At 48.0% G+C, this 71383-nt stretch overlaps 1 protein-coding gene across 3 annotated transcripts; it reads left to right on the forward strand.

Moving 5' to 3' along the window:
* Positions 1-15900: 15900 nt before the first annotated feature.
* Positions 15901-38141, forward strand: BCL6 (BCL6 transcription repressor). Of its 3 annotated transcripts, XM_063306258.1 has the most exons (11): positions 15901-15960; positions 24307-24436; positions 25492-25664; positions 26712-26933; positions 27769-28743; positions 30826-31007; positions 31890-32057; positions 34024-34154; positions 36428-36565; positions 36918-37004; positions 37765-38141. In XM_063306258.1, the coding sequence occupies exons 3-11, from the start codon at positions 25504-25506 to the stop codon at positions 37774-37776; spliced, it is 2076 nt and encodes a 691-aa protein (XP_063162328.1). In that variant the 5' UTR covers positions 15901-15960; positions 24307-24436; positions 25492-25503; the 3' UTR covers positions 37777-38141. The 3 variants fall into 3 exon arrangements, with proteins under 3 accessions (XP_063162328.1, XP_063162326.1, XP_063162329.1); XM_063306256.1 differs by having other exon boundaries at positions 36918-38141; XM_063306259.1 differs by lacking the exon at positions 31890-32057 and having other exon boundaries at positions 36918-38141.
* Positions 38142-71383: the final 33242 nt, after the last annotated feature.

A 71383-nucleotide genomic window follows, 5' to 3' on the forward strand; every position in this document is an offset into this window, starting at 1 on the left:
GAAAGCCATAATGACATCGAATATGTCATAACATCATGCCAATGATGTCATGATAATCACATCACTGGCACTACCCTGCATGCCCCACCTTTGCATTCCTTTCTGTGCCCCTGAAGTCCTGCTCTTTAGCCCAAATAAAATTAGCCACGGTCTATCAACTGAGAGCAAGGCCCACTCCCTCTTCGCACTGGAGATGTTGCCTAGTCTGGCAATGAAACGTCTGCAAGGAAACAACCAGGCTCAGAGAGCACCCAGGACTCCAAATTAAATTATTTTGAGGACCTTATCTCTTGCCTAACTAGGCCCAGGTACACAGTGGCCTCAGCTGCGTGGGACTACAACTCCCATAAGGCCCAGGCGTAAGCACAATTGCCTGTCCTTGCTGGGAGAGAGAAGTTGCACAATGACATGTATCTTGGTTTTTTGATTTTGCTGGACAATGCCCAGCCTTGTTTGGGAAGACAGGTATTATGCTCAGGAGCACATCGAAGGCTGTGGATCTGAGAAGGTTATAGTCATCTAACTTTGCCATTGTTAACACAGGATCAAAGGGGGGGGAGCACAAATTGTAGGAACTGGTGCATCTACAAATTATTGTCAGCATCTCACGTGCATGTAAAAAAGGGCTGAGGCTTTGATCAGATGGATGCAAGCACCATCTTGACTTGTTTTGCCCTCCCCCCCCCTTGGTACACCCTTTATCAGATGAATAATCGGTTGTGTTGAACCAGGGAATCACTTAATCTGCATCCTCCATAGCAGGAAATGTGCATTTTAGAAAACTCTCACATGTGATTAAGTTTACGGTAGAACACTATGACTGCAATCACATCCAACCCAGGTTTGCACAATATGTGGAACCCCAAACCACCCCAAAAAATCTATCTAACCAAGGTTAACACTAACTAAGTTAGTATGTTGTAGGAAGCTGCTAAATCTTGACCTAACTTTTCCTTCCTTCCTCCCTCCTTCTCCTTATCTCTTTCTCTTTCTTTCTTTTTATTTATTTATTTGTTACATTTTACATTTTATTACATTTATATAGCAGCCCAAATTCAAAAGAAGACATCATAATTAACATAATTAGCATGCTTCAACTAAGTAGAACTGAGCATGTACCCAGCACGTGGATTAAACGGATTGCATTGGTTGCATTCTGCACTGCTGCTTACATTTTTAATTTTGCTAATAAGCTGAAAAATTTGAAAGAAGTACAGAAATGGTGCAAATATCTCTTGCAGACCAACCTACCTCACAGGGTTGTTGTGTGGAAAATAGAAGGGAAGGAATATTAGATCAGAAAAGCTCCAGGTGTGACTCCCTCCTGTCTGAGAGCTTGTGCGGAACAACTGGCCCCTATTTTTACACACATTTCTAATAAATCGTTGGAGATGTGTCATGTTCCTTCTTGTTTTAAAAGCTCTACAATTATTCCAGTTCCTAAGAAATCTTCCATCAGTGAGTTGAATGACTGCAGACCTGTTGCATTGATGTCTGTAGTTATGAAGACCTTTGAGAGGTCAGTGCTGGCTCATCTGAAAGCTACCAGGGATCCTCTGCTGGATCCACTGCAGTCTGCTTATAGAGGAAACAGGTCAGCAGATGATGCTGTCAACATGGCTCTACATTATATTCTGCAACATCTTGAATCTCCGGAGTCTTATGTACGAATCCTTTTTGTGGACTTTAGCTCAGCATTCAATACTATTATTCCAGGAATTCTTTATAACAAACTGGTCCAGCTTACTGTGCCTGACCTTACCTGTAAGTGGATAATCAGTTTTCTAACAGACAGGAAACAGCAAGTGAGGTCAGGCAAAATTATATCCAGTATTCGGTCAATTAGCACAGGTGCCCCTCGGGGATGTGTGGTCTCCCCGTTGCTTTTCTCCCTCTATACCAATGACTGTACTTCAAAAGATCCTTCTGTCAAAGTTTTGAAATTTGCAGAAGATACAACTGTTATTGGTCTCGTTCGGAATGGTGATGAGTTGGCATATAGACGGGAGGTACAACAACTGGCCCGGTGGTGTAGTTATAACAACCTGAAACTGAATATGCTCAAAACTGTAGAGATGGTTGTGGATTTTAGAAAGAATCCTTCTAACTCCCCTCTTCTTACCATATTCCATAGCCCAGTATTAGCAGTAGAATCCTTTAAGTTCTTGGGCTCCATAATTTCTCAAGACCTGAAATGGACGCTTAACATCAGAACTATCATCAAAAAGGCACAACAAGGGATGCTCTTCCTGCATCAGCTTAGGAAGTTTAGTCTATCTCAGGAGCTTTCGGTACAGTTTTACAGAGGAATTACTGAATCTGTTATCTGTTCTTCTGTAACTGTCTGGTTTGGTTCTGCAACCAAGCATGACAAATACAGACTTCAACCGATAGTTAAGTCTGCAGAAAGAATTATTGCAATCCGCCTGCCTTCTACAGAAGACCTGTATATTGCAAGGGTCAAAAGGAGGGCAGAGGAGATATATGCAGACCCTTCGCATCCTGGACACGAACTGTTTCAACTTCTTCCATCAGGACGGCACTACAGAGTGCCAAATGTCAAGACATCGAGGCATCGGAAGTTTTTTTCCTCGTGCCATTGCTGTGTTGAACTCCTAATTAATGTAGCCTGATATAATGATTGACAATGTATGGTAAGCCATGACTGCTAAGATGTGACCGGTAATGCTCTGTTGGATGTGAACATATGATGGACAACAGATGCAGTATACCGTCCCTTAATTCTCCCTTTAAATATGAGTGTGTGTTAGTTAATAGCCGTAGTATTATTTCCTTCAATTTTTCTTTCTTTCTTGATCGTATGGTTTTAGTAAATAACATGGTTGCTTTATTATTGTTTATTTTTGATGTTGTGTAAATAGATTGAGAGCTCTTCCACCCAAGTCACATTCCTGGTATGTTTGATCATACTTGGCCAATAATTGTATTGTATTGTATTGTTTTGGGTATATTCACCGCCCTGAGATAGATAGAAGCAGCATAAACATATAATAATAGTAATAATAATAGCAACAACAAATTCTAGATAGGCACTCTCTAGATAAAAACGGGCTCCATCTACAATATTAATCTTGTCTAGTTGGAGGAAATTTATCAGATCTGGTCTGCAAAATCTGGTCATGCCTTCCTTGCCTTTAAGAAATCATCTGGATTTTTGTAGTCCAGACAAAATAGCCTTAAAAATAAAACCCTTGGATTTTATTGGATAGAACAAAAGAGACAAAAAGAAGAAGCAGAAAAATAAGCAGAAGGACAACAAGAAAAGGAATTTGCTTCTTTGTAGGACAGTCTTATTCAGAAATAAATCCCGCTAATTTCAGAAAGGAATAGTCTCATGTAAATAAGGACAGAATTGGAACCACTGATGATTAACCCACCAATCAATCTGATCCAGGTGTTTGGGTTTGATTAAGCCAGTGTTTCTCAATTTTGGCCACTTGAAGATGTGTGGACTTCAACTCCCAGAATTCCCCAGCTGGCTGGCTTACAGATACTTTGAAAGCTCATTCTTTTCCTTTCAGTCTTAAAAAAAATTGTTGCATGATGAAATTATTCCTCTCTGTAAAGGACAGGTAAGCACCGTTGCCTTGTAGAGCATGGTAAGGTCAAAAGAATCAAGATGGCAAGCATGATAGTGCAGTCAAAGTTTGGCCCATAATGGTGCCCCCTTGTGGTCGCCACTCCTGATGCCTTGTTGGAATTATTGCCTCAAAAAGAAATTAAAATGGAGCTTCGCTTGCAGATCCTGAACAAGAAAGTTGGGGTGTCTCTGGAATCCCCCCTGAACCTTGGGAACTTTTGCTCCTGAACAAATGCATTATTTGCTTACTATTAAAAGTTTACCGTTTGTGAAACAGTTGACTGCTTGAAACAAATACTGTTTAAAAAAAAAAGGAGGGGGGAAAGGAACCACGTTAGACATATTATGCATCTAAATGAATATATCATACATGCACCCAAAAATAAACGTTAAGCGTTGAGATCAGGAGCCTTTAATACATCTTGTCTTGCAAAAGGCGGTGACATTTACTATTCAAATGGCTTCACTATTTTAGTATCTAATCTGAAGCAATATTCATAAAGGAAGACGACAAATGTCAGGCAAGCAGAAACATCAATATTTTGGAAGAGGAAGTGTTGGCACGCATGCCTTTCTAAAGGGGGCTTCCTCTTTAGGGTGGTCCTGGGTTCAAATGGTGCATGGCTGAAGAACCTTTCAGATGGTACCGGTGTGGAAAAACACTTAGCAGGAAAGGACAGGGCAGGGCGCAAGAGCAAATGTAATCTTGTTGTCAACAGATTAAGTGAGATAAGACCGTTCTGGAGAAGAGAGTAGAACATTGCGGCATCTTTCTCCCTCCCACTTATTATGGGTTGTGATAAACCAGTGTTTCCCAGCTTTGGCCACTTGAAGATGTGTGGACTTCAACTCCCAGAATTCTCGAGTTGCCAAGGTTGAGAAACACTGCGATAAGCAAAGAGGGACAGTTCTTATCTTTCACTCAGGAGATGTGGGATAAATATATACTTCATCCCACACTGCTGAAATGCAAAATTGTCATTGGTTCATCTTAGCATAGGACTCCCAGTTTCGAATGTCACGATTGTTACCACTTTCATGGGACATGCTGTAGATAAAACGTGCAGCTTCCTTCATCCCAGGCAAGCCAGGCTTCCCTACCATTTTTCATTACCAATTTCAATTTTTTATTATTTCAGAACAGTCACCGGCACAGCAACGGTGGCGGCATGGTGGCTCTCCCGGGTTTAAGCTCCCCTTCCATACCTTGGGGCGCACGTCCAAGGAACCAGGCGTGTGAATGAGATGGGGCATGTGCTGGTAGATTAAATATTTACACCTCCTTTATGCCTCTGAAAAATGATGAAATGACAAAGTGAAAGAGATCACTGAAAAAGGAATTGCAGGCCGGGCTGCTGGTAGTTGCAGCAGTGCTGAATATTAAAATATGGGACAGTTTGAGTCAAAGATGTGTTTCGAAAGGGTCATTGTGTAAGTTTTCAATTGAATAACCACTTATAGAGGAGGGGGAAATCCCAGGCATTCAGGGCTTGTGGCTTTGGAGATGAATTTAATGATACCAAAGGCAATTGGGCTGGTATTTTTTCACTTTAGTTCTACATGATGAATATCAGTAGTCAGGCGTGGGAAGCTATGTGATTGGCTTTATTTCCAAGATTTATGATTACATACGTTAGATTCAATCAGCTGCTCTGGGAAAGATGTCAGTAAAGGGACGGATTAACATTTGAATAAAATCTGGATGAAGGGTTCTCTCTCCCTCTGAAATTTTCAATGTAATAAAATATACAAAACAAACGAAAATTAAGAGAGACACCAGAAATCAAACAAAAAAGAAAAAACATACAACCCCACCCTGCTTTCTATCAAACAATGGTCATCTTAACTTCTCCCCAACCTCTTCCTCTCATTTTTAATCCCCAAATCCTGAAATCATCCATTCATTTTTTTCTTCTTTCAGCATAAAGTCTGTATCAGGGTCCCAATCGTTCAAAAAAGTCTTTTATCATTTTTTTCTCTGACCAAACTGGTCAGCTTCACTGTTTTGCACGAGCTCCGACAATTTTATAGAACAGTCTTCCACTGTAGGCATTTCATTGCTTTTCCAACTTTTGGCATATAATAACCTTGCAGCAGTTACCGTATGCAATATTAATTTCCCATATTTCTTTTCTAATTCCTTGTCCATGCAACCCAGTAAGAGTCACTCCCTGTGAGATGGGCAGCTATATAAATTTGACTAATAAATAAATACAGATAAATAAATAAATAAATCTGGTTTCATCATGATGTTAGTCTGCAATATCTTTTGCGTCATTGTATGAGATGACGGATTCTCTAAATTCAGGCCCTATGAAAGGAAAATATGTAAAGCAAGGGATCAGAGTTGGTTGAAGTCGGTGGCACATAAATTCATTATTATTATTATCTCTCCAGGACCCCCCATGGGAGATAAGCAACTGGGAGAAGTTTCACAATTAAAAAAAACCCAACTCATTTTGCTCAGGAAAGCAGAGCCCTGCCAAAATTCACCCACTTTGTGATGAGCTTGAGAACTCCTGAGAGAACACAGATTAAAATTGCATTATTAAAAGTGTATCACAATATTAAAAGTGCATTGTTATTGCATTATTTAAAAAGGAGCGTTTCCTTCTTGCTTGGCCGTAAAACCCAGGAAATCAGTAGGTTTATTTGTGGGGGAGGGTCCCAGCAAATTCATGTACTGTTGTTGTCTTGCAGCATTTGAAACCCTTCACCTGAACGGCTCTTTTATCACAGACGTTCAAAGCACAGTATAAAAATACTTAAGTAGAAGCTAACCATCAAGTTTTACACGGCATGAATCAAGGCTGAGGATGCAGCTCCTGTCTTTTGGGCTGGAAGACACTGGATGTCCAGTAGTACAATTTCCTTGGATTAAGGTAGAAAAGGAATGAGGAGAAACAGCATTTTGAGATTCCCATCATATCTGCTGGTTATGAGGCTGAATGTATTAAACGGAGGAATAAAAGCCGAACTCATTTGCACCGTTCATCTGTGACGGCACTCAAGAAAATAAAATTGTGACAAGTGGCCCTTTGCTGGCGGATCACGCAAATATCAAAACTTATTAACCTGTTTGTACGATGCTGGATACTTATGGGATTCAACCACAAAATCACTTGCAGCCTGGTTTGCAAATGCTGGTTCCTTTCACTTTTGCAACGCAGTTACATGGCCTTCACTTTCTCTTTCTAAAAAGGAAAAAAAGTGTGTCGTTGTGTGTGTGTGTGGGGGGGCCAGTGAGGCGAGCATCAGATCCATTCACTTCACAATGCTCGAATGCCCTGCGTAGAGAAACAGCAACCTCCTTTATGGATCATTTATATGTAGAGATTTGCTCACCAGCTCAACTGCCAGCAACTGCATTTCAGCCTGGTCTTAAAAATTCTGAGGTTTTGTCAAGAAAACGAAGTGAGAGATCGACTTTCCAGAAACAGAACCTCACTGGTGTAACCAAATGTCTCTCCAGATAGTGATAAAAGCTTCATCTTCCCCTTTCTAATGCCATACCTCTGATTTTCAAGGGTACAGTATAATAATAATAATTATTATTTACTCAGTGAATATGCTGCCCGATTCCCAGCAACTCTGGATGGTTATTTCATCAATATTCCCCTTAACCACGGAAGCTCTCTTTAGCACGCCTTGCAAACAGCCATTAAGAGATCACCACAGCAGCTGCATTCCCACAACCTGCTCAAGCAGGTATTTTCAGACTTAGAAGCTGCATGCACACAAGCTAAACTTTGCTTTCCTCGGGGTTTTACCAGTTGTGTGAACACAGCTACACTTTTTAGGGTCTGTTCCCATGTACTGTGCAAATGCATTAAATGAGTTAATCGAGCATGTTCAGTCCTAGGAACATTGCCTGTTAAGGGAACCAAATTAAAACGGAAGGAATCCCAAGCTGAAAATGAAAGTTTCAGGCACAGGAGAGGGCAACAGGACTTTGCAAGGCCAGTTCTATCCCTTGCAGGTAGGGGTGGAAATCTGGACAGGCCCTTGAAAATCCGGACCTACCTGTTTAAATATCACCTTGGCTTTTCAGAAATTAATGCAGCCCCTATTCCCTCCAGATATTTTGCTCTGCAGCCTGCTAACTCCAGCTAACACCATTCTTAGCTCTGCTTGGGCTAAATTCTAGTCCAGCACAATTGGAGGCAGCTGGGTTAAAGAAAGAAAAATGTTGAGTATCTTTATTTGTGTTTCCCTGTATCTGTAACCCTTGTGTTGCCTTAAGAGGAAGAGAAGGCACCTGAGAAAATTAAATGCATGAAAATTAAAATTCTAATTATCTTCACCACAAGCTTGTAAATATATTGGGGGGGGGAAGCATTCTTTCTTGGTGTGGTGCTCAGTGCTTGGTGCTGAGTTTCCATGAAATGCGTCAGCTGGATTTCTCCGGGGAAAGGAAAAAGAATTTGTCGTCTGTGGAACTCTATTTATTTATTAAGTTGGCATCCTGGCTTTCCAAGGGAGCTCATGATGGCTGTCGATAAAAAATATCGCCAAGTTAGCGAAGTTACTGCGAAAATAATTCCAACTGACATGAGAACATATGCGATGCAAACAAATACAAAACGAAGGTAGAATTTATTTCTTTGTTCACAGCACATCAGAACTGCTCAAGCAGCCGCCACGTTGCTCTGAGAAGCTCAGAAATCAAAGAAAATGCATTAAAAATGTGTGTGCGCATAAGGGCGTACATGTGTATTTGCTTTATTACTGATTTTATTTAAACGAATATTTAATCACCCAATAGCTGAAGCTCTCTAGACAGTTTATAATAAACACATCCCACAGGGTGGGGTGGGGTGGGGGGGAATAAAAATACAATTTGAGCAACATCAAATCAAATACAAAACACAGCCATCGTACAAAGTAGGAAGGAGCAAGGTGATAGTCAAATCTAAAACAATATTGTTTAATTAATACACAAGTAGAATACAATTAAAATGCAATAACCCACCCGAAAATAAATAAATAAATATATATATATATATATATATATAAAATTTGTACTACCACCCATCTCCCCCCAAGGAGGGACTCTGAGCAGTTTACAATATTTAATCAATTAAAACATTAGAACGATAATAATAATGAAACATACAATAGAAGATTAAAAAACAAAATAGAAATCCAGATGGCTATAAAAGATCACAAATATGAGGGGAGCACTCTCAGGTGCCAGCCATCTCCAAGAGACTCATATTCATATATATGAAGCATCCTTAGATGACAGCACCATACAGTAAGATAAAAATTCAACCACGATCCTAAATTTAACATTGTCTCCTACTGAGGACCATAACAACATGGAGGAACACCCTGCAAAATCAGTCTGAATGCACCGATTTAAACGAGCTAAAATCCTAGCCTCTTAATTGGCACATCCACTACCGCACACACACACACACACGCACACACGCGCACACACACACACACACACACACACACACTTTATTGCACCTAATCAAGACAAGTTTGTTTTCACGGATATTGCAACGCCCTGCGTTTGAGTTCATCTTGGAGCTGTTAGCCAAGGACGGACGGAGAGCACAAAGTTAATACTTTGTTGGGTGGACAATAAAAACTAAAATATCCATGATTTTTAAAAATTACAAGCACATGTGATGTTTATGCACCCTAAAGCAAACAAGCCGTGAAAAATTCAATGTCAGGAAGATAAGATCTTTAACACCTCCTGCCTCTGGCTGCTGCTTATACGTACTGGAGTGGGGACAAATTCACAGAAAGGTGTTACTTACTCCAGAGCATTAAATATACCTACATTTCTACCTGAAAGCCAGCTGGGGGTGTTGCTATCCGTAGCCCCAAATTCACCCCACCAGAGAATGGGGCTCCCCAAGGAAAAAACCTACGGTGCCCTTGCACAGGAAGCCTGGATTATTGGACCAGCCCAGTGCAAAACACGCCCCAATGATGGCTTAATTGGTGACAGGGTTAAAAAAGTGTGACATTTCTTCATCACATTCCATGCCCGTGCAAACCAGTTATGTTTATATATTGCATTACATGAGTTAGCAAACCCGCTTCCAAATGGGGCCCAAAATATTCTAGAGGGCGAGGACAGAAGCCTGGGATTTTGTATTTACCGTAAAATTAGGCTGTTAGTAATGTGTGTCGTTTAACTTGGAACCGTTATTTACGGCCCACCCACACATGCATGCACGCATCGCGCATTGCCTTTCCGTGAGGATTGTAGTAACGAGCTTACTACCCAAGTAGGTGAGAGGGTGTGTCTGTGTGCAAGTGTGTATGTACACAGGCCAATCTGGTTTATACAGCTTGGTGGAAATGTACAGAAAGTCCACCCACGGAACACCAATCTGCGCTCGCCCGGAACGGGTTAATGTTTTCCTCCCTATCATGGTTTTAATTGCGTGTGTTCCTGGGTTATTAAAACACCTATTTTCTGTTTAAGAGCAGGGAATTTGCAGCAGCAGGTTTGCGAGGGAAGAGATGCTGCCGTTTAAATCCCGGCTCACAAGGACCAGCGATTGCATGTCATGCAAATTGCATTTTTAACCCAAGGGCCTCGCTGGGATCCAGAATAGGCTGTGCTTCTCAACTAACTTTCCATTCCTGAGAGCGGGGTGGTGGTGGTGGGGAATCTGCCTCTCCTCTCAGGGACACGCTGGAACCATCCCAGGCAAGGCTTTCTGCACCCAGAAATGCAACTAATTATACTTCCCTTGAAGGGTCTCATCTCAACAGGATCGTGTCCCGGGCCAGCACTTTAGATGGTTTCCAAAATCAAGCTGCAAGATCTCTGAACAAGTCTTCCCTCCAGGTTCATCCCAGCCTTGCAGCCCCCTCCGAATTCCTGGCCTGCAAACGTGGCTGTGCAAAAGTTCCCCACATCCTCAGATGGTGCCTTGTGCGTCATCATCCCCCCATATTTGCTACCTGCCCATAATCTTGAAAACATCTGATTTCAAAGCGGCATTACTTGGCAGTGGCACGCCGGCATTGCTTGATGGCTGGGCGGCCCGCCATGGCTTTTAGCCCCGAACAGCTGATGGGATTCTGTATTTCACACCCTCAGCGCAACCAAGAGACGCCAGTAGGTCTCACGCTTCGAACGCGAGGCTTTGCACCCCTGTTTTGAAGAAGCGACACTTTTCCCTTAGGAGACTGACAAACTTGGATGCCGCCCCAAATTCTGGGTCATCGAAAATCACACCATTCAGCTCTCAGCAACGGCCTGATCCATCTTAATCAATTTGCTGCTGTCCTGTGGCATTGATTAGGTTGCTGAATTGAGGCTGATCAGCCTAAAACACTGGTTGCGCCATAGCCTATGATTCAATGCAAAATGAAGGTTAAAAACACACACACACACACACACACACCTCCCTGGCCTCAGCCTACAAATTAGAGGGAACAGTTACATACACATGGGAGTCTTTGCATTGAACAGAATTATTTGCTGAGGATTGCATAAATCTGAGCTTCGTCTCAGGCATTTTACTCTGTATTTTGGCCTCATCAGATTCAGGGACGGTGCCCCCGTTAGCAACCAACTTTGCATTTCCTTCACTGGGTTTATCGGTGCAATGTGCCCAAGCCAAGTTTCCCAACGAAGGTTGCAACGGGGTGTCTGGTCTAGAAACCATCCCCAGCCTTCTTAAACCGCCCGCTGAGACCAGCGAGACTTGCTTCTGAGTAACCCTGCAAAGGCCTGGTGGCGTAACCGAACCTCCCCTGCAATTCGCTCCGGAACTCAAAAAGCCTTGATTTATCATTACACGTGGCCCTTGCACAGATTTTTGCTCCAAAGAAATCAGCCAATTATCTTCCCCAATTCTCTGGGGAGGGACCTGGCAGAGATGAGACATTTGCTTTTGCATTTCTATCAGGTCAGAAATAATAGCCTGGATCCAAATGGGAAACAGATGGGGGGGGGGGTTGGTGGGGGGTGTGGAATTGGCTGAGGGCAAGATCAGCCGAACCGAAGCACCAACACTGGAGTATTTCTTATTTACAAGAGCTAATGGGCCCCTCCAGTCCAAAGGTGCCTAGCGAACTAAGAGTTTGGACCTGGGGGCAAGGGGGTCAGCTCGGTTCTCTAGAAAGGCCACCCCTCCCTTAGCCCTGGGGAACCCAACCCTTTGCCCATGTCCACTGTTTTGTCCTCCACACGGACCAAATCACACCCTTCCGCAAACTTGCACGAAGCAGGGAAAGGGGTGGCCGTCCAGCCCCTTTCCACCACCAGCTACGTCTCCTTCGTGATTGCACACAAGGGTCTCTTGAATGAGCCAGCCATTCGCACCGAACAAGATGTTTCTACACTGGGGGGGAGGGGGGCGCACACTGAAAATTACTTTTTGCAAATATATACAGGCCGAGAGGGCCAGCAGCAAGATTTGAGACCTTTTAAAAAAATGTTTAAAAAGATTTTGGGGATTCACATTACTTATCCCATACCCAGAATGGTGAGCAACGTTATTTTGCCACTGGATTCTGCCTGCAATTTTCTTCTCCTGGGTCTCCTGATGTGCGCCTTATTTAGTGTTTACGGGATGCCCTTGGAGTGCCAAAAAGTTCATCAGGAGGCCCGATTCTGTTCTCTCTCTCTGAAAATGTCAAAGGAAGAGCACTGAACACAGCAGAGCACTTGAGGATTTGCCAGCCCTGGATTTTAAAAGCAGGAGACTGAACATGGGGAAACAGGTATTTTAACCTCTGTGTGCCAGATTTATAGGTATCTTCACTCAGAAAGTGGGTTAAATTAGTGCCCTCAATTATTATTCTCTTGCATTTCACAGATTTTTAAAATATATATATTTTTAAAAAATTAGCATGGCTTTTAGAGTTTTTCTGCACAGTCATAAATAGTAATTCAGAGTTTTTTGGAATCATCCCCATCATCCAGGGTTTTTCTGAATAATAAAACTCATCCTCCTTCATCAATATTTGCTTTTAAATTATAGTTAATCAAAGAATCATGCTCCACGATGTTCTTTAATCATGAAAAGAACAGGACACACGCTTTATACACAGATAAAATAAAAATTTAAAAAGCAGGCCCTTTTTTATCTGGGCCTATAAACCTATGACTTTCTGGCTTCCTCCCTACTGCTTTTTTCTTTTTAATGACCAAAGTGCACACAATAATGGCAAGTTGGTTTATTAGAGGTATATGGTTAGGAATGGAAGGAAAAGCTTTTATCTAGGTTGGGGTGGTTTGCAAAACCTATTTTGTTGTTTTATTGAAATCCATGATTCCACCATCTGGTGCTCGAGGCAAATGCTCCAAGCTTCTTTCAGCAGCTTAATTTAGAGTTGGAACCATCAGCACCAGGATCTCAGATACCTCTGCTGGATTATTGCAAAGAATACAGCTCGAGATCAATTTGATCCAATGGATCCATGACAGTCAGGGAGAATCTGGCTTCCTTTTGCTCTCTGGGGCCCCCTCTGGTCCTCTCGGGAATTGCTTCTCTGGCCTGGCTGGAAATCCTTCCTTTCCCACCCTTAAACCAGTCCCACAGGAAGGGAAAGTCAAGGCGGGTGGGGTGGGGTGGGGGGAGAGAAAAAAGCAGGTGCAAAACACAAGCATTGCAAATGTGAATTCCACATCGGCTGGGGATCTGCTAGGGGTGGGGTGCCCAAGAGCTTGACAGAACACCAGCAATTTGAGCCGGGCACAGCTGGTGGCTTTGCAAACTTCTTGGCACCCAGACAGTTTGCAACGGCTTGCCACTGCCTTTTACTTGCACCTCTTTTCAATGGCCTCATCTAGCCACCGGTCTTGGGATTTCCTAGTGGTCTCCCGTCCAAGTCTTAACCAAGCCCAACCATCCTTCAGTTGCTGAGTTCAGACAAGGCCAGAGCGGGGCCACCAGAAAATGAATCAACATGAAATATAGATGAGGTCTCCTGGGCCACCCGGCTGCCGATTTCCTGTAACCTGGCAGAGGGGGAGCCCAGTCTGCCATTCCAGGGTTTGATGCCATTTTGCACTTGTCCAAGAAACGTATGTTCCGGGTCCGTTCTGTCCGATGGGCCACGGCCGGGGAGAAAAGCAAGGCCTGCCCATCAAAACCGAAAGGCAAAGGGCCGCTTTTAGGCTCCCGGTTTAAATTTCAGGACATCATCAAGACTCCCATTCGGGACAACTCAGCGCGGGGGGTGTTCCAGCTGCCTAAGCCGCCCTGCGCAAAATCCACTGAGTTCATGTCAGTATCGGCCCACCCCGGTCTTTCTGTGGGTTTTTTTCGGATACCGTAACAGACACTCCTAAATTCTCTCTCTCAGCGAATCTTGGGGAAATTTTGTTCCTGAATCACCCGTTGATTTTTAACCGCATTCAAACGAGGGGTTTCTTGCGAAGGCCCGGGTCCCGAAAGACGCGCCTCCACCTGGGCAAGAGGCGGGCCCGGCCGAGCGGCGGCGGGCTCAAGCCCCTGCCAGGGCACGCGGCGCCCCTGCCCCGAGCGACCCGCTCCGCCGCCCGCGGTTCCGGCGGCGCGACCGTTTCGGCGCCGGCCGCCCCTCCCCCCTCTGCCGGGCAGGGGAGGGCAAGTCGCCGGGCTATTTTTGGGCCTTCCCATAAGCTCTCAACAATTCGGCGGTTTGCGATCCAGAAATAAACCAACCAGCGCGGAGCGCCCCGACTCGGACGCGCAGCCCAGCCCGGGCGCCCCCGCTCCTTCCCCCGGCCGGCCGCTCCGAGGACGGGGAGCGAGCCGCCGCTCCCCCCTCCCTCCCGCCCCGCGCGGTTCGCCCGGCCGCCGGCTGGGCGGCTCGGAAAGTTGCAGCCCAACGAGCGACCGGCAGCCCCCGCCCGCGCTCCCCGCGCCGCGCCGCGCCCTCCGCCACGGGCCCCGCGCCGGCGACGGGTCCGTCCTCCCCGCGCGGCAAACGGGGGCAGGCCGAACAAGGGGGCTCGGGCGGCCGGGAGGGTCCCCCAAGCCCGCCCGGTTTACCTGGAGTCCTCCCCGGGGTCGGGAGGCCACGTCCCCCCGGCACCCCGCCGTGCACGGGCCGGCCGCCCGGCCCCTCTCCACCCTCCGGCCGGGGTCCCATCCGACCGCTCCGCCGCTCGCTGCTCCGGCCGGGCGGGCTCCGTCGCCCCCTCCCCGCTTCCGAACGGCCCCGCCAAAGCGGGCGGGGGGCGGGGGCGACGGTCCCTCGGGGGGTCCCCGTCCGCGGCGGCGAGGAACAGCAGGATCCTCCTCTCGAAGGGCCGCCTCCGGGCAGCCACGCCGGGGTCGCCGCCGCGCCTTCTCCGGGGGTGGCCGTCGGCTCTCGGGGCGCGGGCAGCCTCCGCGCAGCGCGGCCTCCCTTCTTCGAGCGGAAAAGGCGCCCCCCTCCCGGCCCCGCTCAGAGCAGCAAAAGGGAAAGTCTCCGGCGCAGCTCCGAGCCGGCTCCCCACTCCGCAGACCGCAGCCGCCCAGAGCGAGCGTCTCCGCCGCCCAGGAAAATCCCCGGCGGTTCCGCGCCGGCCCCTTCCCGCTCGCTCCGCGCGCGAGGACGGGAGGTCCCCGTCCCTTCCTCTCGTTCCTTTCGCCGTGAGAAGCCGCTCCGCTCTTCCCCGTCCCGTCCCTTCCCTCACCTCCCCTCCCTTCCCCGCAGCGTAATCAGGATTTCTTTCCACTCTCGCCTGCCCCCCTCCCCCCTCCCTCCCCCTCCGAGCGGTTGCTGGTCGTGTTTGTTTAAACCCAAATCAAAACTTTCTCCCCTTCCCCCGCCACGGAAAGCTGCCTGATGCCCCCCCCCCCGCTCCCTCGGGATCCGGAGGGCAGATGCCCGGCCCGGAGGGGCCACGAAGGAAAAGAGTCCGCGGGGAGGGGGCCAGCCGGCCGGCCAGGGGAGCGGGTGGGGGCGGGAGGCGCACCCGCCCGAAGGAACGAGCCCGGATCCCCGGATTTCTGTTATGTCACCAAATAGCAAATTAGTTCTCAGAATTCCGAGGAGGGGGGGAGGAGGGAATCGAACTCTGCAACATTGTATTGAGGCCGAGCCCTGACGTCACAGTAGGAAAGGCTCCACGTGACTACGGGAGAGCGGACTCTACCACTGTCGGCGGGGGAGTCCTCGCCGCCTTGACCTCGCCGCGGCCCCCAGACCCCGGCTTGAGGGGTCTCTCCACGCAAGTCTCCAAGTGGGGTCCCCGCGGGGAGCCCGGCCGCCAGGCCCGGAGGGGTCTCGGGGGCGCTGCGGCCCGGCGGCGGAGCGCCGACACCCCCGGACCCTCCCCGGGCCGGGCGCCGTGGTAAAGCCGGCAGCTCAAATTCCGAGAATTGAGCGGCGTTGATTCTTAGAACTGGGGTTCTTAGAAGTGGTGATGCAAGGAGTTTCTAGGAAAGCGCGCCGACCAGGTGATTCGCTCTCGCGCTCCGCTTTGCACTGCTACTGTTTGCGGCCGCCGGGCCGGGCGCGCTGGGGATGCTACTGCCGCCGCCGCCGAGAAGGCTAATGCCACGGCCCCGACCGGCCGCGCAAGGGCGGCTGGAGGGCTGCGCGCTCGCCCCGCCGCTCTTTGCGCTGGCCGCGGTGGCGACCTGCCCGGCCGGGAGCCCCCTCGCTCGCGCTTGTCCTCCCCTGCGCGCCCCGCCCGCCCCGGCTCTGCCTTCCAGGCTGCCCCCGCCGCGCCGCCTCGGCCGGGCGCGTCTGGCTGCGCCGCCGCCGCCGCCGCTTCCGCCTGCCCCGGCGCGGCAGGTGGAAGGCGGGCGGGCGGTAGGGAAGGACGCCGGGCCCGAGGCGCCCTCGGCTCAGCGCCGCCCGCCAGGGGGGCCGGGGCGGTGGGCTTTTCCGCGCCGGCTTGTCAATTTCGTCGCGTCATTCCGGCCTCGCCGCTCGCCCGGCCGGGCAGTTTCGTTTCGCCAGGACGCCGCCGCCGGCGCCGCGGAGGCAGGGGAGGGGAGGGGAGGGGGCGCTGGAGCGTCCCCGTCGTACCTGCGGGGCTCGCCGAGGCGGCCGGGCGCGGGCAGCGGGCAGGGCGCGCGGGGAGCGAGCCGGCTCCGGCTGCGGCGCTTCCCTCCCCACCCGCGGCCGCTCCGACGCGTTTCTTCCGCGGGTGTTGCTCTTCGGGGGAGACGCGCCGGCCGGGCTCGCCGCTCGGAAACGCCGCCCGGCACCCGCGATCTGCTGCAGCGCATCCCCGCCCGCCGCGGCCCCTGCTCTCCCCGCAGCCGGCCGGAATGCAGCCGCGCAGGCCCGTCCGGGGCCGAGCCCAGCGGGCCTCCGCGGCGCGCCGGCGCCTCTCCCCCGGGAAGACGCGTCTTTCCCGGCTGTGGCCCGCGCGGAGAGGGCAGGCGTCGCCCGGCCGGCCCGGGTGCCCAGACACCTGCCCGCGGCCCCCGGCTCGCGCCCCTGCAGGGAGAGGCGCCGGGGAGCCGGCTCGGCTGCCTCCTCCTGGGCACCCACCGCGGCGGAGCTCGGCTCCTCTCGCCGGGCGGGCCGGGCCGGGCCTGGCCTGGCCTCCCTTCCTCTCGCAGCCGCCGAAGGCGCCCCGGAGCCGCGCGAGGAGCTCGCCGCCCGCCCGCGCGCGCCGCAGCCCGTAGCCCTGAAGAAGGGGAGGGGGGTGGCTATAAATACAGATGGCAGGATTTGGAATGGTGCGGAACTCGGGCCCTCGCGTGGTGTAGACGCGGACCCAGAAAGCAGGACGGGCGTCGGGGGGGGGGCGTGGGCGACCGGGATGGTTTTGAAAGCTTTAGGATGCGCCGATGGGGGCGGCGGGAGGGCATCCAACGGCCCGTGCAGTTTCAGCGAAGGGTCTGAGACGTGCGAAACACGCCCGGAGTGAACACGCGTGTCCTCCACCAGCCGTGTCTGGCCGCAGAGATGCACTGCGCCGGTCCCTGCCCCGAAGCCCTTGCAGCTGAGCGGCTGTGTTCACACGACTCTCAGTTTGCTTACTGGGTGAGCCCCCTTTCCACGGCCCGCGTAAGCTACCCGAACCGAGTGGGTCGGAGGAGCCCGCGAAGGCGCCACCGACACGGCCGAATTTAACAACCAGCTGCTGAGCCGAAATCTTAGGCGAGTCGGAGTACGAAGGTTGTGTGAACGCAGCCACTAGGCGGAAGAGGAGGGGGGAACCCCAGAAGCGGCCTGGTTGGCGGCCGGTTGGTAGACCCCCGAAGTTACATGCGGAGGGAGGAACCCGAGCGAACTTCCCGGGGACTCTCGGCTGACGTTCCCACGTCTCTCCCCCGCTGCAATTCCACCCAGATCAGAAAGAAGCGCTGGAACCGGGGCGGGGATGGCGGAGAATACGGGGGACCCGCTTCGAAGTGCGCATTTTAGAAAGCCTGGTGGGGGCAGGATCCAACGCAGCGGGCCGGCGCAGGTGAGCGGCTCGCGCCCGGTGCAGGATCCGAGTCAACCCTCGGTCCCGCTGAACCATGGTTAGCTGGGCCGAATCCGGGTTGCGCTCGGGGCTAGACGCCGAAACCAAGATGCTGGGCTCGCGCAACACGCGTCTTTCCGAGGCAGCCGTACCTTCGGCGGTCCCTATCCCGTAGCGCTTTGGACGCGCAGCGCTTGCTGCGGTTCTGGATCTGAACCCTCAACTCCCCGAGTGGCTGCGTTGACACAACCCGCTCAGCCGCCGAGGAAGCGCCCGGGGTGCATCCTCGCTCAGCTTCACGGGTTGTGTGAACGCAGCGAAGGGAGGAAAGGGCCAGGAGGGGAAGATTGAGGGGCGGGGGGGGGCGTAGCCCCGCAAGGACCCGGGACGGGCGTTTTTGCAAGCCCTCCGTGCACGGGAGGGTCGCACGTCTGTCCTGGAGGGGCCGAGCGGACTCCGCTCGCCCGGCGGAGAGCAGAAAGTGCCGCGGGCAGCGCCCCGCAAAACGCGGCTTGAAAAGCCGTCGGGCTGCCAGAAAGCCGGGCTCCCGGCCCAAGCGAGGGGGAACCCCCGAGAAAGCGCGATTTCTCAGCCGGGAGCTGACCCCGGCTCCCACCCGCCCTCCGCGAACGTCTGAAAGGGCTTTCTTAGCAATGCACCAACTCCCTCCCCGCCCCCGCTTTGCCCTGTTTTGGGGCAGAGTCAGTAAGGCGGAAGGAACGGTGTTCGGGACCAACCACCTTCCCTTCTGATCGCAAAGTTTCCAGCCCGAATGCTACACGCGAAAGCGGGAGGGGGGGCAGCCGCCTCTCCTCCCCACCGTGCAAAACCTGGGGGCGGCGCGCGGGGGGGGGGAGTTGCGAAAACTTGGAGCGTTCAGCGGGGTGCTTGTGCGCGGACCAATGCTGCCCTCTGGTGGCCGCGGTGTGGAGTAGCATCTCCCGGTCCTGTCTATTTTTAGGCCGGCTTCCCTCTTGGCGAAGGGGTGAAACTGGGCTCTTCTGACCCTTTTGCCTCCGGCCCCCGGTCTTCCCCCCAGGTGAGCCTGAGATGCCAGGAAAGGGGTGCGTGGTGTGGAGCATGGACCCTTTTAAAAAACCTTTTAAAATGTGATGGCAGCATCCTTCGCTGAGTGACTCGGATGGGGCTGCAAAACTTGTCCTCTCCCCCATCCCTTCTTGCGGGGCACAAGGCCCTCTTTTCTCCCTTGTCTGGGCACACAATAATGCGGAGCCCCCTTTGTGGAACAGGGAAACTGAGGCTGGGAGGAGCAGCCTTGTTTCGACCGAAGGACAGGTTGAAGAAGTTGCTTGCGTTTTTCAGGTTTAAGAGGGTCTGCAAGGAAATGCTGCAAGATCTTACAAAAATGGAAATCCAGGCTTTGACATATGAACCAGTTTGGGGAGGGAGGGAAACTCTCTTCCGCCCAGCGCAGGACCGACGTGGCTCGGGGTGCTCCTTTTTATTTATTTATTTATTTCCCCGTCACATCGAAATGCAGCGTGTGTCCTTGTGCCGAGGCTTTTAAATTTTTAATCGTTCAGGATTTTGTAGCAGAAGCTTTCAAAAGGGAGCCTAAAATATAGGCAGCCTGTCAACGTCCTTTGAGTGGAAATTCATGAAAAATTTAGTCCGCCCAACGGTGCAAAATTAGGGAATGAGGCTAAGGTCATCATTTTATTTCCAGTTTTTTTTTAAACCATGTTCTATTTTGGTATAAAACATCAGCACTTTAAAAAAGGACAATAAACAGGATATATATATATATATGTATGTATGTATGTATGTATGTATATATATATATAAATGAAAGGAAGGAAGGAAGGGATAATTGGTCCTGCTTTTTCACAAGTGCATACCAACAACCCAGGGGAAAAAAACAGGTCTGTTAGCTCACAGGATTCTTTGCAAGTCTAAATCGGAAATGAAGTGTCCCTGTCCAGTTAATTATCAGGTCGTGCAGGAGCCAATGGATCTAAATTGGACAAGAAAGCAGCACCTTGCTGCTTATCATAGGGAGAAAATTCACTTGGTATGGGTTTAAGTCAGAAAACGGCTAATGGAAGAGAGGTCAGACAAGGAGAAATGCCGATGCGTATTTGTTCTGTAGATTTATTATTACATTTACAGCCCACTTTTCTTGTTTCTGGAAGCACCCAAAGGGGAAAAGGAAAAAAAAAACAGAAGTCCAGAAATGGGACTTGGTGGCAATGGGCCAGAGGAGAAGATAGAAATGGCAGGCGAGATGGACGTGGGATGGCCAGGATTTTTCCCATGCAAATCGCACTGAACTCTGAAGAACAGCAAAAGGGCGTGGGACTCCTTCAGGGAACTAGTGCGTGTAAACTTTGGAGGGCACGATTTAATCTGGTTGCCACTGTCGAGTTAGCTGGAGGGACCCGAGGCCCTGCAACCTGGAAGAGAGAACAGGCTTTTCGTCCTGTTGATATCAACTTGCTGTCCTCCTGAAGCTGGCAGGATTCATTTTGCTGGATCAGGAAAGTGTCCCAGGGCATCTTGGGGCCAATGTTAAGCACATGCTGAAGCCACTTGGCTTCCAGTGGAAACGACTGCCTCAAGGGAAGGAGTTTGGATTTCCAAGGGGAGAACAGGTTGGGTTGTGCCAGTGGAAGAAACTGACCCGCCCTCCTCCGACCAGAAATGTTGGCTGGGGGCTTATGCCTAAAATCCACAATGGGAACCGTAAAACGCAGCCATGAGGTTGAGACAGGGCCGGTATGTGAATGATGAATGAATTAAATGTACATGCCACCCGACCCCCAGTGACTGCGAAATGTTTACTCTTCAGCATTTATATCCCACAAACTTTCACTTAATTTTTTGGGGGGGCAGGGCAGGATTGCAGGGGGGGAAATGGAGATGCCTTGGGGGAGCATCCTGAGCTATGAAGCCTTGTTCCTAGAAGTTGTGAGTTGCTGCTTTTCTTCTTTTCCTCTAAAACAGGGTTTCCCAGCCTCAGCAACTTGAAGATGTCTGGACTTCAACTCCCAGAATTCCCCAGCAAACAGGCTGGCTGGGGAATTCGGGGAGTTGGAGACGAGACACCTTCAGGTTGCTGAGGTGGAGGAACCCTGCTCTAAAACTGAGCTGCGTGACGGCAAGTCTGTTTTAAAGCCTTCCCCTCTGAGTTAAGTTCAATGCAAGCTTCTCTCTCTCTCTCTCTCTTTGTCAGCTCTGATTTATTCTCTAATCACAAATCTGTTAGGTTTCTTGGGTGTTTGGGCCCATCTGTGGGTGGGTGTGTATTTGTTGTGAATTATTCAACCAATGAACTGCAGGCTCTGGGAATTAATCTCTAATGCAGTGTTTCTCAACCTTGGCCCCATTAAGATGGGTGGACTTCAACTCCTAGAATTCTGGGAGTTGAAGTCCACCCATCTTAAAGTGGCCAAAGTTTAATCCAGCCACTGCTTCCCAACCAGGTGTCCCCCAGAACTGTTTTCCTTGAGTGCCAATGAAATAACTACTAAATCATCATTAATTCTGATGTACTTGTTACCTTATAGATTTGGTTAATTTCATTTTAGCTATGGGTACATCATGAAAAAAAACCTTGCTGGCTGGGGAATTCTGGGAGTTGATGTCCACCCATCTTAACGCGGCCGAGGTTGAGAAACGCTGCATTAGAGATTAATTTGATATAAAGATAGAAGTGTTGGATTGAGTGGAGGTCCAATAAAAGTATGAATGTGCTAAGGCTTAATGAACCAACTCTGGAATAACGACCCATTCAACGAAGGCTCTTAGCAGCTGCATTGCTTGAGTGCGCTAAGCCTGATTACCATTAACATCGGTTAATTTTTTGCGTGGTTTAATGTTTTGTGCAAACCCAGCCTTCTGGGTTCATCGATGGTCGGGAAGTGAATGAATACAGCAGATAGGACCGGAAACATGTCGCGCCAATCGTCGGCCTGTGTGTGTGTGTGTGCGCCCTGGTTGAAAACCAGAGGACCCCCCTCCCTGGATAGGTGCTCGGTGACACGTTGGAAGGCGCTGAAAAGGCGGCGTTGTGGCTGGTGGGCAAAGGGGTTGGGCGCTTGCTGTTGCCAACGTCTTTTGCGGTCAGCACATGGGACTGGTTGTTGATCTTCTGCCCTTGGTTCCTCTTGCGTTTCTGGGCAACTTGTGGTGCATTTGGTGACAGCAGCCACAGACCATCCCCCAAGCTTTGGTCACCTTGGGCATGGATGGCTGCCATGTGATGGCACGGGGCTGCCCTTGAAAGCTGCTCGGAAGGCGCAGTGGGTCTGGAACGCAGTGGCACAGCTGTTAGGGGCAGGCCACACCATGCCAGTGTGACACCTGTGCTCGGAGGCTGCACTGGTTGCCCACAGGCTTCCGGGCGCAACTCAAGGTGGTGGGGGTCCCCTGTAAAGCCCTCCGGGGCCTGGCTCCAAGGACCAGCCCACCTCTGCTCTGTTTCTGCACCGCAGCCGGCTTTGGACAGGGCTCAGGTTCACATCCTGCCTGTTAACATCAGTATGCAGCCCCGGGGAGAAGGGGGCTCTTCCAGAAATGTGGGTTGGGTCGGCGCCAAGATGCAGAAGTTGCACCCTGGTCCGTTCCTCCTTTCCATCAGGAGGGAGCAGCAGAGGGTCTGAGTCAGGACCTACAAGTTGGGAAACTGGTTGGGGGAGGGCCAGGAGATGGAGGCTCCCTCCAGAGGAGCTGGAGGTCTGGCTGGGGGGCTCGGGTTGGGGGATCAGGGCCAGCCTGAGTAGGGCAGGGAGCCCCCTGGGAGCCTCTTGGTGAGACCCTGCAGCAGAGTGACCTTGGAGGGCTGCAAGCTGGCTCCCCGGGGCTGGGAAGCCATCGTCGCAAAGCTGAGTTTGCAGCTGGCCGGGCTGCCTGCCTGTTCTGGGCTGCGCCCTGGGCAGATTGGGGTAGGGGTCTCAAGGGGGTCCCCTCCCCTGAGCAGCCTCTGGTGGCTGCCTTTGGGCAGGCTCTTCAACTGGCCGGGGGGGCTACCAAGGAAACAGCTCCTGAGTTCCCGGCTCCCCTGGGGAATCCCCTCCCCAGATGATGATGATGATGATGATTTACAATTAGATTCACAGTCAAAGACTGGTGAAAATTTAATAATTCAAGTCCTAACCAAGGATTATTAAAGTAGCAGCTGAGGACATAGGCAGTTCCAAGCAGGGTATTTTTTTGTAAAATTAGGGTTCAGGTCCGATAAATTCAAAATGTCCAAATATTGAGGGAATACTTCAGGTACTGCTCCAAGGGCTCCAATCACGACTGGTAGGACAGCGGATTTCTTTTTCCATTAGTGTTCAACTTCAATCTCCAATCCTGGTATTTCATAATTTTTTCGGCTTGCTTGTCCTCCATCCCGTCATCACCTGGTATAGCCACATCAGTGACCCAGAGTTTTTCTTTGCAGGGACTGTTATAGCTGGCATGTTATGAACAAGGTGCCTGTCGGGGTTGTTGCTGTTGCTGCTGCTGTTGTTGTTGTTGTTATTATTATTATTATTATTATTATTATTACTATTATTATTATTGGGATTTTTTCACTTCTCTCTTTCTACCCCACCAAAGATATCTCCGCTAGCTTTCAAGACAGCTCAGCAAATGAGTGAAACACGAAATTGCAAGCACAGGGGAGTCCCTCGAAATACAGACCCCAGGAGTTGGAAGGGGTCCTTAAGGACATCTAGCTCAACCTCCTGCTTCATCCAGGATTCCAAATTGAAGTTTCCCTGTGAGGTGTTTCCCCTTCTCTGATGGGACGCACTTAAGCAACTTGGTCTTCTCCGAGTCATGGCTTCCACTGGCCAGTTGTCCTTTCTCTTTGGGTGTATAATTATCGCTCAACAAGGATCTGCCTTCCTGAAATTTGGATCCATTATTCTTTGTCCTGCGCTCTGATGAGCATCTTGACTTTCATCTATTGACCGGTGTTCCCCAACCTCAGCAACTTGAAGATGGGGGGACTTCAACTCCCAGAGTTCCCCAGCCGGCTGGCTGGGGAACTCTGGGAGTTGAAGTCTCCCCATCTTCAAGTTGCTGAGGTTGGGGAACACCGGTCTATAGGACACCCCTTGATATATTTGGGGAAGGGTCTTATATCCCCCTTCATATTCTCAAAAGCTAAGCATGTCTAGCTACTTCCCTCTTTCTCTTTTAGCCCTCAAAACAGAAGGAGTCTGTTAACACCTTTTGTGATTCACAAATTTTATTCAAAGCCATGCATTTTCGTGAGTTGTAACGGAATTATTATCTTCCGGGAGGGGGAAAATCAGCTGCTGTCAACACAGTCTAAATCTGCTTTTGCTGATTCATATTCGACTTGGGATCAATAATGCAGGATCCGTGCCTTGATGCTGCTGTTTTTTGGTTTGTGTAGGTCTGAAAGCATCGCTGGGACTGTGAATTGAAGCACGAGGCATGTCCTTGCAATTCCATGCTTGCCCAGCCACATCACAAAGCGTCCCCAGTGGAATATTTCATTAGACACAGCTGGAAACCATATTCAGGTGGGCACGTGGTGGCACGGACAAAACTGTCTCCCCATTATCCATCCAACTGCACAAGTGGGGGGTCCTGGTGCATTTAAACATGTCCCTCCTGAGCACAGGGTGGGGCTGACATATCAATCTCACTGCATGTGATTGGGCATTGCAAAAATATACTTTGCTACTTGCTTGCAGGCAAAAAACGAGCCAGCCAGTCCAGTTTTCTGCTGGCAATTGCGAATTACCGACTGAGAGCAGACCAGCTTCAGCCTGTTGTCGCTGGCCTATTTTTTTGCTGCCAAGCAATGATTAAAGTGCCATTTTTTTTAATGCCCCCCTCTGCTTGGATGTATTTTAAACATTTTCTGGGAATCAAATTACGTCCCTTGAACCCTGACACCCTCCAGATGCCTTCCATCATTCACAGCCAGTGTGGTAGGGAAATGGTGAACAGTCACACCTGGCAGGAGCCAGACCTAGCTAGGGTTAACTTGCCATCTTTTGAACCCACAAGGATCTTGCTGAATCAGACTAAAGCTCACTCTGTCCAGAGGCTGCGTTTCTGGAGGTGGCTTGTTTACAGTATACTACCGCTGATCCTGGGGGCTTGTATTCATTCCTGGGTGATGGTCCTGGGCAGTTCTGTCCTCGAGCTCCACCCCCCCACCCCTGGTAGCTCCTCTAACCCCCTCAGAGGGGTGGCATCATCAGGCCTAACTCAGTGGCTGGAGGGCTGTTTTAAAGCATTGGTAGAGGCAGCTGGTTGGAATTCTAATATTGTGGAAGATACTTAAATTGCTGGGGAGTGAATCCTTGCCATCCCAAATGAATTACAGTTGTACAGAGTTGGACTGGAATGGGAACTGGGTGTTGATCTGCCCTGGTTCTGTCCAGGTTTTGGACCACACACTTCTCCATCCCTCACTCGAAAACCTGTGGCGGCCTCAAGCCGTGGGTGATCCCGTGTCCTGCTTCTGCAGAATCCCTCCTCTTGGTCCCTGACCAAGCCTCTGGCTGCCAGGTGTGCTTATAGGATGCTCAAGGCCTTCCTTCTTGCCCCCTTTACCTGCCTCCAGGATACATTCAAGATGGCCTCCCTGGCAGACAGCTGTATCCAGTTCACTCGGCATGCCAGCGACGTCCTCCTCAATCTCAACCGCCTTCGAAGCAGGGACATCCTTACGGATGTGGTCATCATTGTCAGTCGGGAGCAGTTCCGGGCCCACAAGACGGTCCTGATGGCCTGCAGGTGAGAGGCACCAGTGCCCCAAACACGTTCACTGTGGCACGTTGCAGCAAGCCAAACCTCTTTGCAGAGGGGGTGGGGGTGCAGAGGTTAAGGCTGGGCAGTCCCTGCTTTATGCGTTTGAATTCTCTTCCACCTGACGCCCTCCTGATTCCCTTCCCTTCCCAGAATCCATAGCCACAAAAGTTTCTGGGAGTTGGAAGTCTGGAGAGCTCCGTGTTGGGAAATGCTGGTTTAAGGTATATTGAGTTGATGGGAGTAGGGGCTGTTTCTTGGACTGGAACTAAGTTTATACAGAACTTAAGATAACCAATTCAGGACAGGATTCAGAGCTGTACCGTCCTAATCCTATGTTTTCTTGAAATTGAGTAGGTTGGCTTCCTTGATTATGCTAAGCTCAGAAGTAGGGGGCTGTCTAGGTTGTCACTGGTGGTGGTGGGCAGTTACAGGTAGTCCTCGACTTACAACCATTCATTTAGCAACCATTCAAAGTTACAACGGTGCTGAAAAAAGTGACTTATGACCAGTCCTTGCACTTACAATTGTTGCAGCCTTCCTGCAGTCACATGATCAAAATTCAGGTGCTTGGCAGCCAGCTCGAACTTATGACAGTTGGAGCATTCCGGGGTCACGCAATCACCATTTGCAACCTTCCCAGCTGGCTTCCAACAAGCAAAGCCAATGGGGGAAGCTGGATTCACTTAATGACCATGGTGATTTGCTTAATGACCATGGCAAAAGGTCATAAAATCGGGGGTGATTCACTTAACAACCGTTTCACTTAGCAACAGAAGTTCCAGTCCCAATTGTGGTCATAAATTGAGAATTACCTTTATGCAGGGAAAAAGCCTTTACTTGCTACTGTGTTTACTCCTAAGTTCAAAGGGGTATGAATGTCCTGGGCTGTGCAATGAATAAATGAAAAATTTTGTACTCTACCAGTGCACAGGAGGAACACTGAAAGCTATTTTGGATCCTAGCATGGCCTTTGAGTTCCCCCACCGACAAATCTGGGGGAACTGACCAATGCGCTTCCTTCCTTCTCCGCAGTGGCCTTTTCTACAGCATTTTCACTGATCAGCTCAAGTGCAACCTGACCATCCTCAATTTAGACCCTGAGATCAGCCCCGAAGGGTTCGGCATCCTGCTGGATTTTATGTACACGTCTCGCCTCAACCTGCGGGAGAGTAACATCCTGGCGGTCATGACCACCGCCCTCTACCTGCAGATGGAGCACGTGGTGGACACCTGCCGAAGGCTCCTGAACTCCAGGTGGGCTGCGGGAGTGCCCGAAAGGTGGAACTCGAACGCGGCAGCCTGTATCTTTCTGGGGAGGGCGGATTTCTGGCAAAAAGAAGACAGGTGTCTTCTTCATCCATCTCCAAGAAAAAGGAGGTTCTAGGATAAATTCCTAGAGTACAGCCTACGGGGATGCTGGGCGCTAAAAAATGCTAGAGCCACCTTGTGATTCCACAGCCACCAGCTGAGAGGGCAAAATCTTCCTCTTTCGGATGTTTCTTGGATGGTTGGTTTTGCCGGCAAAAGATAAGATGAGCTCGGCTCAGGGTGGGACCAGTACAGAAATGGTTTGCTGTGGTCTTCTCCTGGGATGTTCTTCAGACCTCCCAGTGTAGCTGCCAGCCGTGACACTTCCTGGAGGTCTCCCATCCAAGAGTTAGCCAGGACCATCTCAGCTTCGCTTGGGGAGAGCCGCCAAGATCGGTTAGGTGCTGCCCTCTGCTGGACATTTGCTGGCAGTGTTTTTAAGAAAAGGGGTTCAACTTTTGGGAAGGCAAAATACGAAGTGAAACTCGTGTACTGGGCAGGGTGGGGGCCTCTTCCAAAATACTCCGTAGCAGTTCAGCTCTAGACTCTTCCGTAAGTTCCACCGAGGGCACGGTGATGGGAGAACAAGTTTAGAAATGCTTTAATGGACCCTCCGAGGGGACTTTGCTGATCCGTAGACCAGTTGATCCCACTTTCGCTAGGGAAGAGTGCCCGTTCTCCCTGATCCTTCCCCAAAACAAGAAGAGGGAGGGGGGAAAGGTGTTAGGGTTCCTTGGAGGGATCATCCAGTCATTGCCACGTCTCTTTTGTCTGGATTCAGTGAAACAGAAATGGTGTCCGCTACCAAGAATCCCCGGGAAGACCTTTTGGCCAGCCAGATGCTCAGCCATCCGGGGCTGATGGCGTACAGGACCAGAGAAATCTCAGAAGGCAGCTTACCTCTTCGGAATGGCCCACTTTGCGACGGGCGAGCTTTTGTCCCCGGCTTGTACAGCAGCATGTCCGGATCCCCCGTTTCCTACACTAGCTACAACCCTGTGCCCATCAGTGGGTACCTTTTCTCGGACGAAGAACTGCGAGAGGCAAGGATGCCCCCCTCAGAGGTGTTGAGAGGGCATCCTTTCTTGAGGGAGCGGGTGGCACCGTGCAATGTGTCTCGAGCCGCCGAGTATACCAGAACTGCGGCTAATACCTCCCCAAGCCTGTGCCAAGCCGCTGTCTACTCTCCAAAGGATGCGGCGGCCGAGGAGATCAAACGCGACGTCCACTACAGTGCTGCTCCTGGCCCGGAGCCTGCTGCCTCCCTGACTCACAACAGCGCCTACTTTGGCTGCGATAAGGGCAGCCAGGAAGAAGAGCGGCCCGCCCCCGAAGCGAAGAGGGGCCAGCACTTTGAGCCCACCAACACGCCCGTGAACCGGAAGGTGGTGACCAGCCCTCAGAGCCCCCAGAAGTCGGACTGCCAGCCCAATTCGCCCACTGAGTCCAGCAGCAGCAAGAAGGCCTGCATCGGCCAGAGTTCGGCTTCGGTCAAGAGCCTCACCGATCCCAAGGCTTGCAACTGGAAGAAGTACAAGTTCATCGTGCTCAATTCACTCAATCAGAACGCCAAGGAGGACGGCCCTGAACACGCCGAGGCCGGGGCGCTCTCTCCGCAGCCGTACGCGCCCTCGCTGGCCTGCCCGCAGCCCCTGGAGCCCGAGAACATGGATGTGCAGTCCCCCACCAAACTCAACATCGGCGGGGAAGACTCGACTATCCCACAAGCAAGCCGCCTGAACACCATTCTTAACAGGTATGGGAGATGAAGTCCACACCATTCCAAACTGCCCAGATTGAGACAAACTGGTTCAGATTACAGCTCTGGATTTACTAGTGGTCTCTCATCCAAATTCTTACCAGGTTGATCTTACTTTCCGTTTGGTGTTCTATTTGTTCTAACTCTATTATGAGTTAGGGCAGTGTTTCTCGACCTTGGCCCCATTAAGATGGGTGGACTTCAACTCCTAGAATTCTGGGAGTTGAAGTCCACCCATCTTAAAGTGGCCAAAGTTTAATCCAGCCACTGCTTCCCAACCAGGTGTCCCCCAGAACTGTTTTCCTTGAGTGCCAATGAAATAACTACTAATCATCATTAATTCTGATGTACTTGTTACCTTATAGATTTGGTTAATTTCATTTTAGCTATGGGTACATCATGAAAAAAAATCTTCCAGGTTCTGATGGCTCAGTGAATTTCTTACTTGCTGGCCGGGGTGTTGAGGTGCAGGCCAGAAGTCCCCCGTTATGTATTCACAGAACACCCCTGTCCCCAGCTGAGCTAGGGAACGAATGTCTGTCTGTATTCATGCAAGACGCTAAGCCTGGTGAGTTTTAGCGTTATGCGTGTGCTGCTTAGCAGGCTGTGTGAACTCAGCCCTTGGTTTAGGGTTCGTTGCGTGGTTCTGCTTCTTGTAAATGGGTTAATTTGGTGTGCATGGGCAGCGCATAGCTCAGTGGGGCCCCTGCATTGCTTGCCATCACCCAGCACATTAGAACTGGCAACCAGTTGCTAAATCTACAATTCAGGCACCCCTTTTTCATTTTAAAGCCAGATAAATCCCATTGAAAGTCTTCCCCTGTCAACCCAATGCTAAGGTCCAGGATCTCTGGGGCAGGGTGGTGGTGGTGGAGGGGTGTCAAAAGAGTCAAGATGGCAGTCCAACCATGAGATCAAAAATTCACCTTCTTTTTTATGCACGTTGGATATGCCTACTAAGGTCAAATATGGGAACCATTTGGAAAACCCGGCTGTTCTGATTCTGGCTGCAGTGTAAAACCTCTCTCGTTCTGCTCCCTAAGAAATGGAGGGGGCGGAATTCCCTTTACCGAATTTCAGCACTCTGCCTCTGATCCTGGAATTGGCAGAAAACTAGCCCAGTGTGAAATTTCCCTGCTGGAAATTCAGAGGACTGGGAACAGGAATGATTTCCAGCAAGGGAATGGGTGGCGAAGCAGAACAGAGTTGACTCACCTTGAACTGTGTTGGCATAAGAGGGAAAACACCATTATAACATGGTTCTGGCCAGACTGTCTTAATCCTGTTTCACCCACGGGCTGGGATCAGACGAAGGCCTTAGTTTGTAAAGAGGTAAAATTGGCCATTTCTTAACAGCTGATAAATCTTCTCTTTGGCAGTTTGATTAACATTAATACAAATCCCCCTGAACATTTCCACCTTAATAAGGCTGTGGCTGCTGTTTTCATGTCCCCAAATCCAGTCTCTTTCTGAGCCCAATTGCCTGTCTTCATTCATGGCACCGAGTTCTTCGGTTTAGGCTTAGCGAGTCGGATCAGGGCAAATGTTGCTTCGTACATCGTGGTTTATGGCTTAGTTAGCCCAGTGGTTCTCAACCATTTTGGTCTCGGGACCCCTTTACCTTCTCAAAAAAGACTGAGGACCCCAAAGAGCTTTGGTTAATGTGGATTATACCTATCGATACTTTGTGTATTAGAAATTAAATCCAAGAAATTTTAAAATCTTTATATATTTGACTTCATGAACCCCCTGAAAGGGTCTCGGGGACTCCAGGGGTCCCCAGACCACACTTTGAGAACCACTGGCATAGCCTAATGCAGTGTTTCTCAACCTTGGCCACTTTAAGATGTGTGGACTTCAACTCCCAGAATACCCCAGCCAGCTGGCTGGGGAATTCTGGGAGTTGAAGTCCACACATCTTGAAGTGGCCAAGTTGAGAAACACTGGCCTATTGCAACAACTGCGTTGAGCATTAACTGTGCAACAAACCATGGTTTAGCTCAACTCAACCACTGAAGAAATAAAAGCTGTTTCTCACTAGTGAACATTAGCTGGTTAACCCAGTTTCTTGCTCCTTAGGTCCCTCGACGGGTCCCCTCGGAGCAGCGAGGACCAGTCCCCGTTGTACCTGCATTCGTCCAAATGCAGCTCGTGCGGGTCCCAGTCCCCCCAGCATCTGGAAATGTGCCTTCATACCCCTGGATCCAACTTTGGAGAGGAAATAGGAGAAACGCAGTCTGAATACTCGGATTCCAGTTGCGGTAAGTCCAGAAATAGCTTCAGACATTTCCTTCGGTGCTATTCCTGTTTGTTGAAAGATGCCCTGTCTCCTTGCCTCGATATACTGGGCAGGCAGAAACCGGTTTCTGCTTGCAGGTAGACTCTGCTGAGTTGGGAGGCTCATCATTTGGCGATGTGGTCGGTTTGATAATGATTTGGGACTTAATTCATGGGCTTTTAGATTATTTTGGGGATAATCCAGTCAACATATTAGGAAACCAGATGCGTTTCAGAATTCTGTCCCTTCCCCATGCGTAAATAACCTAGTTATTAAATCTACCCATTGTCCTCATTCACACAAAGCCTGAAGCTGTAAGATCTCCAGGTGGGCTCCGTTCTCACAACAAGTTAAGCCACAAAAGATTCCACCCAGATTGACGTGACTCAAGCTTCACGTGTTGCGTGGATGCGGCTTCTGGGTCTTCACGTGACCTGGTTAAGCAGGTTGTGTGAACACACACCCACGTGCCTCCAGGACGTTTTAAAATTGGCTGCAAACATCGTGCCCTTGGTGTATGCTCTGTTTCTGGTTTTGCTCTAGCATGATTTTGAGGAACATAATATCCCAGCGTGTCTTTGGGGCTGAGGGCCTTTCTGTCCTTCTGTGGATCACATGGTGCTGTACAAACCTGCGTTCACACAACGGGTTCCGGAACGGGCCATCATCAATGGGCTGGGCGTGCCCCTCACCCGGAGCCACCCCAAACAAGCCAGGGTTACTTGAGATGGATCTCACGGCTGCGGCGCGAGGGTGAACCCCCGGCTCGTTTGGGGGCGGCTCGGCGTGCGGGGCGAAGCCAGCCCTGGCGTGCGTCCGAGCGATTCTCACCTGCCTCCCCTCTTCCTCTCTCGCCCTCCGACAGAAAACAGGTCCTTTTTCTGCAAGGAGTGCCAGTGCCCGTTCTCGGAAGAGGCCGCTTTCAAGAAACATTCCCTCCAAACGCACAGTGACAAGCCGTACAAGTGTGACCGTTGTCAGGCTTCGTTTCGCTACAAGGGGAACCTAGCCAGTCATAAAACTGTGCACACAGGTACGGCGTCCCCGAGGGCACGGGTGACCGGGCTGGCGCGGAGCCTCGTCTCTCCGGAGTGGCGTTGAGCGGCGAGAGGGCGGCTTGGAGCACCCCAGTCGGCTGCTGGGCTGGCTGGGGAGGATGGGGCCAATTCGTCATGAGCCACAGCAGGAAAGGGCCAATTATTACTATTATTACTTTTAATTTTGGTGCTCACCCCAGAAAGAACCCAGTTTGGACTAGGTCAGTGTTTCTCAGCCTTGGCCGCCTGAAGATGGGTGGACTTCAACTCCCAGAATTCCCCCACCAGCAACGCTGAAGTCCACCCATCTTCAAGCGGCCAAGGCTGAGAAACGCTGGACTAGGTGGTGTCAGAGAGCTGCAGGTGAGCGTGAAAAAGCTCCCAGCAATTCCTGTGCGTCCTTAAAATATTTGCGTCCCGCTTTGAATTCTGGCAACGCGGGAAGAGGAACTCCACCACCAAAATGAGAGGAAGACATATGGTCAAAAGCAGCATCCCTTGCCCGTGCTGCCAACGCCACGCCTGGCACCTGCGGCAGGCCGTCTCACGCGTGCCACGAAGGGGCACAGTTGGCATCAGCTCCCGGGGACTCGAGGGAGCGGCCCTCTCCGCAGCCTTGGCCGAGTCCGGGGTTGGGCGCTGGGAGCCTCTGCGGCGGAGAAAGGGCCGGCGTGCCCGCTCTCTGTCTCTGTTGGGGCATCGAGCTGAGATGTGTGTTTTGTAGAGCACTCTGTGATCTGTGGCCACAAGACCGCAAGGCCCCCAAATGTTCCCTTTGTTGGGTTGAAAAGGGGAGAACCGAGTCAGGAATCGGCCTGTTGAAATGTTGGCAACTGGGCTGGGAGTCTGTAGCCCGTTCCTGGGGTATCTTGCCTTTTAATTTCTTCCTAAACGCTGAGCCTGACTGACACACGGCGTCTCTGTCACCTCATTTGGAATCACCATAACGTGGGCTAGAGCTGCGCGGGCCTCAGGAATAATTTGGAAACACAGACCAGGCCCTTTTCATTAAAGAAGAGCGGGGTTTTCCATGAGGAGCCCAGATGGGGTCCCGTGGGTGTGAGGTTTGTGGCCCCTTTTCGAAATATTTTTTGAAGCGTGCAGAAGCCTAAACCAGATAAGGGGATGCTGAGCTGCTGAAGAGGGTCGTGGGCAGTCAGGCTGAGCGAGATACCTTGAACAAGTCAATCTGAGCGTTTAGGAATAACTTAAAAAGGAGAGGGAGAAATGGCCCTTTTGTCCTCACTTTGCCATTTTCCTTCCAGCATCCCTATTCAGGGAAATAACCCTTTTTTTCATAAGCGGCAGAAGGATTAGGTGAATCGCCAAAATGCAGAAAAATTCAGCTTGGCATCCTTCAGCGAGAATCAACGCTGAGGGCTAGAATCTTAAAAAACCAACCCACCATGCATGCCACTTAAAACCTGCCCGTTCTGACTCTTATATGGGAATATGCCTGGCTGAAACCCTCATGTGCATCTCTCAGTGCATCCTTCCCCAAGATGGTATAATCTGGTCGCGTAGGACTTCAACTCCCAGACCCCCAGCTAGGAAGACCTTTGGAATTCTGGGAGTTGAAGTCTTGGGGAAAGTTCATCATGGATTACTCTGTTCTTTGGGGATCAGGTGTTTGTGGTATTCCAGGATGCCTGAACTTTTAAAAAGTGAATCCCATGTTGGGTCAACCTTTAGTGAACTGTGTAAAGCAGTGTTTCTCAACCTCGGCAGCTTGAAGACGTGTGGACTTCAACTCCCAGAATTCCCCAGCCAGCCATGCTGGCTGGGGAATTCTGGGAGTTGAAGTCCACACGTCTTAAAGTGGCCAAGGTTGAGAAACACTGGTGTAGAGGTTCCAGATGATAAGCAGAACTTTTATTCCAGTGCTCTGCTGGGTGGGTGTGTTTGTGTGTGAATGACTTTTATTGTGGCACTAAATCAGCTCCGTTCTGTTTGTTGAAACAGGCGAGAAACCGTACCGCTGTGGCATCTGCGGGGCGCAGTTCAACCGTCCGGCCAACCTCAAGACTCACACGCGGATCCACTCAGGAGAGAAGCCGTACAAATGTGAAACGTGCGGGGCGCGGTTCGTGCAGGTCGGTATCCGTGGCACCGAAGGTCTTTGACCGGCTTGAACAAATCTTTAAGCTTTTTTTAAGAGTGGGGTGCGGGGTTCAACAGCTGCACATCCACCCTCTTGACATACAGTAGGAGCTGCGGAGGTATCCACAGGACGTGGCCCAAGGGGTCAAGAGGGCGCTGCAATGGTGTGATTGAAACTCTTGCCTGTTTTAAAGGTGTGCTGCAGTGCTTGGACTGCACCATCCTGGCTGCCATCTTGACTTTTTTGACCTCACCCTGGCTAGCAAACTCCAAACCACCAAGGAAAGAAATCCTCCCCAATTGTCAAGCACTTTGAGAATGAGGTAGAGCAGTGTTTTTCAACCCTGGCCGCTTGAAGATGTGTGGACTTCAACTCCCAGAATTCCCCAGCCAGCCATGCTGGCTGAGGAATTCTGGGAGTTGAAGTCCACACATCTTCAAGCGGCCAGGGTTGAAAAACACTGAGGTAGGGAATTGCAAGGGCATCTGTTGCAGGTGGGGGCATCAGAGAAGTCAAGTTGGCGACTGTAAAATGCAATCAAGGCCCCCCCCCCCTTTTAATGTGTTTCACATTGTTTGCAGCCGCCATTTTGATTTTTGTGACCACCTTCCTCACCTTCCCCCCAGGCAGATGTCCTTGAAAACCCTTCCCTGGGCTAAAAAAAAAAAAAAACAGGAAAGAAAATCAGGAAACGGGACAGATGTTGATATGGTCAGGCTACTTATAAGTTTGCACAATGCATTTAATCAGCTCCATTCAAGACCTATTGGTTCTGAAGTCTGAACAAGTCACCCTGCGTGGCCAAGGTGAAGGGCCTTGAAACCAACACATCTTGGTTTATTCCTGAGCCATCTTGGCTTGTACGACCCTCTTCCTCCTTCGAGTGAGCACCCTGGTGGAGCACTAAACCAAACCCATTTTCTGGCTTGTACAATATCTCAGACTAAAAGGTAGTCAGATTTCTTGGGTTTAAACCCTGCGTGCTCAGTCACACCGACATTTGCACCCAAACAGACCAGGTTTAAGACCAACCAACTACTGGAAGTTCTGCAAAAGCATCTGCTGGAAGTTTTAGCTGACTGGTTAATCGAGTCCAGCAAACCGTCCGTGCCGTTTCAAGGTGTCCACGCCATTTCCATTTCAATGTGAAAAAGCTTCAACGCAAACCCCAAACACCGTTTTGAGCCTGGAATGTTTTGCACTCAAAATGGCAGTTGCCAGCTTGGCATTCCTGCGAAGCAACTGAAACAGCTGTTCTGAGGGCAAAATGCACCGTTTCACGCTCAGATTTAGGATGTTGGCCCGTTCCAAGCTTGAGATGGTACAGGTAGTCCTCGCTTAAGGACCACAATTGGGACTGGAATTTTGGTTGCTAAGCAAAGCAGTCATTAAGTGAATCTGACCCGATTTTACAACCATTTTTGCAGCTGTTAAGTGAATCATTGCGGGTGTTAAGGCAACTACATGGTCATTAAACAAATTATGTGGTTCCCCATTGATGTTGCTTGCCAGAAGCTGGCTAGGAAGGTCAAAAATGGTGATCACATGACCATGGCATGCTGTGGCTGTCATAAATGTGAACCGGTTGCCAAGCGCCCAAATCGTGATCACATGACCATGGGGATGCTGCAACGGTCTTAAGTGTGAGGACCAGTTGTAAGTCAGTTTTTTCAGCACTATTTAAGTCTGAACTGTCACTCAGTGAATGGTGGTTAAGTGAGGATTACCTGTATGTCCTGCATACAGAAAGGGCTGTTTTCAAGTTCAAGATCATTCAAAGTTAGAAATAATTTGCATCCCTTAGGGCCATTCTCTTTGAGACTATCCTGTGTTGGTAGCATGTACATAAGTGGGCAGGCTTAATTGTAACCCTCCATTATTAATGGCAGTGGTAAATACCATTGTTCATATTTTGTTCTGTTGTTTTGTTTTCACTGGTGGTGGCCTTTCTCACACGCTCAGCCAGGGAACGTACTCAAAATAGGCGGGTGGGTGGGTGGGTGGAATGTGGCCGTAGGAACACTTGACCTTTTTGTGGGTGACGTTGACCATTGCTTGGACCCATGACCCATTTGCTTTTGGCTCTCATTCTCTGAAGTCTGCAAAGAGGTTGAAATCAAAAGGCCTTTTCAAAGCAGAGAGGGGGACAGATGGGCAGCGGGGCATTGGAGCCCGATTGGTTCAGGAGGGCTTGGAGGGGGTCAGCAATCCGCGCAAGGAGGAATGCCCGGGGATGCCTTTCTGACTCTGCTGTGCCCTTTGCAGGTTGCCCACCTCCGAGCACACGTGCTCATCCACACTGGGGAGAAACCGTATCCATGCGAAATCTGCGGGACGCGTTTCCGACACCTGCAGACGCTCAAGAGTCACTTGCGGATCCATACTGGAGAAAAGCCCTACCATGTAAGCAAAGTCCCGGGGGCTGTCTTGCAGCCTGTAAGCTCTGCGGGGCAGAGGCCGTTCGCCCGATCGAAAAACACCCTCCGGGTTTCCAGAGGGGATCACAACCTCCATTGGGTGCCACCTTGAACTGGGGCGGTTTAACTGGAGCAGCGGTCTGCAGGAGGGCCCAAAAAAATCAAGACGGGGGCTTGGGCCGCACCTTTGCGGCTGCCCGCTTGAGCTTTTTGACCTGCCCTGGGACCCTCTCTAGGGAGAAATCTTTAGTGTTCAGAGGGGCACCTCCTCCTCCTCCACACAGTTTGTCCCCAAAACGCGGCGACTGGCTCCTTACGTCCCTCTCTCCCCCTTGCAGTGTGAAAAGTGCAACCTGCACTTCCGACACAAGAGCCAGCTGCGCCTGCACCTTCGGCAGAAACACGGCGCCATCACGAACACCAAGGTGCAGTACCGCCTTTCGGCTGTCGACGATCCCCCAGAGCTCTCCAAGGCGTGCTGAAGACTGGCGCAGGGACGGTGGGCGAGGAGCAGGGTCGTCCAAAGGACGCTTCGGTCACTTTAGGAAAAACTGTTGTCATTCTTGCTGTTTGTGTTGTCGTCGTCACACATCGGAGTGCCTCTAGAAGCCCAGTGCGCAAGCAGGGGAAGGAGACAGGGGGAAACAGGGAGATGCTTTACGTTCGTTTTACGTTGGTCGGTTTCGTTCCCGATGTGTAAACTTACAGTTGGACTACTTGTGTGCATTGTGCGTGTGCGACTGTGAGAGAGGTTGAGGGTAAACGACCTTTCTTAAAAAAGTCTGTGCTGGGGAATGTCAGATATTCACCCTCCGCGGGCAGAAATTGAGGAATGTATATTGTTTTATGGGAGCAAAATGTGTTTCTTTTTATGCAGATGTGTGTGTTTTTCACAAAAGAGAAAGAGATTGTATATGGGATAAGAAAGGGGAGGGGGCTTTAACTTTTTAACCAAAGGTGAAGGAATCTATGACAGAATTGTAAATATATGAATATATGTGACATATATATACATATATATATGTGCGTGTATGTGCGTGTATGTGTATATATATATATATATATGACACACACATATATAAATACATATATATATGTACCTTTAAAAAGATATTATATATACATATATATTATATATATATATATGTATAAACGCATTGAAGTCTCTGTGTTTGGTCTCTGCAGGCAGATGGCTGATGGGAGCCTTCATTGCAAAGCAGCACTTAACAAGATATTTTAAAAGTTCTGCATCGGTATTAGTGAGAAAATATTTTGTCTAAGAGCATTGAGTGTGTATTTGTATTTTTTTGCAAGTGAAGGTTTACAATTTACAAAAAAAAAGTGTGTATTAAAAAAAACAAAGCTGCAGAAGGAATTTAAAATAATATAAAGTGTATTTTTTTCCAGTCTGTATATATGTACAATGTTTGGGGATTTATTTTTGATTTTTTTCACAGTGCCTTTCTTTTCAACTAAACTAAATCCCAGTTTGGCGGTACGGTCTAAGATGGCTAAAGAGGGTCAGGGCAAACTTTGGATGGAAAAAGTCTGTTTTGTTCTTTTTTTAAAAAAATAATAATAATTTGTTCTCATTTTATACACTTGTGTTACAATCAGTCAATCTCGGGTGACAGGGTTGGGGGTACATCAAACTGCATTAATGCATTCTGTAAAATATAGCTGTACAAATCCAAAAAATAAAACAGCAGAACCATGAGCTGAAATGCGTGAGGTCATTCTGTAGCCGAAAATGCCTGCCTCGGTCAGCTGCTCCTGATGCAAATTCAGGGGGTCTGGAACAATGCCTCCTTTTTGGACTGAGAAATTTGGGCTAGAACCTTTTTGGAATTGAGCAGAAAATAAATAGCAGTAATGAATTAAAACGGAAATGAATGAATGAATGAGATTTAATTTTTGATTGAGCTGTACATGTTCCTGTGATGTAATGGCAGGAAATCTCTTTGCCTGGGTTTTTGTAACCCAGATCCAGCAGCCCTACTCTAATACTAATACAAATAATTCTAATTCAAATAAGGCCCAATCGATTTGTAACTCAATGGCCACATTCACACAACCCATGTAACTTGGTGATAGAGTTCACCCATTTTTTCCAGGCTCACCACATACACTGAGCCATAAACCAACATGAATTCTGTATGTACGACCAGTGGATGCCAGACTGGGAAACGTTAAGCAAACAGCATTTCCTGATTTTACAGACTTTCTGCACAAAAGGACATTGTTCACAGGAACCCTTGAAATATTCTTCAGGGAACCCCTGCCCATTCAGCTCAAATAGAGGCCACAAGTTACAAAACTATTATCTTCGTTTCATGGGTAGGCCTGTCTAGATGCATTCACGGTGTTCTTAAACTGAAAATAAAGAATGAAACTTACTTCTTTAATATGAAGTTGCCCCAATTTGAAATAATTTTCGAAATGAACCGTGATTTCCCAGGGAACCCCTAGTGACTCTTGCGGAACCCGAGGGTGCCACGGAACCCTGGTTGAGAAACCCTGGTTCACACCAACCAGCCCATTCTTTAAATTCAAGTCATCAATGCAAGTGTGAGAAACAGTTTTCTGAAAAGTGAAGGAAATTTATTGTAATTTCTTTGTTTGAATGTTGTGAGCTGCCCAGAGCCGTTAAGAATCGGGTGGCAAACAAGGTTAATAAATTATTATGGTTGGGCACACAGTCAATCAGATGTTTAGACTGGATTGGGCATTTTTGCCCACCCACCGAGTCCTTCCCAGGGACCTGGCAGAGGCAGATGTTGATTAATAATATGGGAGGTATCGTTGCAGGATGGAAGCCGTTCCAGTAAAGATGCCTTTTGCAGTTGGCTGATGGTGGTTTTGGCAAGGCCGATGGAGTTCCAGTGGTGCTCCAGGTGTTTGGGGATTGCACCCAAGGCGCCTGTTACTATTGGGACTGTCTTTGCTGTTCCTCCTCCTCCCCCCACCTCCTGTTTTTCTGGGCTAAGCAGATGCTTTGTAATGATTGCCAGATACCTTCTTCCAGGCTGTCTCTGTACCCCTCTACCCACATCTTGTAGTTCTTGAAACTGGCACCATCTGGGGTTCTAACTGATTGTACAAGGAGTAATCCTTATCTTGACTGTCTGAGTTTTCCATAAGCTCTTTGGGATACGATGGGACCACCTCCGTGGCCAACGTAAGTGTGTTTAACCCTGACTTGACAGGGAGCAGGAGAGGGAGGAGACCTTTCCTGCTTGTGGCTGTCCATGGCTGCATCCGGCAGCGGGCGGAAGCTTGGAAAAGATGGCTGTGGGGCCTGATCCTGGAGTTCCTCTCGGCGTCGGGAGATACTGTGGCTTGGCACCCCTCTCCGAAAGGACAAGTGGTGGCGAGCAGCAGAGGATTTGGGGACACTGTTGGCGGGTCGTCCTCCTCCTCTGAAATTCTCTTCCTCCTTTCCGGCAAATAAAATAGGAGAAGGAGTGTTGCGTGACACACTTAAGCCGCTTACCGAATTGAGCAATTCTCCAGGCTCAGGCAATTCATGGAGCTGGCCACGCAGACTGGGTCCCAAGAGCTCCTCCAGGTGCAAAAATGAGATCAGTGCAGGGGCGTTTGCAGGGGCGGCCAACAGCATCAAAATGGCGGGGGTGACTGGCAAATCAAGGGTCTGCCCCCGGTTACATGTGCAGTGAGCGCAATGCGCGCTGAAAAGGAATGGAGCTTGGATTGCCCAGTCAGGCGACTGTATCACTGACCACCACTGTGGGCACCTAACCAAGTTTAGATTATTGTGTACACGCAGCTACTAGGTCCTTCTTGGACATGTGAAAAGGCAGCCCCTAAGATGGTTGACTTATATTGGCTATAAGCCATGCTATATTTCATACTCTTCAGCAAAGGATCGTTACCTTGTCGTGGTGCTGGAGCTTGAGCACCTCAATGATGCCATGAGCTAAACCGTGAAGGGCCACCCAAGACGGGAAGGTCATGACAGAGAGGTCAGACTAAATGCGATCCCTGGGGAAGGTAATGGCAACCCACCTCAGTATTCTTGCCATGAAAACTAAATGGATCAGTACAACCAGAGATATGTCGGTATACCATCGGAAGATGAGACCCCCAGGTCGGAAGATGGTCAAAATGCTACTGGGGAGGAACAGAGGATGAGCTCAACTAGCCCCAGACGTGATGACGCAGCTAGCTCAAAGCCGAAAGGACGGCTAGCGGCCGACGGTGCTGGTGGTGAACGGCGAATCCGATGTTCTAAGGATCAACACACCATTGGAACCTGGAATGTAAGATCTATGAGCCAGGGCAAATTGGATGTGGTTATTGGTGAGATGTCAAGATTAAAGATAGACATTCTGGGCGTCAGTGAACTGAAATGGACTGGAATGGGCCACTTCACATCAAATGACCACCAGATCTACTACTGCGGACAAGAGGACCACAGAAGAAATGGAGTAGCCTTCATAATTAATAGTAAAGTGGCTAAAGCAGTGCTTGGATACAACCCAAAAAACGACAGAATGATCTCAATTCGAATTCAGGGCAAGCCATCTAACATCACAGTGATCCAAATATACACCCCAACCACAAATGCTGAAGAAGCTGAAGTAGAGCAGTTCTATGAGGATCTGCAGCACCTACTGGACAACACACCTAAAAGAGATGTTATTTTCATCACAGGAGACTGGAATGCTAAGGTGGGCAGTCAAATGACACCTCGAATTACAGGTAAGTATGGCCTGGGAGAACAAAACGAAGCAGGACACAGGCTGATAGAATTTTGCCAAGACAACTCAATGTGCATAACAAACACTCTCTTCCAACAACCTAAGAGACGGCTTTATACATGGACTTCACCAGATGGACAACACCGAAATCAGATTGATTACATCCTTTGCAGCCAAAGGTGGCGGACATCTGTACAGTCGGTAAAAACAAGGCCTGGAGCTGACTGTAGTTCAGATCACGAACTTCTTCTTGCACAATTTAGGATCAGACTAAAGAGATTAGGGAAGACCCACAGATCAGCTAGATATGAGCTCACTAATATTCCTAAGGAATATGCAGTGGAGGTGAAGAATCGATTTAAGGGACTGGACTTAGTAGATAGGGTCCCGGAAGAACTCTGGACAGAAGTTGGCAGCATTGTTCAGGAGGCGGCAACAAAATACATCCCAAAGAAAGAGAAAACCAAGAAGGCAAAATGGCTGTCTGCTGAGACACTAGAAGTAGCCCAAGAAAGAAGGAAAGCAAAAGGCAACAGTGATAGGGGGAGATATGCCCAATTAAATGCAAAATTCCAGAGGTTAGCCAGAAGAGATAAGGAATTATTTTTAAACAAGCAATGCGCGGAAGTGGAAGAAGACAATAGAATAGGAAGGACAAGAGACCTCTTCCAGAAAATTAGAAACATTGGAGGTAAATTCCAGGCAAAAATGGGTATGATCAAAAACAAAGATGGCAAGGACCTAACAGAAGAAGAAGAGATCAAGAAAAGGTGGCAAGAATATACAGAAAACCTGTATAGGAAGGATAACAATATCGGGGATAGCTTTGACGGTGTGGTCGGTGAGCTAGAGCCAGACATCCTGAAAAGTGAGGTTGAGTGGGCCTTAAGAAGCATTGCTAATAACAAGGCAACAGGAGACGACGGCATCCCAGCTGAACTGTTCAAAATCTTGCAAGATGATGCTGTCAAGGTAATGCATGCTATATGCCAGCAAATTTGGAAAACACAAGAATGGCCATCAGACTGGAAAAAATCAACTTATATCCCCATACCAAAAAAGGGGAACACTAAAGAATGTTCAAACTATCGAACAGTGGCACTCATTTCACATGCCAGTAAGGTAATGCTCAAGATCCTGCAAGGTAGACTTCAGCAGTTCATGGAGCGAGAATTGCCAGATGTACAAGCTGGGTTTAGAAAAGGCAGAGGAACTAGAGACCAAATTGCCAATATCCGCTGGATAATGGAAAAAGCCAGGGAGTTTCAGAAAAACATCAATTTCTGTTTTATTGACTATTCTAAAGCCTTTGACTGTGTGGACCATAACAAATTGTGGCAAGTTCTTAGTGGTATGGGGATACCAAGTCATCTTGTATGCCTCCTGAAGAATCTGTATAACGACCAAGTAGCAACAGTAAGAACAGACCACGGAACAACAGACTGGTTTAAGATTGGGAAAGGAGTACGGCAGGGCTGTATCCTCTCACCCTACCTATTCAACTTGTATGCAGAACACATCATGCGACAAGCTGGCCTTGAGGAATCCAAGGCTGGAGTTAAAATCTCTGGAAGAAACATTAACAATCTCAGATATGCAGATGATACCACTTTGATGGCTGAAAGTGAAGAGGAACTGAGGAGCCTTATGATGAAGGTGAAAGAAGAAAGTGCAAAAGCTGGTTTGCAGCTAAACCTCAAAAAAACCAAGATTATGGCAACCAGCTTGATTGATAACTGGCAAATGGAGAAAATGTAGAAGCAGTGAAAGACTTTGTATTCCTAGGTGCAAAGATTACTGCAGATGCTGACTGCAGTCAGGAAATCAGAAGACGCTTAATCCTTGGGAGAAGAGCAATGACAAATCTCGATAAAATAGTTAAGAGCAGAGACATCACACTGACAACAAAGGCCCGCATAGTTAAAGCAATGGTGCTCCCCGTAGTAACATATGGCTGCGAGAGCTGGACCATAAGGAAGGCTGAGAGAAGGAAGATCGATGCTTTTGAACTGTGGTGTTGGAGGAAAATTCTGAGAGTGCCTTGGACTGCAAGAAGATCCAACCAGTCCATCCTCCAGGAAATAAAGCCAGACTGCTCACTTGAGGGAATGATATTAAAGGCAAAACTGAAATACTTTGGCCACATAATGAGAAGACAGGACACCCTGGAGAAGATGCTGATGCTAGGGAGAGTGGAAGGCAAAAGGAAGAGGGGCCGACCAAGGGCAAGATGGATGGATGATATTCTAGAGGTGACGGACTCGTCCCTGGGGGAGCTGGGGATGTTGACGACCGACAGGAAGCTCTGGCGTGGGCTGGTCCATGAAGTCACGAAGAGTCGGAAGCGACTAAACGAATAAACAACAACATATTTCATACTGGCAGTCCTCGCTTAGTGACCACAATTTGGACTGGCAACCCCGCTAAGAGATGTGGCCGCTAAGCGAAACACCCTGTGACTGCAACAGGCTTACGACCTCACTTCCACCATAGTCATTAAGCGAATCACCTGCAGTCATTAAGCGAGATGTCACATGACCACGACTTACAATTTTACTGCCGGCTTCGCCACTGACTCTGCTTGTCAGAAGCCAGTTCTGAAGCGCCTAAATCTTGATCACATGACCATGGGGATGCTTCAACAGTTGTACATGCAAGGGCTGGTCATAAAGTTGGTTTTTCAGCACCATCGTAATTTTGAACAGTTGTTAAACAGGGCAGTCATTAAGCAAGGTCTACCCGTATTGAATAATCTGCCATTGGCTAGATTAACACAAGTGGAAAGGCACGGTTTGTACAATCATTAGTGGCCAGATCCATAGCAGATGCTAAATTGTTTCCAGACGAGCAGGATAAAGGCTCTGTGGGTTTTGATAACAGACCCCTGACTCAAACGACTGATTGGCAAATAATTCTGAAGACCAGACGGGGGAACGCCCAACCCATGGGCTCAGTCCAGCCCTCCAGACGGTCATCTAGCCCAAAGGACTCAGTTTAGACCCCCTTCCCATCATCTCCACCAGGAGCCTCAGCTGCACCATGTCCTGAAGAGCTGGACGGGGTCACTGGGGGTGGGGCTTGGGGGTTGCCCTACCCCAACAACATCCCCCAGACTCTCCTGGCCCACGTGGGTAGCAGCTCATGAGTCTTTGGAAAGGAGCTTTTGGTCAGTCCTGCCTGGGAATCTTTGACACAGCAAAACTGAACACCTGATTCTTGGATTCTTTAGTTGCGTGGTATAATAAATGTCCCTCCCTCCGAAGAACCTCCCAGTTTCCAACCACTTGCACCTCTGAGCTAGCCATGGTAATTTCTGTTCTCACCACAAGGTGGGAGATCAGGATAAGATTTGAGCATTAGTGGTGAAGGACTAAAACAAGCAAAAACCCCTGATTATGGGCATGCAACACATTTCAACGTGTCAGCTGAATATCAGGCAAACCCCATTTGCTTGGGTTTTATGACCTTTATGGCTTTTGATTAGTTTATTGTTTCACATACAGGTAGTCCTCATTTAGCGACCATAATCGAGACCAGCAACTTGGTTGTTAAGCACAGCAGTCACTAAATGAAACAACGACTGTGTTTATGATCCGACTTCAGCTTCCTTTGCTTTACAGACCTGCGAAGGTTGTAAACGTGAGGACTGGGTGCAAAGTTATTTTTTCATCACCGTTGTAACTGTGCACGGTCGCTAAATGAGGCAGTCACTAAATAAGTACTACCCGTATTAGGCAAACTCAGAGTGTTCGTTCATTGTAGAATCTGGTCAAACATATTGCTTGTTCACCGACAGGGCTGTTCCAAGATCAGGGAGGAATTATATTCATTCCCACGTTACAGAACACCCTCGGTATGGACTGAAATCCGTGATTCTTGCAGAAGAATTGTGGGTGTGCTCACAACAGATGCCTTTTGTCCCATAAATACCCCAGACCAAAATCTTTCCAGTCCTTCAGTTTCTTAAACCTGACTTCAGTTTGCACAAGGTGACCCTGTATTTCAACTTAATTCGGTCACTTCCCGGCAAAGCCCTCTGCTGCATTTCACGCTGGCTTCACGCCTGTGTTTTAGAAAGGGGCTGTGAAATGGGAGGACATCTTTAAAAGGTTCAAAGCTAACAGATGCCTAACTAATGTTCCAGCCTTAAATACAGGTGGTCCTCATTTAATGACCATTCAGTCCATTCAATTGGTTGAATGGCTCAGTGACCATTCAAACTTATGATGGTGCTGAACGAGCGGTAGTTACAACCGGACCTCGTACTTATGGCCGTTGCAGTGTCCTGCGGTCACGTGATCACAATTTACGACCTTCCCTGCCAGCTTCCCACAAGCAAAGTCAATAGGGAAGCCAGTGGGAAGTTGGAAGTCATGGTCATGTAAGGTCCTCACTTAATGACCCACATGGTCCTCCCTTAACAACAGCAACCAGGACTGCTGGGCCTGCCGTCTCTAAGCAGCACAGTCATGTGGTGTTTCGACTTACGACCGTGTCACTTAACAACGAAGTTTCAGGTCCCAATTGGCATCATTAAACAAGGCCTATCTGTAAGGTAAAGGCAGTCAGCCTTACCTTATTAGCAGAGATGGAGAAGAGGGGCCAGCCATGAAGTTTTGGTATCTTTGGGCTGTCATCTTGTGCTCACTCGGATTTTTGTAACCCTGATATGGAACCTTTATTTTAGACCCACTACAGAATCCCTAAGTACATAATTTTCCTCCAGATTGCAAAACTGAGCATGTCCCTGCTCTGCACAAAGCTAGCCCAGATCAATCTGTTGGGGGTGGGTGGAAGTATACAGCAACTGCCTAGAGGCGTCTTTCACATGTGACTCATTTTTATTTCTTTCATATGAACAACAACTAAAATATCAGCGACGACGATGCACAATAATACAACACAAATATGCATAATAGCGATTAAAACCAGTTAAAACCGAAGGGGGAAAAATGATCCACATGCTATTAATATAGAAGTAGCTCAATCTTTCCACCTGTTATTGAATTTTCACCATATAGGAACGTATTGTTTCAAACACCCTTTTTGAATCTAATTTCTTTCCACCCATGGAGGATAATTCCCTTGGCACATCCAGAACAGGCAAGGTTCTTCCTAAAACATGAAGATCCATGTTTGGGGAGCATAATTCAGCACCACATTTGCTTCTTCAACTGCTGGGGTTGCATTAATGTATCTACTGACTTGAAGCCAAAATGGAGCCTTGGAGCGACGTGACCAAATCATATGAGCCCTCAAATGACTTGTAGCGCCAACGCAAGAAATCCAACAGCCCATCTTTAATTCCCCTTATTTGAGGAGTCCAATAGACCTAGAACTTTGTTTTCTGAGGAACATCCCCACATCATAAAATTTTCTGAGGAACATCCCTACATCTTTGCAAAGCCTGAATTGGTCACAATTCGAGGAAAGCGGTGGGAGCAAGTTTCGATAAACGTAAACGGTGTTTTACACTTATTCAAACTTGCTCCCACCGCTTCCCCCAAATTGTGACCAATTCAAGCTCTGCAACAATGAGCTAGCAACTTTTCTTGAAGCCTTACATTTTAGAAAAAAATTGGGGCCCCGCTGCTGAGGGTCCGCTGGTCTCTAGAGGGCAATATCGTGCAGTCTGTGGCTTCCCCGGCTTGAAAACCATTAAGAGAATGCTTATATTTATCTGCCGATATTCATAATAGGAAGAGGACCTGCTTCCATTTCTCCAGTCCATTTCCACGCAATATCAAGCACTTTCAATTCACTGAAGTAAGATCCCACAACCCTACCAAAGCTGGTGCCAGAATAAATTGGCCATGATTCTTTTAATCAAAGACTGCTCTGCCTTTCACCCATGTGCCTCGTCTGGACTACAGCTCCTACCATCCACGTCCAGTCCTGAATGGGCAAGAACACACCTGCCCACCATCTCAGGAGCAAAATGCCACGAGAGCACCCCAGCTTTCCTTCTGGCATGCAGAAGGATTTTCCATGCACCTCCTCCCTTGTGGCTGAATTGACACCCAGTGCTTAATGGGAGCTGCTGAATTGGCCCATGCTGTGGGATCAGGCAAAGCACTGAACCATAAAATAATCAAGCGGGTGTGGCCTGCACATCACACTAAACTCCAGAAATTTAAGTCCACTTTTGTGTAAGCTGGGTGCTCTTCAGACGTGTTCGACTTCAGCATAGTCATGCTTGCTGGTTATGTAAACCTATTTCCTGGTGCAGTAAATAGTTTTTTTCCTATTAACTATCCCTCAGCTGTGGTCCAAATGTCAGCTTATGAAATAGGCCTGCTGAACAGTGAGGTACTCAGCGGGACACACCTAACACAAATGACTAGTACCCGTCAGGTTTATTGACACTATATTTACTGGTCAGTGGCATTGCAAAACAATGCCAAGCTTTGTGATGTATCTGCTTATTTGTGTACAGGCAGTCCTTGCTTAGCTTGCCTCGTACAGCGACTGTTCACAGTTACGACAGTGATGAAAATGTAACTTTACGACCAATCCTCCTACTGATGATCTTCGCAGGTCTGTAAAGCAAAGGAAAGCTGAAGTCAGATCACAAGCACGGTTGTGGTTTCACTTAGTGACTGCTTTGCTTAACAACCAAGTTGCCGGTCCCAATTGTGGTCACTAAACGGGGACTACCTGTTCTGACAATATTCCAAAAGCTCTAGGCAGATCTCATGCTCTGCGCAAGAAAAGGTTTACCAAGTCCCCTTGTTACAAATAGTCCCAGACGAGAGGCGTAGGGAAAGGGCTCCCGGATCGGGGTCTCCGTACGAACCCTGACTGGGTCTCAAAGCGCCGCTGATGTGTCCCCCCCCCCCGAGCACATGTCCAGCGAGCGTCACCCGACCAGGACAGACCTCCGCTGCAGCCCCCCCACCCACCCCGAACAATCAGGCTCAGGCAGGGCTGGGGATCTTCGCGCAGCAGCCACGGCTGGGATCAGCTCGAACAGGCCCGAGACAGCTGGCTGGGGAACTCTGGGAGTTGAAGTCCACCCATCCTCAGGCGGCCAGGGTTGACAAACATTTCACCCGTACTGCCTGCCGACAGCCTCTTCCTTGTGTTCTTGGACACTCCTACTTGTGATACCACCTAATCAGTGATAGTCTCTTCTCTTCTTTGATTGCCTTTGATTTTTCCAAGCATCTAGGTCTTCCCCAATGATTCCTACCTTGTTAGTGCTTCCAGAATGCAGTCCTCCTTCAACTAATATTGAATTACTTGTTCTCCTTGTGGTCCAAGGTATCCCCGAATAATTTCCCCCAGTACCACAGTTCAAAGGCATCAGTTCTCCTTTGTTCAGCCTTCCCAGATGTTCCAGCTGTGAAACACACGGCCTTGACCATACGTAGCTTCTTTGTCAGTCTGATGTCTCTGCCCTTAACGTTTTGTCTAGATCTGTTGTAGTATTTCTCCCAAGAAGCACACGTCTCTTTATTTTACAGCTGTAGTCAGCATCCTTGTGAACATTTTGGGACTACAGAGATAAAGTCTGTCATACTTCAACTTCTTCGCTACCTATTTGAGTTGGGATGGCCTTGCCTGTTGACATATCTTACTTCTTTTTCTTCTTAAAACACTGAGCAGCAGACCAACGTTTGCTCCCCTTTCTTCCACCTTCAACAAGAGATTCCTTAAATCTTCTTCACTTCCAACCATGAAAATGGAGCCATCATCAATCATCATTCATCTGAGGTTTTTGATATTTCTTCCAGTGATTTAAATTCCAATTTTTATTTCTTTCTAGTCCAGCGTTTCATGTATCTGTTCAGCATACAAGTTAATAAAGTGACAGTATACAACCTCGGCACACCCCTTTCTCATTTTTGAACCATTTCATTACTCCATGTTTCACTTTCACTGCTTCTTCCTGATCATCCAGACAATTCTTCAAGAGGCAGATGGGGTAGCCTAGTGAACTGAAAGCCACAATTTCTTGTGAACTTCACAGTCCAAAGCCTTCTTGGAACAACCTTGCCTTTTCCATTAGCCATCAGAGGTTAACAATGCCATCCTGGGAGCCTTAATCTGGCATTTCTTGTGTCATGCATTGCTTTAGTGTGCAAAATCTCAAGCATGATCATACTAAGATGTGGGATTCGTGCCCCTGTTCAGTACTTTGAATCTCCTTTAGCGCTATTCTTGTTCGGGATTGGAATATAGATTGGTATTTTCCACTCCCTTGGCCACTGCTCTGCGTTGCATACCTGCTTACAAAAGGCATGTTAACATTTTAACAGCATTCTCTTGCAAGATTTAAATAGTTCTGCTGGTATATCATCAACTCCTGTAGCTTTGTGATTAGCAATATTTTCCAGGGCTCATATAATGTTAATTTTCAGAAGGTCTGGCCCTAACTCAGTGATCAAACCTCATCAGTTTTGGGATTTGGTGGTTTTTTTCTTTTTCTTTTTTTTACAGATCTATCTATCTATCTATCTATCTATCTATCTATCTATCTATCTATCTATCTAATCTATCCCCACCCATCTTCTCCCATGTGCCAATGTTTCTTTATGGGTAGTCCTTGCTTAAAAACCATTCATTTAGTGACAGTTCAGACTTACGATAGTGCTGAAAAAAATGACTGGCAACTGGTTCTCACACTTACGACTGTCACAACATCCTCACGGTCACATGATCATGATTTGGGCACTTGGCAATTGGTTCACATTTATGACCGTTGCAGCATCCTGTGGTCATGTGATTACCATTTTCTACCTTCCTAGCTTCTGGCAAGCAAAATCAATGGGGAACCCTGTGATTTGCTTAACAACCACGTGGTTAGCTTAACGACTGCAGTGATTTGCTTAACAACTGCTGCAAAAAAGGTCATAAAATCAGGTCAGATTTGCTTGATGGGCAACTGAAATTCTGGTCCCAATTGTGGTCATTAAGCGAGGACTACCTGTATATTTTCTTTCTCCAGAAAATCTTCGCCTTCTTTGTCTTTTAGTGTGCCTAGTTGCATAGAAGTTTCTTCTGGACTTGTCTTGAATAAAATTCTTGTCCTTCCCATTTTGGGAAGACCTGAAGGACCAGGCTGGGGACAGATTATCATGGAGAAAATCTATGTGGTTGCTAAGAGTCAACGTCAACTTGATGTACATAATCAATCAGTCCTCCTATTTGGTTGTTTTCTTCAAAGTTCTGGCAATGCTTATTTAGATATAACTTTTGGTTTCTTCTGGAACTCAACATTTAGGAGGACAAATTTTCCTGTTTCTATTTTCTTCTGTTTTCTCCTTTTCTTCAATTATTTTCAACATGACAGCAAATCATGCTTCTTTTGCTTTTTGCATTTTGGAATGCTTTTGTTCACCTCACCTTTCAAATTTCAGCCCAGAGTCCTTCAAGTGCCTTATTTATCAAGTCTAATTCGTTAAATCTGCTCCTTAACTTTACTACATAATTTTATGAATATTGCTAAGGCTGAATCTGGTTGGATTACTTTTGCTTTCTTTTGTTTAAGTTGCACTTACACAAGGAGGGGGTTGTGATCTGAGCTTCAGTCAGCACGAGTTCTTCTGTTGGCTGACGGAATAGAACGTCTCCTTCCATATATAACCAATCTGATTTTCATAGAAACATAGAATCTTAGGGTTGGAAGGGACCTTGGAGGTCTTCTAGTCCAACCCCCAGTTATCTTACTTCCAGATCTAACATTCCAGTTTCCTACAGAGTATGACTTTTTCTTTTTTTGGTGGTGTTGTGCCAACAAGCCGTTGCAAGTCATGGTAGAACTGTTCAGCGTCTGTTTCATCTGCATCTGTGCTTGGAACATAGATTTGGACCACTATAATGTTGATTGGGTTGTGTTAGGTACAAATTGAAACCCTTCTAACGTTTTGGGGTTTGTATCCATGAGTTGAAGTCCACACGACTTAAAGTGGCCACGATTGAAAAACACTGATTACAACATGACGTTTTGGAAATCAGTATATGGACCGGAAAGACCAGTTCCCATTGTTGTTGGTTGCTCAATTTCTTTAGAATTTTCTTGTCCCTATTAGAAGACCTCATGGTCTTCTGATATGGGAACTGGTCCTTCTGGTCCATATATTGATTTCCAAAATGTCATGCTGTAAATCAGTATTTTTCAACCTTGGTCGCTTTAAGACGTGTGGACTTCAACTCCCAGAAGTCCCCAGCCAGCCATGCTGGCTGGGGACTTCTGGGAGATGAAGTCCACACGTCTTAAAGCGACCAAGGTTGAAAAATACTGCTGTAAATGAATTGAGCAAAATGCATGTGCACAGCATACTAAGCCAGCAAAAAACAAACCCAACTTAAAACTAAGCTAGCTTAGGATGTTGTATGCTTAACCATAGCTTTAATACGCATCCTTTCTTCACACTGCCTGCAGCAAATGTTTTGGCTTCTCTTGTTCTCCTTTATCCAGGCCTTTGGGGTGTGAATTTTGAGTATGAATAAGCTTTTTGCCTTCTTCTCTTCCTTTCTTCCTCCCCCATAATAAATGTTTTAAATTTATTATGACTTCTGTTAGCTGCAACTGAATATTTTTTCTTTAGCCCTCTATGTCGCTTTGAGAGGTTTCAAACGTCAGAACACGGAGTGAAAATGCATTCAACGCTTTTCCTTTGCCAGACTGCTGAATTTATTTATCAGCTCTGCCATTTCGGCTGGTAGATGAGCAGGACGTCAGCTTGGCTTTGCAGCTACCCTTTGATGCAGTCCTCGCGGTTATACTGATCCGTGGGTGGCAAGGGTGCTACAAAGAATGCGCCGAATGATTGTTAGTTGTGAGGATTTGCCAGAAACAATCTGTGACCAATTTTAGCACCACTCCATGTGGATTTCAGGTCTGAGGATCCCAAGAAAGGGCAAAAAAGCCTGGAAAACCAGTTGAAGACCTTTATGAAGTGGCAGAAAGGTAGCCCTCTCCTGCCATCTTGGGCATAAACCATCAGGGATCACAGAAAGCTCTGTGATAAAGGCAGTCCTCCAGCCTTAAACTGCTGCCTTCTAAAACGGTTGGGGTCCAATTCTCGGAAATCCAGTCTTGGATGTCATCTTTGAAATGAGAGGCACCTTCAGCTTCTTGGTAGAGACTTACCATGTTTTCTACTGGTGCTGGAGTTGGTGTTTGGACCGTTTTGACACTGGGGAATAACCACAGAGCCATCCTTGGCATAAAGAAGGACTGAAGGACCCGTCCCTGCAATCAAAAGGCAGCTGGGCCATCAATCCCTCTGTATGTTTTATTGATATATTTATTTATTTGTCATATTTTTATCACCGCCCATCTCCCCCACATGGGGGATCTCTCTGTGTCTAAATCGGCTTCTGAAGTTTCTGCAGGCAGTGCATTTTTTTTGCAGTGGTTATGTGCACACAATGCAAATCAGGCGAAGAACAAACTTCTGCATAGGCACAGCAAGCTATGCTTGATCAGTGTTTTTTAAAGATTATTAATTGATTTGTTTTTATTTTAACAGAGCAATCTTTGATCTTAAAGAAAAGGAAATTGTAAAAACAAAAAAATTAAAACTACAAACTAAAAATACCAACTCAAAAGGAAAAAAAAAAGAAAGAAGAAAAATCTATCTTATTTTTTACCAAAACTCACTGGTATACCAATGAATTCTTCATATTAATGAAGAATGCAAGATATTGTTGTAAGATGTCACCAAAATCTCTGCCCTTGTAACACATATTGCTGCATCCTTTGATCAGCAGAAAATATGGCCTGTTCCAAAACAGACAGAGCACACATTTCCGACAGCCGTTCCTTAACATCTGGGATGATATCACACGCTTGATGAGTGTTGACCTGGGTTCGGTTTTGGGTGTTGTACTCTTCTGTGTTCAAACCTTTTTGAAGTAGAAAGCATCTTGTACGAACCCCAAAATAGAGCTAGTTCAGTGACCAGATTAATTATGCACATTATTAACTAATTATGCACTCTTTGGGCCCTTGTTTTTTCTTTGCAAGAAATGGAAGCCCCTAGCTGAGCTTGGCTAGTTGAAAAAGCAGGGTTGATTTGCTAAGTACTTGGATGTGACACCACCAGGAAATCCCAGGGTTGTAGGCGAGACCGGGAGGCTGCAATAAAATCAAGTTTTCATGCCGATAGCGAGGAAGTGTCCAAGAAAATAGTGCCACCTCTGCCTTCCCCATCACATCTCCAGCCCATTGGAGCAGTATTCCCATTGAAGTCTGTGTGGCCCAACTTCCTAAAAATCTGTCTTTTCCAGCAGCCCTGGGGCTAAACGGTCTGTAAATCCCCAATCAATCATGTGCCTTTTTAATTATTTTTACCTTTCCTTGACAAGGTGCATGGCTGTTTGGTTACGCCGATTGATCTCTCTTTGTCTGGTGTTTTGAAACGTTGGTAGGTCCCCTGGAGTCGCTCTGCAATCCGGTGGCTTCTAAATTGAATAAATGGATTGGAAAACTGCATGGGGGTGCCACCACGAGTCCCGCTTGGCTCAAGGGAGTCTTTCGTTTGCACAGCTTGATTGGCAAGGCCCAGCCCGCTTTGGCTGATTGCACAAAGCTCAGCCAGGTCAGACCTGGTGAGTCCTTGGATGGGAGACCACCAGAACATTCCAGAGGTGTCAGTTAGGGTGGGAAGCATCCCAGGAGACTGCCTGGATATCTCCATGGTGTCCCCAGGAGTTAAGAGCTGACTTTCACTCTCTTTACACCAATCACGTCGCTAACAAAGAGCGGTGGGTGAAGACACATCCACGCCATGCGCCTTGTCCTCGGGGAGAACTTCAGAGCACAGCGTGACTTGACCTGGTTGACTTAATGAGAAGTGGCTGTGATGAGCTTCATCGTCTGCTGTTCAGGTTCCCCGTGTCTTGGCTTTCTCAAGGGTTCAAGCAAACAGCAATTAGAACTCTCTGGAGTCTGAAGATTTTCCTGTGTTTCACGCCAGAGATCAGAGGGCAGAGCAACGGGTCCCAATCTGGGTGATCGTTAATCCCACAGCTTCCAGCCACACATGCGTGCGCATACACACGCACCCACGTTGGAAACACTGATGAATTCTATTAATGCCTCCCTAATGATGTAGTAAAAAGGTACCATCAAAACGAAAAGGGGGCAGAAAGGGGAAGAATATGAAACGCGTGGATTTGTTTGTGACTTCTGTGGTAGTTTGCAAAAGGGAAGGCAGGCCACGCTAGAAACCCACATCTGAGAGGCCTGCCTTTCTCCATAAATCATGATCTGTCCGGTGGGAGTTGAAAACCGTGCTCTGGTTGCCCTACAAGCACCATCAGGCCCTGATTTTGCCTTTAAATAACAAGCCTGAGAGGGGCTGTTTTCCCATCCAGAGCAGCGTTTCTCAACCTTGGCCACTTCAAGAGGGGCGGACTTCAACTCCCAGAATTCCCCAGCCAGCATGAGTTGAAGTCCACCCCTCTTGAAGTGGCCAAGGTTGAAAAAACACTGTCCTGGAGATTTAAACTTACTTAAAATAATGTTCCTGACCATCTTTGACCCATCCCAAGCTTCATCCTGTTCATCACAATTTGCCGGTGAAGCACGTGTTTTTCTGTTGGCAAAGAAGGCACCAAATTAGAAGATGAATAACTCAGCCTTTATTTACTGGTTATTTACAAACCAGTAAATAAAGGCAGAATCAAGCCATTTCCTGGTTGCACAAAACAAGGAACTTGAAGCTCACACAGTGGACTATATCCACTTAATCTCCAAATAGCAACCAAGGCAGAAGACTCACCAAGCTGAGTATGGCATGAACACGCCACCCTGAAGCCTCTCCCTGATCTGATTGCTGTGAAAGCAGCCTTTGAATACGTGTTTGATGCTGAGGAACAGAGCTATGTGGTTTGATTTCTGGCTTTTCTTTGCAATAACCCTTTTTTGTTCAGCCCCTGTTTTTGAAGGACTGGATGAAAGCTTTTTCTTCTGGTTTCCTGTTCGGTGGAGTTAAGGTTGCCCCTTTGTGTTCGTTTCTGTCATCGCCTTCCTTCTCAATTTGCTTTTCCCACAAGTGTGAGAAAAAACCCAAAAGATTAAGCAGTGGTGGGTAACAGGCGCTCGGGCCTCAATGGAAAATGAACATCACCTTGTCAGAGGCAGATGTGGGCCCGTTCCTAAAGAAGATCGATGCAAGCTCCTTCGATCTGCAGCTCAAATTTTCCTTAGCTTGCAAAATGGGGATCCAGCAAGTACAGGCAGAGGAATTCTGCCCCCAAAATGAGAAATTTGCTCTAGAAGTTCTTCCCAAGAAAGCAGATGTTCTTGCGTTTGTTCAGTTGAGGTGGCCTGTGTGTGAGAGAGTCCTGTTTTTCCATCATAAATCCTCCTCTCCATTGATCTGCAGCCTCTGTTTTCTTTTCCGGCCATGGGGGTGCTGTTATTCCTAAAGAAGAGCCCTGACCCAGAAAAATTCCTGGGCAAATTATTTCTCTTTTCCTTGAAGAAATTCAGAGTAAGTGTGCCTCCAGTTAATCTGCCCAGAATTTTGCTGGAAAGTTTCAAAAGATCATCTCTATGTATTCATGAGCTTTATACACTGATTTCCTTCTGCTGCATCCTGAACTATTTTGGGGTACAGACTTAGCTCTCTTCCAGAGGACTGGTAGCCCCACATCCTGATAGCCCAAACAACAGGTTACTGATCTGGTGGATGGATTGCAAGGAGTTGGGGGCATCTCTCTTCTGCCCCTTGGCAGCTGCCGTAACTGGCTTCCAAGGGAACCAGAACACCTACCAATTTTATCCCAGCTCACATATTTATGTGCTCCAACAAATCATAAAGCTGGCAAAAAAGGGTGGTGGCCAAGCAGCCCCCTAAGTAGGCAAAATGGCATGGCTGTTGCCCCCAGAGGAATAAAAACAGGAAAAAATATCCCACATATTACGGCTTTTCTTCAAAAGGTTGTTGTTGTTGTTTATTCGTTTAGTCGCTTCCGACTCTTCGTGACTTCACGGACCAGCCCACGCCAGAGCTTCCTGTCGGTCGTCAACACCCCCAGCTCCCCCAGGGACGAGTCTGTCACCTCTAGAATATCATCCATCCACCTTGCCCTTGGTCGGCCCCTCTTCCTTTTGCCCTCCACTCTCCCCAGCATCAGCATCTTCTCCAGGGTGTCCTGTCTTCTCATTATGTGGCCAAAGTATTTCAGTTTTGCCTTTAATATCATTCCCTCAAGTGAGCAGTCTGGCTTTATTTCCTGGAGGATGGACTGGTTTGATCTTCCTGCAGTCCAAGGCACTCTCAGAATTTTCCTCCAACACCACAGTTCAAAAGCATCCATCTTCCTTCGCTCAGCCTTCCTTATGGTCCAGCTCTCGCAGCCATATGTTACTACGGGGAACACCATTGCTTTAACTATGCGGACCTTTGTTGTCAGTGTGATGTCTCTGCTCTTAACTATTTTATCGAGATTGGTCATTGCTCTTCTCCCAAGGATTAAGCGTCTCCTGATTTCCTGACTGCAGTCAGCATCTGCAGTAATCTTCGCACCTACAAATACAAAGTCTTTCACTGCTTCTACATTTTCTCCCTCTATTTGCCAGTTGTCAATCAAGCTGGTTGCCATAATCTTGGTTTTTTTGAGGTTTAGCTGCAAGCCAGCTTTTGCACTTTCTTCTTTCACCTTCATCATAAGGCTCCTCAGTTCCTCTTCGCTTTCAGCCATCAAAGTGGTATCATCTGCATATCTGAGACTGTTAATGTTTCTTCCAGCGATTTTAACCCCAGCCTTAGATTCCTCAAGCCCAGCATGTCACATGATGTGTTCTGCGTACAAGTTGAATAGGTAGGGTGAGAGTATACAGCCCTGCCGTACTCCTTTCCCAAAAGGTACTTACTCGGGAAAGAACCAGCAGGCACGACTATCAGCTCTCTTTCCTGGTCCATATCAGCCTTCCCGGCTTGCGTTCTCTCCAGGGACTGTGGGCTGTTTTATCCATTTGAGTCTAGCGTTCTTGCAGAAGAGCGCTAAATCCAGACTGGTGAGGACCTTGGAAATTCCCAGTCAGGGATTCAGTTGCCCCTGCAAACACCCAGGATCTGGTCTCTCCTGGCACCCCAAGCTAAACTGTCCCTGGAGGGCAGTGCCCAACGTCCAGAGTGGAGGAGACATGTCCACAGCAGCTGAACTGTCATGCAGGAGATGGCAGATTACAGCCCCTCACCATGGTCAACCCCATTGTCAGTGAAGTCGTACATTGCACCGGTAGCCAGACTGGTGCTGGGAAAAGAGGAAAAACACTACTTCAAAACCCTGTTAGGTAAATATGACTTGAAGATACCTGTGCGGTTGGCTGGGAATGAGACAAAGGCCTTGTCAGGAGGACAGGGCAGAAAAAACGCATTTCCCAGGACGACTGTGGTTAGCTGGACATGATGACGTCTCAGTCGCCAGGAGCCGAGTGACTCAAAACAAGGCCAACCTGTCTGGTTAATTTATGGTTCAATGGATTGTGTGTGAGCCCAGAAAATGGGTTCAATAGGTAACCAGGCTAAGTGTGTTGTGTGAATGTCACCTTGTTCTTGTCAGTTTGCTCCAAGTCTGCTTGAAATCCTGAGAAATGTGAGCAAAATCTTGCTTTCTGTCAACCCCCTTTTGTGTCTTACATGCACAAATGGGGTTCCATGTCCAGGACTTTCCAGTTAGTTCTGCCTTGCTGCATCCCCAAATGTTCCTCGAAAGGACCTATTCAAGCACCTATTCACACAGGCTTCCTCTGACTTCAACTCCCAAAATTCCCCAGCCAGTCTTGCTGGCTGGGGAATTCTGGGAGTTGAAGTCCACACGTCTTAAAGTTGCCAGGACTGAGAAACACAGCTATAAAGAGATTCCTTTCCTGCACTAGCTCCTCAGGTTTCATGCATGGCTAATTTCCACAGTGGACTACTAAAATGTTTTCCGTATCTGACAGCCTTTGCTCCAAGTTGTTCTCTGCCAAGTTCTCCCATGCCTTTCCTAACTGCTCCCTAATTCCTAGCTCCATGTTCAGTGACCCAACCCTGAGCAAGGCAGTTCAAAGGTTTTCAAGATGGAGGGGGGGGGGGACCAAGACTTCCCTCCTTGTGATTATTTGGTGCATTAAATAACATTTATGACTTCTAGAAGGAAGCCAGGTAGACTGTTGCTTTCAAGGGAAAGCATAGAATCACAGAATCACACAATCACAGGGTTGGAAGGATCTTGGAGATCTTCTTATCCAGGAAACAGGAGGACTACTTGTTCCCATCTCTTCTCCTGCTCAGCGGCTTGCCCTGGGAAAGTGAGCTGGGCAACGTTGGCGTAAGGACTGCTAAAAGGAGGAATTTGTCTCAGCAATTTTTAAGACAGCAAGGATAGACACGGCAGGGTATCTCCAGGGAAAATTAAACTCAGTATGAAAGCTCTGATTGAATTTCCCTTCCAAGCTGTAGGAAGGATCTCCCAATCAGGAAAGATGCTGCCTTACTTACTTCTCAACCTTTAGCCTGGTGCAGAGATGGCAATCGTGAAAAAAAGCTGCAATTCGCGGATGCTGGTGGGGCCACTTGTCCTCTCGCATCCAATGTGTCCAATTCGTTATGAGCTCCGTGTGGTTTTGTCACCCAAAAGTTGAGGCTCGTTAATTTGAACAAAAGGTGTCTGGATGGCGCAGTTGATCTCAGGCTAATTTGAGCCAGAGGCCCTTGACAAACCATTATTTTGGCAACACACGGATCATTTAACCGAATGTAATTGCTGCTATGTTAGAATTAATCATCTGTGCGCACCAAATCAGTGCTGCTGTCTTACTGAGAGCATTTGACTCATGGCTTCTTGTAAGTCTCCGTGTTTGTTTATTGTGTGCTCAATGGGCTGTAATCACTTTCTGTATCTCACTCCCCCCTTCTTGCTCAGTTGGACAGTTGGTGTCAAACAAATCTAGTGATTCTGCATCTAATACAAACGTATTAATTGCATGCCGAGGGCTGAACCTTACGTTCCCCAAACTTTATTTTCCGTGCGAAGAAAGGGGGAGAATCAAACGTTGAGAAGTCCACTGGAGTGGAGACCAACACATTCCAGCCAGTGATCCAGAACGCTGCATGACTCAGAGGGGGGCAGAAAAGTAGAAGGAAGGAGAATAGAGCACCCAAGGAAAAGGTGGAGCGATTGTGGTCGTTAAGCGAGGCCTATCTGTAAAGCAGACGGAAGCATGTCTTCTAAGGGGACCCTGCGGTATGGTAAGACTCACAGGGAATGTGAGGTCTTTAGGAAATGCATAGCTGATGCAATTTGTTGCATCTGTAGTCTGGCATAAAACGTCCAGGTGGTAGGACAGCTCTTCAGTGAGAAGGCCACCCAGGGACCCTTGGCGTTAGAAGACAGCTTGGCCAGCCGGGGTCTTCCCAGATCTTGGCTCCCTTGCATGCTCCTCCTGTGCTCCAGATGTCACCTATCTCCCAGCCTGAGCACTGACAGAAGGAATGAGGAAAGAGTCCACCCCTTGACGAATGATTACTTTGACCCTGGGAGTCAATTTGTCGGCTCCTGTGTGATCAGCCCAGCTGACAGCCCCAGCAGAGAAAGTAAGGAGTCAATGGACCATGGACTGAACACCTTCCAGCTGAGGAACTCGTCCTGGGGTATCACAGGTGGAAGATCTCTCTGAGACAGCCAATGCTCCACTTACTCTGCAGCTAATCACCTCTATCCCCAGGGGCTATCAGTCAAAGCCTAGCTCACAGTCAACGTTTCCCCAAAGCCTACAGAGATGTATCTTTCCTCCTTTCCCTCCCCAAACCCGCTGAGTTGCTCCTGAAGTTTTTTTTCTTCATCCTTCAAGGCTTAGCCATGGGGGGATTCGAAAAGAGTTACAAAAGCTCTTGCAGGGAATAGTCTAGTCTAGTCTTAACAGCTTCAGATAAGATTCTGGAAACTTTCAAGGCCTTCCTGTAGCCTCCCAAGAATGAAGCAGGCGACGCTGGGCTCTGGGTAGCCAAGCTCAACATTTTAGCCCTGGGATCTTGGGGTTGGCCCCAGGGTTAGGGTGAGATATAGACCTGGGGAGGTCCAAAGCTGTGGGAAGCTGTACAGGTAGCCCTTGCTTAACAACCACAATTGGGACCAGAATTTTGGCTGCTAAGCAAAGCGGTCATTAAGCAAATCTGATTGGATTTTATGACCTTTTTTGCAGCGGCCATTAAGCGAATCTCTGCAGGCATTAAGCAAACCATTTGGTCATTAAGCGAATCATGCACTTCCCCATTGATTTTGCTTGCCAGAAGCCGGCCAGGAAGGTTGAAAATGGCAATCACATGACCACAGGATGCTGCGATGGTCATAAATGTGAACCGGTTGCCAAGCACCCAAATTGTGATCACATGACTGCAGGGCTGCTGTGATGGTCGTAAGTGTGAAAACCAGTTGCAAGTCAGTTTTTTCAGCACTGTCCTAAGTCCAAACTGTCACTAAATGAATGGTTGTTAAGTGAGGACTACTTGTAGAGGTTCTAGTGGGCAAGTGAACTTGGCAAGAATGCCACCTAGAGGCATCACAACATGTGATGGGATGAAATTTTGAGAGGCCCCCTCAGACTGTGCAGACCTAATCTGTAATTTATTTAGTTTGGATACACCACCGGGCTCTGCTCTGAAGTTTCAAATGACTCATGATTTGGGGGGTATTTGTGCAATAAATAGCCAGTTTGGTCTGCTGGTTAAGGTGCTGGGCTAGAAACCAGGGGGCTGTGAGTTCTAGTCCCGCCTTAGGCATGAAAGCTGGCTGGGTGACCTTGGGCCAGTCGCTCTCTCTCAGCCCAACTCACCTCACAGGGTTGTTGTTGTGGGGAAAACAGGAGGAGGAAGGAGCATTAGGTATGTCCACCGCCTTGAGTTATTGATAAAAATAATAAAGGCGGGATAATTAATAAATAAATACCCAGAAGCTTTGGGTCTCAGTATTGGCTGACCATTTCTAATAGATGGCATGGCATTCCACAGCCAAGTTCAAAACCTCATTGGTGGGATTCCAATTCCTCCTTGATTTTGGCCCCATCTCTGCTTCATGTTAAGAGTAAAGAAGTCTGCGTGTGCTCAGAGACAGCCGCCTTAAGACAGGAGCCTTTGCTGAAAGAGGTCCCCGGAGCATACCTTGGATTGCGGCACACACCTGTTATTACCACCCTCTTTGAAGCTGAGAAGCATCAGATGCCAGCCCCAACGTCTACAGGGAGGAAGGGGAAGCCAATGACGTCATGTTCATTATGACGTCATTGTGCAGATGTGGGGATTGCATCAGTGGCCCGTGATGTTATGATGCAGGCGACGTCCTCATGGTTTATACTAGATGCTTACAGATGCCAGGGTTTTATCTTGCCATTTCCTAGCCTAAACGTTCCAGGCCAAAATATAATAGAACCACTGCCTGTGCCATCTGGGATAATGGGTCCAACAGATCTCTCAAGTTTAGCAAAGCTGTACTGGAGCCTCCTTGATGGCTTTGCTATTTTCTCTTCATCCCATTCAAAAGAAACCAGTTTAACAGTCCTTGTCAAAACAACGGATGTTTGCCTTGCCTTCTGTTTAGTTATGATCAAGAGGTTTTCATGAACGTACCTGAGAAATCAGACAGCGCCATCCGCTATCTGGAAGCTAAGTAACGTGTCAGACAATCAAATCTATTCTGAGCCCAGGAAGCCGAAGAAAAACCTTCAGCTTTGATTCTCCCAGAAGGACCCACCACTGGCAACCCAGAGGAATTTTCCCTTGTTGGATCTGACCAGGATCATGGAACCCCAGGGCAGGAGGGGTGTCTTGAGACCACCCGGTCCAACCACCTTCCATGCAGGAATCCAAACTACACCATCCCTGACAGATGGGTGCCCAGCCTCTAACGAAGGACCCACCACCTCTGTGGATCGGGGATTCCACTGATAATCTCTTCTTATTCTTAAGAAGGTTTTTTGTCTAGCGGCATCTGATTTCCTGCAACATGAATCCCTTATTTCCCACTTTAGATTTTGGAACGGTGGAGAACAGGCTGACCCCCTCTGAGAGGCGTCACTGAGGAGTCCTATCAAACAGCTGTCTCTTCTTCTTCTCAAGGCTCATGGCTTATTACCAGAACTTCATCTGGTCTTACCAATGTACACATCGTCCTTGCTTAATGACCACAACTGGGACTGGCATTTTGGTTGCTAAGTGAAGCAGTCGTTAAGTGAATCTGACCCGATTTTACGACCTTTTTTGCAGTGGGCGTTAAGCAAATCGCCACAGGCATTAAGCAAACCATGTGATCATTAAGTGAGCCATGTGGTTCCTCACTGATTTTGCTTGCCAGAAGCCAGGTGCGAAGGCTGAAAATGGCGACCATGTGACCATGGGATGCTGTAACAGTCATAAATGCAAACTGGTCGCCAAGCGCCTGAATTATGATCACGTGACCAGGGGGCACTGCTATGGTCATAAATGTGAGGACCAGCCATAAGTTGGTTTTTTTAGGACTGTTGTAAATCCAAACCATCACTAAACAAATGGTTGTTAAGCGAGGACTACCCGTATCAACCCACTAGACTAACCAGACAAACAGCTTGATGCCCATACAGACATCTCTGCAAATGTCCAGGTGGCATGGTGACCCTTCCCGGGGGCCCAGCATAATTCCCTCTGGTCCTCCCCTCACACCAGTTCCTTGTCTGTTGTGGATAACTTAAAACATGGAAGTGATAGCAAGAGGCAATCCTGCTGAATGTTAGCTTCAACTCAGTGCAACCAAGGGGTATGATTCTTCTGGAGAAGAAACCGTGGTGTCCCTCTCTTTTGGGAGCCAGGTCTGCTATAACTGGTGCATTTAATAACCACTCTGTAACAGTCAGCACTGCAGTGATTTTTGCAATGATGCAGATGACCCTTAATTCACTAACTTCTCCTTGCAATGTCAGCCTCAATTCCTGGGGACTGGATGGGCAGGCCCTTGCTGTTTGCTTGGGAACAATATGGAAGTGGGGTGCTGCTGTCTTCTTCCAGATGTTGACTTCCCAGTCTCATCTACAGACCTTGGATTTCCTGGTGATCTGTCAGATAAGTCCCAACCAGGCTGGACAAGGTCAGCCAGATAAAACAAGACATTATATGAACATTGTCCTTGGCTATCAGCTCATAGCGGCCCATTCCAACCAGTTTTATTCACCGTAGACACTCCACTGCCGGAGAAATAATCTGGACACTCACAGGGTGTGGTCAAAAAAGTCAAGATGGTGGCCTCAGTGGTGCAGTTGAAGCTCTGCCTGTTTTTTATGCGCACCACATATGCGACAGACATAAAAAACAGGCAGACCTCCAATCACACATTCATGGCCACCATCTTGACTTTTCAAAACGTACCCTGTGGACACTCCTAATTGGACATCTGGGGTGCCTCGTTATCCATATTTATTTATTTATTATGAGTGTTCTTATGGCAGAGATCATTTAACTTTAAGCAACTGATGAGCCACAACATAAAAATACACAATGATGCAATGATTAAGAAAAACCTGTCAATATATCCAACCATAAGATACAACCAGCAATTACAACATTATAATACTATTATCCCCAATACGTAGATAACAAACAACTGAGGCCTCTGCAGGGAAGGGTCAAAAAAGTCAAGATGGTGGTGACAACGCCCTCAAAGACCCACCCCTTTGTTATGGGCAGGGTGGGGCTTCACTTGCACAATCATGGCTGCCATCTTGACTTTTTCTACCCTTTGACTCCCTCCAGATGCCCCTCCATGCAATTTCCATTTCTAGTTTCTCGGCCAACCCAAAGGAGCTGATGAAGGCTTGAACTGGGGCTTGGAGGCAGGTGACCAGCTGGAGGGAGAAGTCTTGTGCCCAGCTGGTGTCCCCATGGCACCTGTTCCTAATGAATCTGGGTTCCCGCAAAGCATGTTGCCCTCCCACCTCGCCTGGATTAGCACAACGCACTCTGCCCAGAGCTCTCTTTGAAGGGCCTCTGCAACCTTCAAGTGGTCCAGCTGGAGGAGAAAGGAGGCTGGTGAGCATTAATCAGGTGGGCTCACGACAGCTGGGCCCAAAGTGCTCAGGAAGTCTTGAATCTTTAAGGCACTAAATGGCTTAGTGCTATTTTTTTCCCCTCTCCTACACACCCACACACCCACACAATCACGGTTTGTTTCTGAGGAGGTTGATCTTAAGTGGTCCCAGTTTGAGGGAGAAAAAAGGAGGAGAGGGATCAGACAGGAGGGAGAATGCAACAAAAAACTTTCAGCAAATCTATACCTAACATGAGATATATTATAAATATATATATTATAAATAGAAATTATAAACTCTAATACAAATTAGGAATTGGCTAATGCAGTGTTTTTCAAACTTGGCCACTTTAAGATGTGTGGACTTCGACTCCCAGAATTCCCCAGCCAGCATGCTCCCTGGGGAATTCTGGGAGTTGAAGTCCATGCATGCTGGTCAGGGAATTCCGGGAGTCGAAGTCCACACATGCTGGCTGGGGAATTCTGGGAGTTGAAGTCCACACATCTTAAAAGTGGCCATGTTTGGAAAACACTGGGCTAATGCAAAGTGACCCTCAAAAATCAGACGAAAGAATTTGAAGGGGAGGGGACAGAAGCGAGCAATCCCTCCTGCCTTTTTTTCAGCAGAAAGATTTCTATTCAACATTTACACAACAAATTTCACCTTGGTACTGAATTAGGGTACCTTCTTTTGGGGGGCTTTGCAGCACCCTAACCAAGAAAATGAAATGAGCCAAGGTTTATCCTCCCAAGCTTATCATGAATGAATGTTCGTGCTAGATTTTTCACTGTTCCATAACTGGGTTGTGTGAAAGTAACCCCTCTAAATGTGGCTAGTGGGGAAAACCTGGATTGTAGCCCACAGTAAGCTGGCACCTGTCACAGTGGTATCATGGGAAGGGGTGTGAGAACAATGCTGGGTCCCTGTTTAGCCTCGGAGGGGGTCTAAAAGGTGGAGATGAGAGCAGGAGGCCTCCCAGCAGCAAAGTGTCCCATTCCCATCCTTAAGACCATCCAACCCTCCAAAAACAGGCCAAAATCATACCGCCTTCTTAGAATACTGAAAGCCAAGATGGTCCAGAGGGCAGGTGCCCATGGAAGCTCCTGGTGGACTTTGGGCCCATCTGTTCCTCTCAGCCCAACAATGTGGAGTAGTAATGAAGGTGCTGGGTGAGGATTGGGGAGATCCAAGTCCTAGCCCCCTGCTTTCAACCCCAGGCTTCCAGGAGGACTTTGGGCCTCTCCCTCCCTCTCAGCCCCAGAGCCAGGGTGGGATAGTGACGAAGGTCCTGGATGAGGAGGCAGGACCGTTCAGCCATGGAAGCTCCATGGAGGACTCTAGGCAGTCCCTCCCTCTCAGCCCAATTGCTAGTGGGGGGTAAAGGTGGCTGAGGAGCTAGATTAGGAGTGGGGGGCTGTAGGCTGTATTCCCCCCTCAGCCACAGAAGCTCCCTGGTGGTTTTGGCCAGACCGTTCCTCTCATGGTTGTTCTGAGAAGAAAAAAAATGGCTCTTGTACTGTGCTTAGATATAAATGCATATCAAATTAAAAGACTGCTATTAAGGAACGCTCAAACCTAGAATCCCAGGGATGAGAGGAGACCTTGAGGCCATCTCCTGCTCGGGGAGGGAATCCAAATGAAAGCATCTTAGACAGATGGTAGTCCTTCCAGCACTTCTTTGGATGACAAGACCAACCATCACATTCCTAAAGAAGAGAGCCTCTGTAGCTCGGGGTTGAACTGTGGAGTCCCTGGCGCTCTCTGAGCTTGGTGGTTGGCTGGCAGACATTTCATGGTCGGACTATGGCACTGAAGGCGTTGCCTAGACAGGCCATGAAACGTCTGCAAGCCAACCACCAAGCTCAGAGAGCGCCAGGGACTCCACAACCCCATTCCTCTTACAGTTGGGAAGTTTCTTCCAACGTCCAACTGGGACCCATGTTCCTCTAGCTTAAATTCATTATTCCATACTTGGCAGTGTGGAATGAAAGAGGAGAGATCTTGATCCCTTCTGATATCCTTTCAGGATCTGAAGAAGGCTATTACATCCCCCCTCAATCATTTCTTTCTTTTCGGTTAAACATAACGCTCCTACTTCAGTCTCTCTATCTATACCGGACTTTCTAGTCCCTGATCATCCTTGTCTTTCTGGGCACCAGTTTAAAGGATGAAGCTCAGAACTGGACAGGTGGGATCGGATCAAATCTTGGGGTTCTTGGGTGCTGCAAGTGGGGTGTCGAAGGCCCTGCCCCTCCCACTTTCTGGCAAAATGAGACCCTAACCCATGTCACAATGAAGGGGTGAAATGGTCTGCAAGAACAGCTTGCAACCCAAGGGAATGCCTCTAATTCCTGGGGGAAGGCCATCTGCAGCACTGTTAAATGGGCATAACCTCACATTTTGCTACTGCTCAGTATCAGCATACAGGATGGTGCCCGGCTGGACGCCTCCAGGGACCCAGACCCCCGCCCTCTTCTTGTACCCGACGCTTTGGTGAGAAGAAATCGGTTTTCTTGTCTTTCTGCCATGACGGAAAAACATGAGGTTTGCAGAGGAACAGCCCTGTTCCTGCTTTGAACAATCGATCCGGAAGCAAAGAAGCTGTTTGAAGTGGATTGTTTATAGCTGGGAGGGACATATTTTGAAGCAGACAACTTTTCGGCTGCTCTTCTGGGATGCGAGACTGCCAGGCCAGAGAGGCCCATGGCAGGTGGGGAAAGGGAAGAAAGTCAGACACAGGGTGGCGGGGGGGAGAACTGCTTTCCAAACTTTGAAAATTGTGGGAAGGCAATGGTTCCACAAGTCTCATTCAAAATCTAATCCAGTGTTTCTCAAACTGGGCAAGTTTAAGACACGTGGACTTCAACTCCCAGAATGCCCCAGCCAGCGTATTGGGGTGGGCACCAAAGCTTCTGGTGGGCATCAGTTGGAGAAGGCTGTCCCCAGCCAATACCATCACATGGAGCGAGAGAGGCTTAAAGACACTCATCCTCCCTATCCATTTCCCTCTGATGTGGCCCCTTCCCGGTATTAAGGCTGAGTTCTCACAACACCCCTAACCAGGTTCGTTAAAGCACTAGAGACTGCAGATGCTGAAAATGCTAAGCTTGATGAGAATCAACTTTGGTTTGCTTGTTTGGGGTGGGGGTGAGGCTGGTTTGTGTATAACTAGCCTCTTTGCTTAGCCTGTGAGTCAACCCAGGGTGCAAACCCTGAAAATGGGCTAATTCAGTAACCTGGTTAAGCCAGTTATGCAAACTTAACCTATCTGTATTCAGGGAGTTGGGAGTTTGATGGTGGGTGGGAGAGAAAAGAATTCTCCAGCTTGGAAGCAAACAGCAGCAGAAGAATTGTTCGATGCAAAGATTCATCTCCCCCCACCCCCTTTAGATTTCTAAAGCAAGAAAAGTGCATTTCAACTGCATTTTCGGATTAAAAAGCTCACCATCAAAGACCCTTTCTTATAATAACGTCACCTCTTCAAGCCAGGGTTTGAGTGCAGAGTTGAAGGGAAAGAGAGGAATACATCCCACCCACCCCTTAGAAATTAGGCTGGAGGGGGGCATTTCTTCCTTCGAATGCAACTCACAAAGCAAGAGAATGGGTGAATGGAGATAAAAATATAGTTAGGCTCTTCTATTGCTCTGTGGATCAATAAGTAACAGTGCTATTAGCTGAGTGTAGCATGTTGCAGGAGCTAATCACTGCTACTTACCCGAAATAGTTTTGCCTTGGTGGGGTGTGCGTGTGTGTGTGTGCGCGCACATGTGCGTGTGTAAGATTAAAAGTATTTTCATCTATTTTAAGGAGCCACGCGTGTGTCATTCAGACCCCGGGAGCCAAGACCTTCAGCACCATCCCATGCCTAGGGCCAAAATAAGGTCTACTTTTTGGAATTGCCCTGGGAAAACTCGGCTTGGAAGGGTGGCAGGCAATTTCCTTCTTTCGCAGAATTGCAGAATGTCAGGGTGACAAGAATCTTGGAGAGCCTCTAGTCCACCCCCCTAAATAAATAAACTTCTCTGATAAAAAATAATAAAGGAGGGATAGAAAATAAATAAATAGATAAATAAATAAATACTCTTGCACACCTGTTCCTCAGTGATCAACAACCCCCAGAATCCAATGCACTCAGCGTGACTCAGGGCCATGATGGAGGAGGGAAAGGGACATTGGTGATTCTCTCCCTTGCTCTGCCTGTCTAAGATCGCTTATATTTGCACAACTTCTCTTCCATTTATACGTCACACTAAGCTCAATGTTAGTGTTAACCTTGGTTGGTGTGAGAAGTAGGCACAGCTAGTTGGTTGTAGCTTAGCATGTTGGTGCACCCAACTCCTTGGATTATTTTAGGATTCAGGGTATGCAAACCCAGAAAATGGGTTGATTTAGTAACCAAGTTAAGCCTGTTGTAGGAATGCAATCATCTTGTCAGTACTTCGGGTGTTCCCTATTAAGTGAACACAGCAACTGTATTTTTTTGATCCAAGTTGTTTGTTGCATGAACCCATCCAATGGAGTCATGCAGGTCAGATAACCCAACATGGTTTGGAATGCCTAAATCCACAGGAATGTTCCTGGAGGACCTATTTTCTCGGCTTGCAGGAGTCATGGTCACTGCCATTGTAGACCTTGTCCTCAACAAGATCTATCCGTAGGTGGCCCACCAGCTAGTGGGCTGTGTCTCAGTGGCTTTGCCGTTCTTCCTGCTTTTTCTTGAGGGCTAAGAGGCCTTATTGGGAGAGGACTGTGAAGAGGGCATGGCATCTGCTTATCCCACGTGACAGCCACACCAGCTCCTTCACCCACAATGCCTTGCTCTGCCTGAAGCACATGGAATCTTTCAAGCAAGGAACAGCCACCATCTTGATTTTTTGACACGCACACCCACACACGTGGACACTCCTGTCCCAAGACCTGGTTAAAAAAATGGATTAAGCTTGATCAGGAAGCTTCAAGCCAAATCTGTGAAGGTTCTGGATGAAACCCAGAAGAAACAGCTCCACGTAAGCTTTGCAGGAGTGAGGAAATAACTAAAGTTGGTCCTATTAAATGCCTTAATAAAGCATCATGAACACCATGGGTCATAAAATGTGTGGCCTTTTGTTACCTCATACTAATGTTCAGAATATGGGAAATAAACAAGAAAAGCTCTTAGCACAGGAAGGCAAATCTGATTTAATGAGAATAAAGGAGACCTGCTAATAGGATGAGTCTCCAGGTTGCAACAGAAGGGGACCAAGAGGATCTGGAGCAACAGAAAAGGAGGAGAAATTGCACTCTCTGTTAAAAATATCCACAGCTGCTCAGAAACTGGGGTTTGGACATAGCATGGGCTAGCTGAGCCAGAGAAGATCCATGCTTGAATGGAATGCCTAATAAATAACTTTTTCTATGCTCATGATGAGTAATGAGCTTAATAAACAACATGATGAATCCTCAGTCTAAAGAAAGACACAAAGTCCATCTGAACACATAAGTCCTTGGAAATGCTGCAACGCATGCTAGAATGGACTAAAATAATGATATGCCAAAGGCTAGAAGATCAAAGTATGACTGATGGTTAACAGTACCAAGTACCAAGAGTTAGTGGTATCTACTGCCAACTACTAAACCAAATAGAAATGTGGATGATACCTTCCAAAAGCAAACTGCCGGTCTTTCAAAAGAGCATGACATCATAGCAATGGGGAAATTTAATACTCCACAGCATCTGTGGCCCTTCCAGGAAGACTTGCCTTGCTGACAACCCTCTTCAGAATGTGAAGGAAGGCTCCAGAGGATCAACTCCCTTTGAATGGATACTAATCTACAGAAAAGGCCTTGATGAAGAAATGGAAGTAAGAGGTGGTTTGGAGAAATGCCAGAGCAAATTTGCGGTATGAAGGAGACCTAAAGCAGAAAATAAGCAGATACGTGTCTGGACTTCAAGACAGCAGCTGTTGATAAGAGCTGCTTGCTCTTCGACCATCTGCCTTTTATGCCGATGGTTTGCTCGCCTATTCCCTTCTGCAGCCAATCAGCTGCCTTCTCCTTCACACACTTTTCTGCACGACTTTCCTGAGTGCTGATTGGAGGATTCGAATCCTCCTCCGAAGACTGGCCAATCAGCGTCTGTAATTTCTCCTGCACTGCTGAGTCATTTCTGGGTTTTGCTTTCCTGGTTTCTGCCTGGTAAGTTTCTGTTTCCCCTTCTGACTCAGAAAGAGTTTTGTTTTCTGAGTCAGAGGCTGGCTGAAACCTCACAGTCAGACCTTTTGCTCCCCCTAAGCAGGGTTTAGAAACATTTCAAGATAGCTCTACTGAGTAGCAGTGGTTAAGTGCAATTTTTTGTGGCTGGCACAATTTACAGTGTGTGATTTTGTGTTTAAAAAATAAAACTGCGTACCACTTAAACTGCCATCAATATCTGGGAAGGTTCTAGAGCAGATAATGGAAGAGCTAAATCCCTAAGCACCTTGAAAGCAATGCAGTAAATCCCAGACATTACCGTAGACTTGTCCAAAACAAAGATAGCTAGATTAAGTTTATCTCATTGTGGTTTCAATTGAGTAACCTCTGCAGTAGAGGGTGGGAATGCTGTTGACATAATATATCTGACAGAGGAACCAATGACTCAGAGAAATGGAAGGTTCCCCTTCATTGGACACATTCACACAAAGGTTAGACAGCCATCTCTCCGAGGTACTTGAATGTGGGTTCTTAACTGATGGACTGTACGGCCTCAAGGGCCCTTTCCAAGTGAAGATTGTAGAATTCTACAATTAGAATTTCCAGAATGTAGAATTCTGTATTCCGTAGAATGTAGTGAATGTAGAATTTCCAAGTGAAGATTGCAAAAGATTGGAGAATCCTACGCTTCCTACAGAATCCTATATTCCAGCCCTTCCTAATCAATGCCAACACATCATCACATCATTCTGAAGGCTGGATTCAGCCCAGCTGGATCTTTCTTTTCTCTCAGCGAATGGGACCCAGAACTAAACTCAGAAGCTACATTTCCCAAGCCTTTTGACTCAGATATTTAATTAAAACTTCCCTGCAAGAACTCAGATGCATGGAGCCCACTGGAAGTGCCTCCCTCCCA

This window comes from Candoia aspera, chromosome 6 (genome assembly GCF_035149785.1).
Source record: "Candoia aspera isolate rCanAsp1 chromosome 6, rCanAsp1.hap2, whole genome shotgun sequence".
NCBI classification, from domain to species: Eukaryota; Metazoa; Chordata; class Lepidosauria; order Squamata; family Boidae; genus Candoia; species Candoia aspera.

Excerpts from the sequence above, each read along its gene's own strand:
- BCL6 (XM_063306256.1), top strand. The coding sequence starts at position 25,504 with ATGGCCTCCCTGGCAGACAGCTGTATCCAGTTCACTCGGCATGCCAGC. Across the intron at positions 28,744-30,825 it reads CTGAACACCATTCTTAACAG|GTCCCTCGACGGGTCCCCTC; the intron begins GTATGGGAGATG and ends CTTGCTCCTTAG. Across the intron at positions 32,058-34,023 it reads TCATAAAACTGTGCACACAG|GCGAGAAACCGTACCGCTGT; the intron begins GTACGGCGTCCC and ends TTGTTGAAACAG.